Source organism: Glycine max, chromosome 18 (assembly GCF_000004515.6).
Source record: "Glycine max cultivar Williams 82 chromosome 18, Glycine_max_v4.0, whole genome shotgun sequence".
In the NCBI taxonomy this organism is placed as follows: Eukaryota; Viridiplantae; Streptophyta; class Magnoliopsida; order Fabales; family Fabaceae; genus Glycine; species Glycine max.
This window is the reverse complement of record NC_038254.2, coordinates 17952146-18024234: the sequence shown is the minus strand read 5'-3', so window position 1 is coordinate 18024234 and position 72089 is coordinate 17952146. Positions and strand designations below refer to the sequence as shown.

Genomic DNA, 72089 nt, shown 5'->3' with positions numbered 1-72089 from the left:
CATATCTTGCATTGTATACTTGCTTAATTGTTGTACAACTGTTGGCATTGTGCTCCTTCAAAGTAAGAAGAATATTCTTTGGTTTGACCATTGACTTTGTCATATCACCAATAATAATTTTCTCATCCTCAGTCAGTCGACTAGCATATGGATGTCAAATGAATGACTTAGCCAATGCATGATTATGACTCCCACATATTAACTTCATCATCACCCTTCACCTTCCAACATTGGTTTTGCTTGTAGCTTAAAGGGACACCTACATTTTCTATTGCTAGTTATTATTCGTACTAAATCTTTCTTGTATGTCTTATATTTTTCACTCCTTTCACAACCAATTAAAACATATGAGGTCCTTCTTCTCTTTCCAGTATCTATGTCTAACTTCATTATCACCACCATAAAACCAATATCACACGCTATAGAGCGAACCCAATGCAAAACGTCATCACAGGTAGCAAACACCTACAAAAGGGACAATACATGTTTAGTCTTCAACGAACATTCATTCACTTACTTTAACAAAATACAAAATCATATCAATACTTGAGAAGTATTGAAGGCATTAGAACAATCAATATTTTCAAACACACCAGGTTCCTCTCTATTGTCTTTATTCATATTAACTTCTTCATACATTATGCTATCATACATCCACTAATCTTCATCCATCTTAACATAACATTAAAGACAAATTCAATGACAAACTAACAACACCAAACATAATTCTAATTATTTACAAATGAATTTATTCATTTTAAAAACCTTCCATGTTAAAATTTATTTTAAAATCTTCAACACTAGATAAGTATGTCGATATCAATAAATATGTTTTTTAATTTATACCATCACACAATTTTATTATTTTTAGTGCATATACTAATATATTACATTGAAATTCATATTTTATACACTTACAAAAACTACTTAATGTAATAAAATTTACACAAATATATTAAAAAATTAACTAAATTTATAAAAAAAACATTAAAAAATAAAATTTATTTATTTTTCAAAATTCTTTTAGGATATACGGACTAACAATCTGTATGATTCATATGCATTGGCAATCCGTAAGTTTCATATGGATTGGCAATCCATTAGAATCATACGGATTGACAATCCGTTAGGTTCATAAGGATTGCTAATCTGTATGAAACTTATGGATTGCCAATTTGTAAGTTTTATACGGATTTCCAATTTGTAACTTTCATACGTAATGCCAATTTGTATGTTTATTATGACACATATCCTTCAACTTGCAGATAGAAATAACTTACCTCCTTCGTCGTTGCACCGCAACACCCCCACGACGACAACCACAAACTGCGAACGAACCACCGGGACAATACACCTCTACCAAACTAATCACAACAACAAAGGAGGAGCTCACCAAAATAGAGAATGGTGTATGAAGAAAAAATAGAACGAACCAAAGAAGAAGAAGAAATAAACAGGGGTAAGGTTGGAATTTTAAAATTTATGTTGGGTGTAGAAGAATTGTTGTTGGTTACAGAAAGAAAAACCCAACTCTGAAATATATGGTCTATCTTTGACCGATTTAGGCAAGTTTCAAGTTGGAAGGATAACGAGTCAGTAAGATGTTTCAGGTTTTTTTTAACTTTTTTTAATACGAATTTTAACATATTTGACTTCTTTTTTTCTTTTTCTATCTGATCCAGTAATTTTTTGGGCCATCATCTTTGTTCTTGATACTTTTTGCAAAAATTTAAATGAAAAATGAAAACAAATTCAAATGTTAATTATACTAAAGGCCCAAATACCTAGTTATATCAATATTTTAATTAATCATAAAATCTAAAATTTTCTAACTTGGTTAATAAAACTTAAAAATTCTTCACCCTAAAATTACTATTTTCATTGAACTCAACCATTCAAATACAATATATAAAATAATGTCAACCTCATAATACAAATTAATTGGCATCTTGTTGCCTACTGCTTATCTAGCCAAAAGGCAAAAATACACATAGTCAAAAATTAAAAAAAAACTATGTTATTACAATTTACAAATAGAGTCCTTCTAAATTAAGACTCTACGTTGCTATCCAACTTTCTTTGCATCAAAATCTTGTAACACCTCATTTTTCGTAAAATAAATTAAAAAAAGATTTTTATTTAAAAATAAATAGAGTTTTAGAAAAATGATGAGGTTTTTATAATTAAATAAATAAGGAGAAATAACTTTATTAATTAAAATAATGGTTTGAAAAAAAATAAAAAAGATATTTTATTTATTCATTTGATAGGAAATAAAATAGAGTTCTTTTTTATAAAACAAATTAGATCAATTTTCAGACTAACGATACATCTTTACGCTTTCCCTTCCTCTCAAATTTGTTTTCCCTTCTTCTCTCCCAAAACCCTATCTTTTTCCCGCATACACTAAAACCTTTCTCAGTAAAATGATGATCTCGGACTTGTTAACCGTTGGATCATCATGAAATTGGAACTCAAGGTTAGGAATATATCTTCACACACATCTACCGTTGGGATTTACAACCTAATTTCCGTGGTGGAAGAAATGCCCCTCTCACTGAGCTTTCTCTTTTCTAGCATATACCCAAACCTGTCCCAGTAAAACTATGATCTCAGACTTGCTAACCGTTGGATCATAGTGAAATTGCAGCTCCACCTTTGGAACTCATTTTCACACAGACTCACTATTGAGATTTGTGAAATAATGTTCTTGTAGAGAGAAGTTAGTCTCACACATTGACAGTGAATTGGAAGCTACAATCTCTTCTCCTTCTTTGTGACACTTGGAAATCCTAGCAGAACAATCAGAGGAAAAACTTGAGGAGTCTAACAGAACCGCTAGAGATATCGCTATAACTATCTGACTACACCCATGAGCTCGCTTAGAGGTAAGGGATGAGTTTATCGCAATTGGCGGTTAGAATGAACATGTGTAGAGATCCTTAGAGGATTAAATTGGGGTTTATTTTGGAATGTTTATTGAATTATAATTTTCCTTTACGATTATAAATATAATATTGTTGTGTTTGATGGACCAATTGATGTTCGGATGCGAATTGGTTGATGAACTTGAGGTAATTTGATTTTTTCGTGTTTTTGACATATGATTTTGATTCATTGATTTTAATATGATTGTGTGGAATTTTTTGAGGGGTTTTACTCCCCATGTTGTGAGAAACATTTTGTATAAATTGTTATATTGAGATTATGAAATGGTGATTCAAATTGTGAGTAAGTGGTAAATTGAATCTGTGATGAATGGTGTGATACATGTGTATTGAGATGTTGTATGTATTGAGTTGTGAGCTATGAATTATGCAATCACACAATTGTAAGACCCTTTAAGGGCGACGAGTTTTTGCGCGATGAGTATTGTGATGTGATCCACTGTGGGAATCTGACGAGTTGAATCACTTTGAGACGCGACGAGATAAAATGATTTTGAAAACAATTGAGTGGTTGTGTGTATTGCATAGTTCATAGGTAAGTGGTATATGATTCATGAGGTGTGATAACATGTTAAATTGGGATTATACCATTGTGATTGAGACCAAATGCATGTGATAAATTGAGTATTATTGACTTGTAATATATGTGTACATTGAGATGTTATGTGCACTGAATTGTGAGCTATGAATCATATAATCACACGACTATAAGACCTTTAAGGGCGACGAGTTAATGGGCGACGAGTATTGTGATGGGAACCACCATGGGGATCCGATGAGTTTAATCACAAGCACGACGAGATAAAATTATTTTGAGAACAATTGAGGAGTCGTGTGTTTTGTACAGTTCATAGTTAGAGTCTGTGTGCTAAAATATTTTTTGGGTTGGACCTGAATCAGGAGGGAGAGGCCCTGGTGGACTCTTCGGAGTCTAAGCCTTGGGGGTAAATACACCCAGTTTGAGTGCTCCATTAAGCCTATGCTAATCCCACATGATTGGAGCATTCTCGCAAAACAATATGACCCTAACTGGTCTCCCTATGATTTTACCTTGTGAGAGTGACCTGACTTACTAGTGTGTGGTTTGTCTTGTCATGCACTCCTAGGTGCCTAACGAGGTTTTTCACTGAGATGGTACCAGATTGTATATAGGATTGAGTCTTAGTGTATTTGTTGCATAACGCTTGTGTATTGATCGATATGGATTGATTTAGTGATATTGTGTTTTGATCCTTGAGTACGTGAATGATGTGAAAATGAATGAGACGTGTTGTGTTATGATGTGATGTTACATGACAAAGTGGTGGAATGACGTGAGCTATGTTTAAGTAAGTTGTATTTCATTTATATGATATTTATATCTACATATTGTCTTGTTTCTCTTTATTAGTTAGGAATGTGATAACCCACTCTCTGTGTGTTATTTGTGTTTGGATCATGTGATGATCTCAAACTTTGTTTTCGTGAGAGCAGATGACTAGGTGAATTGCTTTAAGGAACCTTGTGCTGAAGGATGTCGAGACACAATGCTCTGATAGGATGTGACATTGGGGCATGAGTTTTGTTTAATTACATGATGTTTTGATCCAAAAATGTTTCTGACAAGTTTTCTTTGGTAATAGTGAAGTGAATGTGAGCCTTTTACCCTTTTGAAATGCTTTTATTTAAATTGTTTTAAAAACTTTTAATAAATTCTGATATCTAATTCCTTTTATTATTAGTACATATATTTGTGGGGTAGAGGGTGTTACAAATCTCCTATAAAATAATAACAAATTTAGAAAACTTATGAGAAAATATATGATAAATTGTCAACAATTATTCTTACAGATTTCACAAACTATTAGGATCTATAGTAACCTTAATGACATGGGCAATGTTGTAGGCTTATAGTGTAACATCCTAGTCTATAAGATTGTACTTATGCCTCAATTATTCTATTTCTTCATTTTATAAAGAGTGTTAATACATTTAATTTCGAAATCATGTAAAGTTAAGAAGACGTGAACTGGAATTTTAGTAAATTTTTAAAATTTTTCATTAGTTGCTTTCTAAAATTGATACTGCGTAGAAGATAAATTGTTTCATTCTTATTTTTGAAAAGAAAATCTTAGTGTTTGTCTTGCTAAGAAATATACATTACAAAATGAGTAAGACATAATAAATGAAGCAAAGAGACATCTCTGGTTTACAAAATATACATATATACATGAAGCAAAGAGTATCATACATAAATGTTTATTTAAATAGGGTAACAGGTAAAAACTAAATTTTAATAGAAATACAATTTACGATAAAGTATGATGACTAAATTTACATATGCCAAAAGTTTTGAAGCCTAGGTCTACTCATATCAAAATACATAAAGAAATAACAATTCTTAAACTTAGAACAATCATCTCTAATCCCAATCTTGCATGTCAACTAGTCCTTAACTTAATATAATTATTATAATGAGGATGATGAAGGTGAAGGAGTCGATATCTTTATGACCTCCACAAGTACTACTACCTGATCCTAAAAATAAAACAAGTGTTAATCTTCTAACTTTGCCAAACGACACCAAGGACTTAAAAAGTCATACACAATTCTACTAACCACAATGATGTGATTGCCTCTCGTACACTAATCATTTTCATTACTAATTCTATACTTATTTCACATTGGCCAACTGCCACTGGAACCTTCAGAACTCAGTGATCTTACATCATCTGAGTTTGGATGACTATTGGAAGTACACCCTACCCACGGTATAATGGCAGGCTCTCACCAACACGAATATGTCATCACATTTGTCGGCACTGCCAAGTTGACATTGTGGAAAACATGACCATAAACCCGATGCCACATCCCCAAGAAAAGCCAACGAGCATACCACAGATACCACTATGTAGGGTCATCCAATCTATGATGACTGACTCTTTAATAACTTTTCTTACCACGATCATACTTTATTTTTCATGGTGGGGTTCTGCTACTTTTAGTACCAGAAAATGACGAACTGGTACATGAGGTTGAGACACCACTCTTAGCTCTACAATTATATCTTTCTATGGATCCCAGTCCTCTTCACCACTTTAGGTGAGCATTGTCATTTGACCTTCATTTCAAGATCATCAAGATCTTCACAACCAAAAATGCCCCACGCGACTCTCTATCTTGTACTTTCCATGTGTCGTCATGCACTCATGTTTCCATGCACACATCTCAATATCATGCTAATATTACTAGAACGAAGTTCTAGTCATCACAAACACTCACATTCGAGTCCATGTGAATCTACCACACAATCAATCATCATAACAAGTTCGTTAAGTTTTTATGTACATCTCACCCTCTCAAATCTCATAACTGCCTAACACTCTCAAATATTATAAATACCTATACTTACCATTGGTTCCTCTGAACAAAGGTCTTAAATTTATTCTACATTCACACACAAATAAAGGGTTCAATTATGATAAATTATACATAAATTCATTACTTCATGCTCTAGGTATTCTCATACTCTGTTTAAAGTTTGGTTATCATTTACCACTAAAAATTGCAATTAATACTAGAACAAAGTTCTAGTTGTCACAAGTCCTTGTACTTGACTCCCTATGATAGCATCACAAAACAACCATGACAAATCAATAATTTCACACTACAGTTAAAAGTCAATTGTATCACACAAATTTACATGCACACACGAATTTTTCAGTGCCCAAGGTTCACATTCTTCCCGATCTCCAATACTATTAAATTAATGACATCACACACATAAATTGACATCACACACATAAATTAACATTTGTCTGGAATTCACACTTTCTAGGTCTTCCAATTAACTTAAGACAATAAAAAAACATTTCATAATAAGCCATACAAAACAATTTATATTCTTAGCACAAAATAACAAGTTAATTTCATTAACAAAGAATAAACCTTGAAACTCTAATCTATTAGAAAACAAGACAAAAACATGCTCCAATTAGAATTAGCAAAAGATTTTTAACACAATATTTTTTACAAAGTTCAAGTTCATTGTCTCTATTTTCTAACATGGTATGATAATTGTGTAGAAAAAATCTACAAAAATTCCTAAAAATTCTACAAGGCAACAAGACACAGTTGATTTCAAATTTGACCTAGTTAAAAAATTTGTAATTTTCTCTCTCTTCCCAAATCCAAATTGAGTGGTACTTTTTCCAAATTGAATCTAACAAAACTATCTTTTTATCAAGGTAAAAGTTATACCAAAATTCGTTTTCCACACTTCCCAGTAAATTTTTCTTTATAGTCTTTTGTCATGACTTGAAAATAGTTTTCCAACATTGAATTCTATTTTGTCTTGCCTTTTAAAATTAGAAGGTAACCTCTTGAATTTACCAATTATACATATATCGTTAAAAATATGAATCTGTCTAGTTTAAGGATAAATGATCACATTTTGAAGATTGTAAACACAAAATCACAAATTTGAAAAAAAAAACATGGCACTTCCAGTTTCAACCACCAAAATAGAGATGTTGGGGTGTTCATGGGTTTGAGTCTAATCGTGACTGTTAGAATTTTATTTCACGTTAGATTCAACTTAGAGGCCATGTGTAACTCAATCATGATGTAGTAACTAAACTATCGTCCAAGTCATCTCCTAAAGGAATAAATGAGAGATTTCATGTAATTATTTAACTAAGCATTAGATTTTTGTATTTTTGTTTTGTGATTGTCACGAAATAAATAACATAAAATAAATTGCGATAAAAATTAAATGACAATAAAATAATCAAGAAAAGATAGAAATACTAGACTTGGAAGGTGATGTCAATCTTGATGAATGAATGTTTAGGTTTGGACTTGAAATTCGCTCAATTCACTATAACTTCACAATTCTCTAGTCATCTCTCTTGCTCATCCCCAATTCATCGATGGATTCTACCCTAGCTCCCACATGGTCGTAGATTCTAAACTACTTGCCCAATACCCTATCCCTTGAACATACTCACACAAGCAATCAATATTAATGGTAGAGAATTAGTGGGACTTAACCAAGATTATTCTATCCCTAGAGATGATCCCAATTAAGTACTTGATTCATGTTTGGGTTTCAACAAGGCTCGCCAGAGCGAAACAAGGCTTATCCTTAGAGATAATTCCAATTAAGTACGTAAACAAATAAAGAACTCAAGATGAAGTATTGAATTGGTAGAATTAAAGCAAAACAAGGTTCATCTTTTCATCTCCTAGGTGGAAGAAATTGCACTCATAAAAATAATACAGTGAAACCTACAGTGTCTAATGGAATAATGGAGGTGTCTAGTAGGTGGAAGTCTAAAATATAATTCTAAAAACTGCTTAGGACTTCTACACCATTACAATGAATGTCTAACCTTTTATTTATAGAATTGTAGCTAGGTTTAATTAAGGAGATAATCACAAAAAAGCTACAAATAAATAATATCTTTGATTAATTCAAGTAATTATCTTCTTCTTCAGCTGATTTATCCATGAAAAATATATTGCTCTTGATTTTCCTAACTTTTTTATCTTCAATTTTCGCAATTTCTCCTTCCATAACTTTCTGTTGATTTTGGGCCTCTGGAGCTCTGGCCAGAATAACCTGTTTTTGTTGAAAAACTATCAAGAATTCATTAAAAATAACTAAAACAAAATTCTACCTAAGAAAAAGTAAAAATTGAATTTAAAGCTAATTTGATTCAAAATAAGGCCCAAAGTTAACTAAAATACCAAATAAACGTCACCAAATGCATATGAAAATTCGATAAATATTACGTTTTTTAGTGACCCAACCTAATCCAATTATATTGGGTTGGTTTCTAAAATATTTTGGTCGAACTCAACCCAATCCAATTAAGACCCCGTCATGAACAGGAAGGGTAACGAGTTCTATTTTTTTGAACCAGACCCAACCCAACCCATACAATTTATTTTATTATATATATAAATTAATTATTAAATACAAAACACATTAGTAATATTTAGTTCACATAATTATATTAAATTATTAAATTAAACCACCCATGATTTTTTTTCTTTTTCAGGGTTTAGTTCATATAGTAACCACATAACCAAAAACTTATAGAAAACTGAGCATAACCAGACACTCCTTGCAGAACAAGTCATTCACCTTGCATGTCAAAGATGAACCTTAAAATGACCTCATCTTCAAGGCCTTCAACACAAAAGTGGTTGCAAATTGTGTCTGGAGCAAAAAGAAAACAATTTTCGTGAATATCCAATGGTTAGATTGTATTCTAGGCTCGAAACCCCAAGATTGGTCCTGAGGATCAAACCTTCTAGCCAACCTCTCCCTTCTCATAGCCTAGATTCGAAAATCAAAACTTGCTTTTTAAAATCTAACAAAAATTGGACAAAGTCTCCTTTGTACTAGGAGCTCTTCCAAAGCAGAAAAATGAAGAAAAAATAGAAGGAGAACATGCATGCAAAGTGCACAGGTTTTAGCTTGGCAAGTATAGCGAAAAAACTAAAAAAAAAAAAGAAGAAAACTTTGATGCATACAATGCATTGGAGGATCCACACACCATGATTGCCTCCTCCCAAAAGCAACCATGGGCAGCTGAGTTCATCAAAATGGCCCCCTTACCCTAAGCTTTTGATCACAAAAATGAGAGGAGAGTAAGGTTGCAAGCTCTTAGCCTTGCACACCACAAAATACATATGTTGAAAACTAAGGTGTGATCACCCTAGCCTTAGGGTCTTATGAAATTTGAGAGAGATGGAGAGGAGAGTGTGAATCTTTGGTTTTGTTTAGGAGGTGAGAGAAGAAAACATTCAGTTCACTCCTCACTAAGTCACAAAGGCTTGAGAAAAAAAGATGTGAAGTTTGTGTTGTGGTGAGTGAGATCATGAGTATAGAGAGAATGAAAATGCTGAAGCGATTGAATGGGTGAGTGTGTGAGATTGGGTGAGAATATGGTGCAAGCATGGTCAACTATGCTTGTGTTGATGAATAAAATGATGGCTAAAAAGTGGTTTACACTGTGTAGTGTAACCCTGCACTGTGAAAATAATTTTCCCACACTGAAAACATTTTTCTGTCAACTTTAATAATTAAAACTAATCAACTAAATTTTAATAAACTTAATTCTTAAGAAGCTTATTTATTTAAGTAAAAGAGAAATTCCCAAGATCCATCTATTTAATTTTTCTAAAAACATTTCCTAGACTACAAATTATCATACACAGAAAATAAATTGCAGGCAAACACTGACATATAAGTAATCATAGAGAAAGAAATTAATTAAGGAGTAAACACTTCACGGAAAAGAACTTAGCATTGTGATTTTTAATTAAATCACAGTCCACAGTCAGAACAAACACAAGCAATTACTCAAGAAGGACTAATTGCACACACAGACTAAGTTGAAAATTTTCAGGTTGTTACAAGACACTACTAGAAAAATCACAATTAGTGAGGGGCGAAATCCGTTAATAAATCCTTCAAAATCCATTACAAACTATATCAGTGACGAATTCTGTGATGAGACACAAGTTCATCTCAAAAAGTGGCATCAAAAAATAATTGAGAGATTTTGCAATCCTTCACAATTTGTGATGAAAAATTATCATCGCAAAATTCATAAAATCTGTCACTACCCATTGAAAGTAAATGACAGGTAAAAGAAAAATTTCCGTTGCAATTAATGAAAGATGAAAATGTGTCATAATTAATGATGAACTAAAACTCCTTCACAAATATTGATAGGGTAATCACTTCGGGTGATGAATTGCTTTCCTCAAACATCAGTGACAAAATATTCATCCTTCTCTAAGTGACAATTTACATTTCTAAAATTATCTGGATTTATTCTTCATTTAACAAGGTGGTAATTTTTTCACGAAAACTATATACTATATACTATAAATATAATAAAATAAAAATTTAAATAACATTTGTGTAACATCCCTGATTTTTGACTTCTTAACGACTCTCACACTATGGCATTTCACACGGAAACACTTCACTCAACATTCTTGTTGGTCAGAACCCTTCACGGATTAGAACCCTCCGTAGGTAGCCTTTTTAGAGACCTCGAAAGTCAGCTCTACCTACTTCCAAGATCAATGACTGACCCCACAAATCAACACGAGACTTTTCAGTGTGCTTTGTCCTCACTCACACGTTTTTTGGGAAACTTCCCAGAAGGTCACCCATCCCATAACATTAAAAACATTGATAAATTAAATGTAATTACATATTTAAAACATGTAAGAAATATTAAAATGTTAAATTACATGAAAAAATGGAATGAATTAAAGGCTATGAAGAGCAATGCTATTACAAAATGCTCCCTATTCATGTTCTCTAACACCAAATCTAACACTAATGTTTGAGAGTATCCTTTTAGAAGTCTCCATACATTCTCAAGGACACGTTGGAGTGGACAAGATATGCACTACCACCAATCAGACTAGGAAAAGCCTTAACAAGGACGTAAGACATTACTGAAACAAATTTCTTGTAGCATTAGGAAGGCTTCCAAGAGTGTTTGTCTGTAAGTTGAAGTCAAATTAGAAGATTAATCAATAATCCAGAAACAAATGATGGAAGTCAAGTTTTATTTATCTCAAGATTTTGAAGGCTATACAAACACAAATCGAAAGTTTGATGATGAATAAATATGTAATGAACATGCTACCTATCACAATTTTTAATACTTGATTGCATAAGGGCACCAACAACATTGAATTAGACATCATGCAACTGCTAAATAGATATACCACAAGATAAATATCACCAGAAATGTATAGGTTTGGTACTTTACTGACTAGAAGTGCTTTCTCCCAACTAGCTAGTAATTCATAGTAATAACAGCCTTCAGCTATGCAGTTTCTTCCTTGTATATATTTCACATATTCAGCAAACTGGGCATTCCTCTTAAGTCAAGTAGAACACCTTCAAGGATGTGGCAACTCCAATGACTAAAAAAGAGTTTAGAAACTTACATTCTAGATCATGAAAATCTTAATCGAATAACAAGAAACAAAATTATTTCTAACTCCACAAAATACCTTAACATCTTCTTGTACACTTCTTTAGCGCCTAATATAGTTTCCATCAGCTAGATATCAATGGAAAAAATTTAGTGGCAATCAAATATAGTATTGGAAGAAGAATAAGAATCATTCCTACTTACTATTTTTCAAAGAAACAAGAATAGTTTGTAAATTTGTTATCATTAAAGAGAAATTAGTGGCAAGATATTTCTATTGGCTGTCAAACATTAGTTTGCTGATATATTTAAGATTTGGAAGCACAAATAAGCTTGAGATGTTATAAATGATTACATGATAACACAATATGTTATAAACAAGGCAAATAAAAATAAAATGAAGGCTTAAAAGAAACTTGAACTTACCGAAATCTAGAGCTGATTGACCTCAGGGTCGATGTAGCCAAGATGGGTTTCACGATCTCCCACGTCGGACTACATGTACCCTTTACTAGGAGAACACAAGAGAGGATCTACAAAACAAAGGACTCCGACGCTCAAGTAAGCGTGTGAGTGAGTTGAGAATAAATCAAAAGGGGAGATAGAACCTGATATTTATAGCGTTGAATGAGAGCCTCGAGTCCTTGATGGTCAGGGTTGTTACAGTAGAATAACAACCCTTATAGATAATTTGTATCTACTAGATAAGTGAGTGGAGTGTTTGTAATTTGAAAAGAGGATAATAATATTATCATTAGAATTCAAATATATTGTTCCAGGACTGACGAGGAGGGTTGACGTGTATATTTTAATGTCATGTCACTTGCCACGTTAATTTGTGGACCTTGGACAATACAAAACTTTAAAATTAAAATAGGTGAAATCCAAAATAGAGACGAGACTTAAAAGAAAAATAATAGTATAAAATAGAATTGAAAATACCCAGCATCTTGCCAAAATGATCTTTTATCAATTCCGGATTTACAATGATATAGGCTACAACTACCATATCACATGTATCTACATAAATAGAAAGAAACCACATTATCATTGAATGTATAACAAAAATCTCACAACTTGAATAGTAACTAACTTTGGCCTTCAACAAATTAGAAACTTTTCCTGTACTTTGATCTATTTACTTTTATATTTTTATTTTTTCCTCTTGGTTTGAAACTAACATGGAATTTTCAGTCTATTGGGTTTAGGTAGGAATGTGAATGAAGCAGATAAAACCAAAAGCAAAAAGATCTATTTAGTGTTTTCTTCAGGCAATTGAACATAAAAACTGTCAAAGAAAGCAGTTTCTATTCATTCTTGTCAATAATGGCCCAAATGCTAAAATGTAATTAACCTAACCTTTTCTCATATTATGCTCTAGATCCAAATACAAGTCTAAGCCTTGGCCCACCACTATCATAACTTCAAGCTGAATTCAACTATGCTTTATAAGCTCTAGTTAAAATATCAAAATTAAAGTGCTTTGGAAATTAATTAATTTTCAATAATTACAGAAAAAAAAGAAATAATAGTCAGTTGAGATGATTAAAATACTTAAAAATTAGAATTAGAATTTCATGTAACAATCACATCTCCAGAAGATTCACCCAACAAAAATGAAATCTATAAAAATACCAATTATTACCCCTTAAAATCTCTTAATTATCCTATCACTCTTCTTATAGATTATGGTTAACCCATCACCATCATCACCTTGATAGTCATCACCACCATTATCATGATCGTCGCCATTATTGCTGCCACTGTTGTCACCATCACCTTTTGTTAAAAAAAATACTCGTAGATAATTTAGACAAATATCCACAAATATCAAAGGATAAAATCCGTAACATAAAGAATGAATATTTAAATGGATACTCACATATAATTTTGATAAATATATATATGTTACCTGTTAATAAACGAGGCGGGGATGCATGCCAAGGTACTCACTTATGGGTACTTGATAAGTACCCTTTACAATAAAATTACTTAAATGTCGTTGTTTAAATAGTCCATTTTGGACTTGTGAGATTGAAATATTGTATCTTGCCAACTTTTGTTTAGACTTATGAGATTGAATTATTTTAGTCTATTAACTTTTTTTGGACTTATTAGATTGAAACATTTTAAATTTATTTTTTTAAGTTGAATAATCTTGATTAGTATAATTGTGTAAAATATTTTAATAATTTTAATTTTGACCTTTAAACTAATTTTTGAAGGAAATATGAGAATAAATAAATAATTATAATAAAATTAATTTTTAAATGTTTTAAAATTATTTTGTATTTTTCAATAAATATCCATGAATATGCTCAAATACGTGACGATATTTATCCAACAAAACATGTAGTGGGTAGCTACTACCCTATCCCACACCCCATTTAGTTGTTCCCACTTTGTTTTGCATGATGGTTAGACAAATTTCATATTTTGAATTATGATATGCTAGTGAAGAGAATGTTATGGGTAACTTTGGGAAGGTCTAGTCGATTATGTAGTAGTTTTTAGAGGTATCTCAAAAGGAAAAGTCTCATATTGTCTAGTAGAATCATGTTTTGCCTGTTTATATATATCAACTTGTTTCTATGGCTTTCAAAGTGGCTAGTAGAGGCGTGGGTCTCGTGTGTATGAAATTGGATCACATTGACACTGTTGTAGTGCAAATCCACCGATTTGCTCCCCTTGCACGTGCAATAATGGATGGGCCTTCCAAATTTTATATATTGTGATTTAATAAATTATTTTGATTTATTTTTATTCAAATTTATATTTTAAATACAAAGCTTATCCGAAAATCATGATTTTATGTTACTATTTTTTTAGTTGGGTGGTTACGAAAAATAAGGAATTTTTCATTTGTCTATTTCTAACGTGCATATTTGTTACCTTTTTAATGATCGTTTAAGGGGACATACACATCATTTATCCTCATGATTACGTTGCAGCACACAGAGATTAAAGCATCATTTGAAACAAGTACACATGTCGTTGGACATGCGTTCCAAAAAACCTTATATAGGAGGCTGCTTGGAATGGTTTCAAGGTATGCTTTAAATCAGATTACTGCTGAATTAGAGCCAAGAATCCCTCAAGTTGTGGTTGCGTAGTGAGAACCACGCTTGGTCTTCCTTGTGCTTGTGAGCTATCCAAATATGTTGGTGGTTGCATCCCATTGGATTCAATCCATATGTTCTGGAGGAGACTCAGTTTTTCAGACCAAGGGTTATTTGAGCCCGAGGTGGACATCAAGGACGCAATGGAAACAATATACCAAAAATTCGAAGAACTTGATGTTTGTGGCAAGTTTACTCTAAGAACTAAACTTTGGGAAATTGCACACCCTGATCAGAATTCGATGTGTCCTCCTCCAGCAAAGGTTAACACAAAGGGGGCACCGAAGAAAACTACGAGCAGGAACCCAAGGTCAACAAAGCGCGATCCATCTTACTGGGAGCATGTAGATGCCTTTGAATCACAACAAAATAGCAATTCGTCGGTGAGGCGTACTGCATCATCCTTTGAGCAACTGAATCGAAGAACGATGATGCCCATGTTGGACCAGTTTCAGCCATTTATGCACGACTTCATTGATAAGATTGTTGATGTCAAAGTTGATGGTAACTGTGGATATCGGTCGGTTGCCGGTTTATTAGGTATGGGTGAAGACTCTTGGTCGGTGATCCGCAACCATCTGCTTAAAGAACTTGCCAATTTCTCAGAAGACTATATCAAGCTCTTTGGTGGCACAGAGAGATTTGAGGAATTAAGGATGTCACTACTTGTTGATGGGTTAACCAAGGTATGTAATTTATGTATTTGATTTTTAAGACTTTACTTTGAAATTAAGTTTGACGTGTATATTTGTTTCATTCAAGTGACAACGGATACGTGGATGGATATAACGGACATAGGACATGTCATTGCATCAAGGTATAACATAATCGTTGTATCCTTGTCTAAACAACAAAACATGACATTCTTTCCCCTTAGAAGTCAACTGATGGCAAATTCTTCATTACATCGTATAATTTGTATCGGTCATGTGTATGGCAATCATTTTGTTGAGGTACATTGTAGATATGAAGTGTTTTTTTTATGATTATGCAATGAGTTTTGTAGGATTGAGTTAACTTTTTTTCGCATACACAACAGGTTTATTTAAAAGAATGTTGTCCCTTACCGCCAGTATCATTGTTATGGTCTAGCAATTGTCATCCACAGGCGAAGTCGTGGCCAAATCCATATATTAGTAGAATGCAGCATTACAAGAGCTTCATGATGTTCAAGAGAGACTATGTTGACATAAATGATGATTGAGCATGTAATTTATAAATGGCTGATCATTTTGAACATGTAATTTATTTGTTACGTCCACAACAAAATTATTACTTAATTCTTAAAAAGCATGTATGATATATTGTTGTCTGAGTTGACTACACATTGTGGAAAACCGTGTATGATAAATTTTTGTCTGCATTAACATAAAGCGCGTGAAAGGACCCTGCATAGCATGACTACACATGCATATCTGATGCAAGCTAAAGCATGTCACATCATTCGTGTAGTTGACAACACATACAGAAAGCATGAGCATGTGTATTTTTAATCTTTAAAAAATGCAGCACTGATATTAAAAGTCATCTATATATATGGCACAACCTAACCCTGTAAGAAAGCACAAGTTTCAGTATCAACCCAAGTCTTACAAAAAACTATGGCATTCTTGGGAGAGACAAGCAGTCAGACAGTTGTGAATACACATTAGGTTTTATTTTTCCAAATGGATCCATTGTTCACAATGACAGTGGTGTTTCCTTTCAAGCTTCCACTCCAGTTCCCATACGAGTACCTGACGGGTGTGATTTTCAAACGTTAAAAACCAGAATACACAATACCCTTAAGCTAACCGACAAGCAATTTTTGGATGAAATTTACTATCGGCAGCCTTTCACGTATGCAGGTAATCAATTTCGGTTTCAATGTATGCAACTGAAAGATGATGCTGATGTTAACACAATGTTAATGTGTAATCATGAATTTTCATTTGTTGGTTCGATTGAGTTATTATGTAGCATTGCTAGAACCCCAAATGGTATTTTAAACATACTTGAAGCTACTATGACCCCTACTCATGATGCCCTGCTATATTACAATGGGAGGTGGAACATGTCACGCCAAAATGAGTTTGTTGGTTACTCGTTCACAGGAAAAAATCCCAAAAACTTTGACATTCCCATCGGATGCACCATGGATGAACTGAAGGATTTGATCAAGCAAGTTGCGCCTCGTGGGATTTCCCCTTATGGTATTGATGAAACACAAATGGTAAGGCGATTGTTTTTTCGGAAACCAAGTCACCATGAGTATCCAAAAAAAGTTATAAAATTCGAAATAATTGAACTTAAAACCAATGAGGACGTGATGAAGGTGCTCATTGAGTCTAACTACTGGAAAAAAGATTGGGTCAATAGAAATTTTAGTTGTTTTCAGTAAACCTGTACCGCAAATGGAAGACGAGTTGTCCTTGTCGCAAAATTAGCATGAGTTAGTTGTAGTATTTGATGCGAATTTAATTTCGTTCGACTATGTTGAAGTTAATGTACTGTTTGAATTCATGTATTGCATAATCATTTTCAATTAGAAGAATCTCAACTAAAAAAATAGATTACTATATATAAATTTTTTTTAAAAAAAATTATTATTTTTTAATTTGATAGAACACAATTCTTTTGAACTTCTTTATTAGTTGGTAAACTAAGTTAACTAGATCATTTTAATAACACGAGTGTATATAGACACAAATGGAATACACAATCAATGGAAATAAATAAAACTAACATTACTAATGAAAATAAATAAAACCAACAATACTAATCAAATGGGTTCATGTACAATTTTTGTATATACATGGAATATCAATATAAAATATGTAAATAAACTACTAGATGATCCTGTATTTACACACCCCTAGACTCAGATGGCGCTCCAACCTGTTAAATACAAAAGAAATAGATTACACAAATTTTAAAAAAAAACTCACAATGTATCAATCAAATATTTGGCAATTTGTAAAATGAAGCTGTGACTGTTTACGGATCACTTTATCCATAAACTATATTTGAGTAAGTTACGGATCAGGTGATCCGTAACTTCCTCCAAGCTTCCCTACTCCGCCATCAATGGCAGAAATAGAATGCAGTGACGCTTACCTCGACGGTCGACACTAACGATGCTCCCTCGACGGTGGAAGGCGGTTCGTGGTTCATGGCTCCTTTTCATAGCAACAACAATCGAACGCAATACGAAAATGGCTCGTGGTTCGTGGTTTGTGTCCGAGGAAGAAGAAGAAGAATCAAACGAGGAAGAAGAAGGTAGCGTGTGAGGTGCTGTGTGTCAAACGAAAATGGCTCTGAGGAAGAAGAAGAATGAGGTGTTGTGTGAGGATGAAGAAGAATCAAAGGGGCTGTGAGGAAGAAGAAGAAGAACCTGCAATGGAGAGAGAGAGTAGCGGGAGAGAGAGAGTGAAGCTTTTTTTTAAAAAAAATAACCAGGGGTATTACGGACTTTTCACCTCAAGTGTTGGGTTCACCTAGCAGCACTCTTTGCTCTATATATATCCTTATTTGCTAAACGTTTTCTGATCTTGGGCTTAATTTTTGCTTGCTAGGTTTTGTTGTCTTGGTTCTTTCCGAGAGTTCTTGTTGCATCCTGTGAGGCTTGTGTGATACATTGTGAATAGGGTTGGACAAAATAAATGAACTGTTATAGAACTAGGCTGAACTGTAAAAGCGGTTCGGGCAAATTGGATTTAACTATGTAATAGTTTAGGTGAAATGAATTGAACCGCATAATAGTTCAGCAAATTGAATTGAACCAAACTACTCTGAATTGCTCCAAATTGTTCAAAGTGTTCTCAAGAAACATCGATTTTTGAAGCATATTTCCATCCTCATATGTTATAGTTCAGTTCAACTAATTTGGTTTAGGAGTAGTTCAATTCGACACAATTTTCAGTTTAGTTCTGTCTTTTTAAACAACTTTGACTGTGGATAAATCTTTTAGGACAGTGCTATTGCAAGCCTTAGGAAGTGCTTCCGCTGATAATCTCAAGTTTAGTGCCTACCAATTAGACTTAGAGAAAATCCAGATTATCACTATGTGCATGTGGGAGCTATCTAACAAACAAGTGCCATGATGTATAACATGGATCTGGCTAGGGTGAGAGACCCTAACATGTCTCCCACCATGGGAGACTCTTTGTTTCCATTAGATATATTAGTCTTAAAATATATGATTGAGATCAATTCTTATTTTTTTTCCTTTTTCTTTACATTTTTACCAATTTTTTTGTTCTGAAACCCTTACACCCAATCTTCTCTAATGAATTTTTCCCCATACATACAATTCTTTTTACCAAAACATACAACTCCCCCCATTATTTACACAAATATACATGATTACTATTCTCAATGTAAATTTGGGTCTTTCGGGTTGGGGGACCCGAATTTACACTGTAATTTGCCAATTTTTTTAAAAACCCAGTTCAGAATTCAGACCCCCCCCCCCCCCCAACCCGAATTCTCAATGTGCTTTTTTCATTTTTTATTTAATTTAAAAAAAATAATTTTTTAGAAATATAAATAAAGGAAATGAATAAAATTAGAGAAGATTATGATGTAATTTTTTAGTTAGGATGTGGGTATATTTTAGCTAAATTTATGTGTCGTTAGCAATTATGTTTTGCTATGTACATTAATTACATAATGAGAAATTTAGTTAGTAGTATTAAAAAAAATTGAAAACACAGTGAATAAATAATTGATACATCTTTCTTATATAATACACATAAAATTAAACAGTGCGGTGACTGAGATGATAGACGAGAATAACGAAACATACTAAAAATACAATTGCAATGCAAATATGATGAAACTAATGATAGTCTGAAAGATGTTATGCAGGAGACATGTCGTCTTCCATTTGGATTACTAATTTGTTAAAAATAGCTAAAATTTCTATTGGATAGAATTGTTTCGAACACCTTTAGTACGTCTTTGTCATTTTTCAATTCTGTTATTTCATATTCGATTAATTTTTATGAATATTTAGCATGGTCTGACTGTCGAAAGAACAATTGTCTGACCACCTGTGATTCGTTAATTCCATAAGGGGGAACCTCTAGAGGTGAAACTTGCTTGATTATATCCTGGAGTTTGTCCATGTTACATCTCGAAGGAATGTCAAATCTTATTGGGTTTGTTCTAGTGAAGGAGTAACCCAAAAACCCACCTTGGCGTGGTATGTTCCACTTCCTATTGTAATACATCATTGCATCATAAGTAAGAGCAATAGTGGATTGAAGTAGGTTGAGTATACATTTTGGTGTTCTATTGATGGTACATAATAATTCTATAGGACCAACACACAAGTATTGCTAATTGCACATTAACATTGTGTAAACATCATCATCATTTTTCAATTGTAGAGATTAAAAAAAATATTGTTGACCTACATCTATGAATGATTGTCGGCAGTATATTTTATCCACTAATTGATCATTGGTTAGCTGAAGGGTGTTGTGCACTCTACATCTCCAAATTCCATTCACCAAACCAAATTAGCGAAACCCAAGAATTTCCTAGGTTCCTGTCAGATTCTCGCTTCATGTTCGTCACGATAAAAAGAAAAGTACTTGTTCCTCTGTAACACGCTTCTCAAGAGTTACGCTGGAAACATGCTTTTTTGTGCCCACCACAAATCACCACCGCGAGCCACAGTGACACTAGATCTACACAATTCCCCTCCCCTTACCCATCATTTCATAAAAAATAGACAGTGCATTGAAGCCTTGAAGGGAATGAGACCTCTGATGCAACGCAGGCTGATACAATGGGAAGTTAAACATATATTTTGTTGACCATGGGACTCAGGCTGATACAATGATCGCTTTGGACAAGTTTACACACTTATTACAGCCAAGTTCATCACCAAAGAAGAAACTAAGTCCAACACTCACTTCGCTCAACAGTTTGACCGCCAAAGATGTCAATTTCAAGTTGAGGAAAAAGTGAATAGAGAGAGATGTCGAATGGGAAAATTCACTGTCAGGTTGGATTAAAGAACATGTGATTGTGGGAAGCCTCAAAAGCTACACATGCCATGTGCACATGTCATTGCTGCATGTAAACACATCAATATAGATTGCTTGCAATATGTTAGTCCAGTGTATACATGTCAAGTGTTTACAAAGTCCCATTAACAGGCATGTGTCATCATGATTACTGGCCACCACCATATGAAGGACCACAATTATGTGGCAATCTAGCCATGAGGAGAAACAAAAAATGTTGACTAAAATCTACAAGAATACAAACTAATATGAATGAGAGAGAAAGAGGTAAGCCAAAATGTTGTTCAATTTGTAGGCTAGTTGGTCATTCAAAGAATAGGTGTCCCTACCATCTCGGAAGTTCCAATCAAGCAAATTAATTTTTTTACTATTAATGTATTTCATTTCACATCATTCATAAATTAATAAAACATTCTTCAAATGTACAATTTTTAACTAATGTAGATCTTCAAAACTAATTTACATTGTACTATTTTTAACTAATTTTGTTTAACTTCATAATCTTATCTAATTTTATTAATTTCCTTTATTTATATTTCTAAAAAGTATTTTAAAAAATATTTTTTTAAAATTAAAAAAAAAAACGAAAAAGCACATTGAGAATTTGAGTTTAGGGACCTGAATTCTCAACTGGGTTTAAAAAAAAAAAATTGGCAAGTTACAGTGTAAATTTAGATCCCAACCCGAATTTACACTTTAAATAGTAAATATGTATATTGGTGTAAATAATGGGAAAGTGGTATGTTTTGGTAATTTTTTTTATGTATGGGAAAAAAAATCCTTCTCTAATCTCTCCCACTACCTGATCTCACTATTCCTCTTCACATTCGCCAAGACTTTCCTTTCTCTACTGCCATGCTTGCATTCACTCTCCGTAAACACTGCGTTGCATCAGAGGTCTCATTCCCTTCAAGGCTTCAATGCACTGTCTATTTTTTATGAAATGATGGGTAAGGGGAGGGGAATTGTGTAGATCTAGTGTCACTGTGGCTCGCGGTGGTGATTTGTGGTGGGCGCAAAAAAGCATGTTTCCAGCGTAACTCTTGAGAAGCGTGTTACAGAGGAACAAGTACTTTTCTTTTTATCGTGACGAACATGAAGCGAGAATCTGACAGGAACCTAGGAAATTCTTGGGTTTCGCTAATTTGGTTTGGTGAATGGAATTTGGAGATGTAAAGAAGAAAAAAAAAAAGAAAAAGGTAGAAGAGTAAAAGAAAGGGGAGGCAAAATGTTGTTAAAAAAAATCATCGCCGTCGCTGACAAAAAACACCTTTGGAAGTAGCAAACAATGGTCCATGGTGGTGGGTGAAAAAAGGAGTAATATGAAGGGGTGGGGCAAAGTCAGGAAAGAGAAGAGGAAAAAAAAAAAGAAAGTGTTAAATCTATAATAGAATGAAAGAAAGAGAAAAGAAAAAAAAATCTTGATCATTAATTTAAATTTGACAATCTAACGGTTTAAAATATGTTTTCATGGTGGGAGAGGTTAGGGTCTCCCACGCCTTTTTTACGGTTTAGGGACAATTTTTTTAATAGGGGAAATAATTTAAAAAAGAAAAATATTACCCCGGTAAAAAGGCGTCTCCCACACTAGTAAGATCCGTATAACATTTATAAGCTTATAAAATGAAGCACTTGACATACACGACATTTACGTATTGTCACTAAATTATGATGCATGTCATTATATATATATATATATATATATATATATATATATATAGCAGACTTTGGGCTTACGTTACAATGGAGACGGATCCAGGGGACAAGGCATTTCTGAAACACTTTTCTAATTGAGAGATAAATAATTCATTTTAAAAAAATTATTATCAACCTTTTTCAGATACAAATATATCTAATTCAGAACCGAAGAACTTCCATCGGTATCTTAATTGAAATTCTAACATGAGTTTGATTTTCTAAAAAATATTTATCATCCGAAAAAAGGAAAAAAAAAAGGAATACTTGTCTAAAAAAATACGTTGGAAAAGTTCTGTAACCTAAACAAGTCCAATTATATATAATAAAAATAAGTCCCTAAATTATGAGTGAAAAATAAAAAACAAAGACTAATATAACAAATTTTCCTGACTATTAAGTAACCAGATAGCCATAGTCACAGTCATAAGACAACACAGACCTCATTGTAAGTGTTAGTCATAAACTTTTTTTCCCTCTTGCAATGTGTTCATTATGTCTAGAAAGGACCTGTAAACTTGATCATTGCCATGAAAGCGAGTCGGCATGAAAACACAACACTGTTAGACTCAAGTCACAGTCCAATCTATTGTGATCTTGACATATATCATAAACATATATAAAGCATAGGGTCTTTGACCATTATGGAGAGTAACAGATGTTGTGGCAATACTGCCAAGGTCCACATGAACACTTAAATAAACCAATATTTATATTAATTTGTTACTAATACTATAGGCATATACGAGTTATGACATGCTCCAAATTCAACAAGTATTTACCTTAACCTTCTTGACAAAATGTGCAGCCTCTTCAAGTCCACCAAGCATCTTCTGAGGAGGGTTTTTGTCCTTCAATGGAAGTTTGATTTTATATTCATCTTGCAAGAAGGTGTTACATCCCAAAATTAAATCAGTATGCTCTTTAAATAGCTCCTTCACAATTGCTATGACACTCGTAGTATCAATTCTACAAAGAAAAAAAATTTCTCTAAAAATTTATGTATGTTGATAATAATTAATTTAATTTTCATCACCACCACCACCACCACCACCACCACCAACAACAACAACAACACCACCAACACCAACAACAACAACAACAACAGCAACAACAACAACAACAACAATAGCAACAACAACAACAACAACAACAACTTCAACTTGCCTTCAAGTAAAATTACATTTGTGCCATAAAAAATTACAACGGGACAACAATATTTTTTTATCACCGCCTTTTAGGCCATTGCTTCTTGCACCCTACAAATTGCTTATTTCATATCATTACCTTGAGGTGCCGTTTTAGCCTTTTTTGCCTCATTCGTTACCCTAATTTTGTTTGGTCTTGTTGTGCACCCTCTTCCCTCTTTATCGGTTGCTGCAGCTGCAGAGAAGAGTGCACCGAGGATCACCACTAGGACACATAATGACATTTGATATACCACACTCATTGGCCACTACCAGAACACGCCACCATTCAATGCACAATGTCATACCCTAATTTCGCCCGGGGACCATCTGTTTGTTGGGATGCGACCCTCATTTGACCACTTCGAGGTACTTGGCACCCATCGTTAGACAATCCGTGAAGTTTCGTAACATGCTAGAAGTCAAAAGGAAGCATCGTTCCACAATCCGTGAAGTTCCGTGACATGTCGGAAGTCAAAATGAAGCATTGTTGCACAATCCGTGAAGTTCAGTAACATCCCGGAAGCCAAAAAAGGGATGATTACGTAATCTGTAAGGTTCCGTGACATTATGGAAAGAAAACAAGTATCGTTACGAAATTCGTAAAGTTTCATAACGTTATGGAAAAAGAATCAGCAAAAAAAGGGCAGGGAGTGTATTTAGTAAACAGGGGGGTGCAAATAGCAACCAGGCCCACTTGGGCCTTCCAGGAAGTTCCCCAGAAGGTGGTGCCTTCTGGAGGAAGCAACCTAGCTCGCCTGGGCGAGCTGGGTGGCAAGCTTCTCCTTCTTTTCCCTATAAATAGGGGAAGGAGGGAAGAACAAAAATGTTTAACCCTCCTGGTATCTGAGAATCACTTAAAATTAGTGAGGAAAATTGTTTCCGTGAAGAAAATCCATGCCGAGGCACTTCGGTAACACTTCCGAGACGTTTCCGTGAGTAATTTCGCGAAGATTTTCCGCCGTTCTTCGACGATCTTCGTTCGTTCTTCGTCGTTCTTCGGTCTTCAACCGGTAAGTTCCCGAAATTGAACATTTCAATTCATTCTATGTACCCTTAGAGGTCCACATTTGTTTCGCGTGCTTTTATTTTTATTTCATTTACTTTCCGTACCCCCTTTTGACGTGCTTTAGTCATTTATTTAAGTCATTTTCTTGCCTAGTCAAAAATAAAATAAATTTCCACCGATCATTCGTATTGTAACATCTTTTAATTTCTGTTAAAATGAAATCCGACCGTTCGGTCATGCCGTAACCACGTTTAAAACCAAAAAGAGGCAAAATAATAATATAATAATCAAAAAATATTTTTTAGTAAAATAATCAAAAAATCAATCGGACGTTTTTCTTTGGGATTTTTCTTTCTTAATCGAATTGACTAATAACCAAAGTGAAACTAAGGCTAAAATCAATTCATAAATCAAACTTTTGTCATCACCTAAAAAAGCCATTTTTAAGGTCCAACGACTTAAAATGATCTTTTCTACCTTTATTGGTTAAACGTAGATTTCTAAAAAGCCTAAAATCAACACGTAGTTTTATTACCTCTTGCAAAAAAAAATAACAAGAGATCATTAATGGTCCAATGCATTAATGTTTTCTCTCCTTTCAAAAGAATCGAAAGATTATTTAATGGTCCAACGCCTTAAATGATCTTTCATTCAATAAAAACATATTTTGCAAAAAAGGATAAAAACAATTTAACCAACGTTTGGTTCTCAAAGAACTACGTAGGTCTGATTTCTTTATCACAATTGAGGAATACGTAGGAGCAAGGGAAACACCCTCGTCGACCATAAAAAGATAAAAAATATATAAAAGGCATAAAAAGGCATAGGAACGTGAAAAAGGGGAAGATAACATAAATGGAAGTCATATTTGCACATTTGATTAAAGGCTATCGTCTCTTGTGACGGATGTGTGAGGTGCTAATACCTTCCCCGTGCGTAAATACAACTCCCGAACCTTTCACTTAAAGTTTGTAGACCACGTCTTTTCCGGTTTTTCCGACGTTTTTCTCAAATAAACGTTGGTGGCGACTCCGCGCGTATTCCTTTCTTGGAAGACACACCCGTGAGTCTCGCGTCGCCCTCCCACCGAAGGGTAGATTGCGACACACAAGTTCCTTTTTTATTTTTTGGTTTTCTATTGAAGATTTGTTTCATGATTTGGTTATTCCACAGTTGAAGGAGCTACAAATTGCTTAATTTGTGAGATATATGTCACTGATGCTCTATTACGAATCATCCTATCCTTATTGTTTTTTTTACGTATCTAGATTAGTGGATCCGAAATGGTTTTTGAACCCCGTAACTTAATTTGGAAGTGTTTTTTGCATTTGTTCTAGATTAAGTGATTAGGAACATAAATTTTTGCATTCTTAATTGAAAATTCTGAAATAAAAAATGTATGTTCCAAATCACCTAATCTAAAACAATTACAAATAACATTTTCTGCATTAGGCAAATTTTACTGTTATTTTGTATGTTGCTCTCATTTGCAGATATTGAGGGGCCTTAAGAGTTTACCACGGACGATCCTTTGCTACTAATGTCAAGTCCCTGCACACCAAGTTAGTCATTTTGCAATATATTTGAGATTTTTTTTTATCAACAAAACAAATAATATTAATGGTACCAAATAGCCAATACATAAGAAAACAAATTCAGCCAAAGGTTAACTTTAATTTATATGTAATACAACAAATAAATTCTAAGTTAACCCAAGCGAGGCACAACAACAAGTGCAATCCAGCACTTCCCAGTTACCCCTTGCCATTACAAATAACCATAATTTCCCACAAGTCAAACCTTAAAACAAAACACTATTGCCACAATTTCCTAGCAAGATGCATACCTGATCCTACTTTATGAAAAAATTGGCCAAAACAAAAACATAGCATAAAGATGTGGTGTAGGGGCAATTTTACTCATTACTCCCATTCAACATAGATGCTCCAGGATCAAGGGACAATTGCACAAAAGAGTATTGAAAAGATTTTACCTTCAACTTCACCTAAGCCCAAGTATAAAATTCCATCTCTTGCAATAAAGGTTTTGTATTTGTAACGACTCGCCGTTGTTACATAAAACTAGAAACTCACCCAAGTAGAAGACTTTATTTTAATTCATTTAAAACTCTTCTATTAATTTGATTATAAAAGTATTTGTAAACTTTTAGCGTTTCAAAGGCCAAAATCTAAAACACACAATATGATTTTAGCCCTTATAAAAGTTATAAAAAAATGGATTCCTCCTTTCATGCTCTTGTCATGGTGAGGTACTACAGAAGAAGAAACCACAAAATTTGATACAATTTATCATAATCGATTAGTTAACATGTTAGTTAACCATGATAAAACATCACGTGATTTGCGTGTATGTGTGTTTTAAGTTATAAAAAATGGATTCCTCGTTTCATGCTCATGTCATGGTGAGGTACTACACAAGAAAAACCCACAAAATTCGATCCAATTTCTCGTAATCAATTAGTTAACATGTTGCCACAATAAAACATCATGTGATATGTCTCTGTGTGTGTGTGTCACCTCTTATCTTTCTGCTCCTCACATATGTTAGATATGAGATCACAACAAACACGAATCACACGTGCAACAATGTAAGGGTAAGCTTACAAAAAATACGCATATTAAACTAACATAGAACTTAACAATTAAATGTAATCACATACCATTATATATAGAATATAACATGGAAATCACATATAAGGCATAACTCTTAGAATTCACATAATAAGTAATCTCATAATAAACATTAATTCAACAACTATCACATTAAGATACAATCACCACACATCATCTTCATCAGCCAATCAATCATCAACACCATGATTCAACCATCAAACATCATCATCCTCAATCCATCAATCATCGACATCAAAGACAAACTCGACTACATGGAGATTTCACCTTTTTGGTGATTAACCCAAGCACATCTCTTAACATAGTCGCACTTTATGATTAGAGGATTTGGGGAGACTTGAATTAACCCTGTAGAGGAAGTGTGATGAAAAATGGATGAGCATAGGTAGTGGCTTAGTTCCGCAAGTCTTGCAAAGACCTTAACTTATCTAGGAGTTTGCCCACCCATCCATTCTATAGGCCCTTTCACCATTAGCCACCACCACCAACCTCCAACTGGTTGAGGGCCTTCTTAGCACCTCCAACTTACGTGCCTACTCACAACAATAACAACTAAACTAGGATTTCTTGAGGTTTAAAATATGAAACCTTTGTACCCACCATCTCACTCACGGTCGATCTTAAGGATCTAAGTTTCATCATCAATAACAATCCATGTTATATACATTGAAAAATCACTAAACCTCTTGGGAAGTAGTTCTCAACACTTTGACACGTCATTCAAATTCAAAATATAGGGATGGTATTTGAAAAGATACCCCACTAGGTGAGACTCCCAGGTCACTTTAGTGAGGTGGAGTTTTGGCGTCGGACTCACCCTCCTAGGTATACCAGTTTCTTTTCGACAAAAGCTTCCCAAAGGCTATAACTAACCCATCCAACAAATATAGATGGTTACAAGGCATGATCATAATAAATTATCATCATTTTATCAACATCACCACATTCACCTCATCAAACGATGTTCATATCATCATTAAGAAATCAACCAACATAACTCAAGACATTCATCAATTAACATAATTATCTCATCATCAATATAATATTCTCAACAGTAAAACCATAGACCTATCAAATCATTATAATTATGCATCCCTTTGCCATTATAACAACTTTTCACTTTATATTTAAGGTTATCAAAATATCTCATAAGTTTTGGGTTACTATCTCCTTCATTTTCTGTTATGCACCTATGGCCTTCATAACTCATAAACATGATAATTAAATATATACTAACTTAATTAAGTTTATTCTTGTCTCATTTGAAAACTAAGAAGATTATCTACAACTTATATTTTTACCCAAAGACCTAGTTTGGAAGCATACTATGCTTAAAATTACAATCAATATGAAATTTTTACTTATTATTGATAACTTGACCTTTGTGCACTAATTTAAGCATATCTAGAGTTGTCGACATTATTTTTGAGTAAAACCTAAACTATTAGTTAGCTAACATCTAGGGCTACAACTTTTATGCAAATTATTTTCTGTAATTCGCACTTGAAGATTGACTTTTGATCCATTTGATTGAGTATGTCTTACTATAATCGACTAAATCTAGCATAATTGTACCCTTGGGCTTTCAATGATATAAATAGTTGATTATCAAACCAAATAATCGATTATTTGCAAAACTAAATTAAAACACAACCCTTGAAACTTAAAATAATTGATTACCAGACCACATAATCAATTATTTGTGTTGGCTAAACCAAAATTTAACCCTTGCTTGTTTTAATTGATTATAGAACATTCAAGGGAGCATGGGATATGAATTTTACACCAGAACCCCCAACTTTCTCATATCCAATACCATCCCACACTATGTGAACATCACCATAAAAAATTCAAACATGCATAAAACATTCCCAACCATCAAATTTCATTTATATCCATTCGTATCATCAAATCAACACCCAAATCTCAAAATCAAATATCTCAACATCAAACTACCAACACAATACATAAAAGTCATTCCAATACATCACAAGACAACGTAAAACAAGAACAAGAACAAGGTCAGCTTCCCATACCTCTATAAACCACGAAGCAAACTGTGAGAGGAAGAAAGGGAAAATGAGAGGGCTTTGGGTTCTAGATGAGAGCTTTTCCATTATTATTCAGCCACCACACACCTAAAACCCATCAATAAACAGAAACAACATTAAAACCCAAAAAATAAGCACTTTCATGAATCCCTATGGGTTCTGTATGAAGAAAAAAATGGAACTTCAAATGGAAGGGGAAGAGGATTTTTACCATTGTACACAACTCTAAACAACAAAAAGGAGTAAGAAAGGTGCTCTCTTGAACAAGGTAAATCGAGGATCCAAGCTTTCAAAGAGAGAACCCTCTTGGGGAAGAAGAAAGAAACAAGATGATAAAGGAAGGACTACTCCCTCTAAGAAGCACACCATTAGCATGAAACTCTCATAAATCTCATGATGTCCTCCTTTAATAAAGGCCAAAAAGCTTTATAATAAATTTGAAATTAAAAGCATTTGGTCTTGGGCTCTTATCATTCCCACAATCCCACACCGCTTCATTTACCTCTTCCTCCACAAACATAAGCCCCAACTCACCATTCCCCTCCTCCAAATACTTTTAAAAGATATCTCATCTAACTTATCTCTCACTTCCTCCTTCTCTTGGAATCTTGATTGAAAATAATTTTTTACTTCCTCTTTAACCCTCTTTTTGGATCCTCCACCCAACTCTAATCATGCTTTTCCTCCTTCTCTACTTTACCACCGAGTAAAAGTATTTGGTGTTTTAATCACCCTCCAAGATCCATCTATCTATAGACTTTTGTCAAAAGAGAGATTCATTGTACATAGCAACCCTCCACAATCTTTCTTGTAACTCTTTCTTCAAAACAACTTCCTCCAAACTCAAGCCACCATCTTCCCCTTTCTTGTCTAAATTATTCATCTCCATTTCCACCTCTTTGTATTTTCTTTGTAGATTTCCAAAAGTATCCGTATTCCAAATCTTCAACTTTTCATTCAACAATTTCATTTTCTCCTTCAAGACAATATATGAGATTTGGTGAGAATTTGTTTGTTGCAGTTGATGAGTTGGCACACTAGATGGGGACAATTGCATGTTCTAGTGACCATGAGGACGTGAATGAAAGAGGTGGGATTGATAAGAAATTTGACCCTGCATATAGCATATGGTAAGGGCAATCTCAGGGTTTTCAAAATTATGGAGGTGTAAGTAGAAATTCATGGCGTACATGCAAGAAGCAATGACCGAGCCTTCAGGTAAGATGTAATGGTCTTTACCACCGACCCCACAACAATAAAAAAAATGCCACATTACCTTGACATTGGATTGGCAGTGTGTATAGTATTGTGTAGATCATTACGTGTTTAATTTTCACATTAAGAACGCATAACCTACTATTTGTTTCTTCACAAAGACGTGCATTAGGTCTAATACGCACTAACACACTAAGTCTTGTTGATATGTTTTGGTCTAACAATGATATGAACATTGTAAATTATACTAAAAATATGATATATCATTATAATAAACGCTTGTTAATATAAAATGTTGATATAAAAATATTTAAAATTAAAAAGAAAAAATGCATCTCCATTTTCCTCTCTCATCTCATGACTCTTGGGAAGTTAATTTTGTAGTGGGTCTCAAATTTAATTTGTATTTTCCTTAATTTTCACTCATTCAAATTTCAAACTATTTCCTTCATTCTTAAATACAGCCAACCCACACATATCAGGAGGCCAATAAGTGTGCGGATGCCTTAGCCAACAGTGGTTGTCATATGGAGGAGGACTTTGTGATGTTTCAGCAGGTGTCCTTTTTCGGGCCAATTGTTTTTTTTTTTAATTCGACTGGAACTACATCTCCGTGGATTAAAAACAAATAAAAAATACAGCCAACCAAAGGATAAGAGTGTGCACCGTATCCTTCGTTATGTTGAGAATTATTATATTCGAATATAATCAATGTTTTTCTACAAATAATATTATCAAACTTTATCAAAGGTTATTTGACTCATAACAATATAGAAACTAACTAAAATAATAGTTTCACATAAAGTAAATCTAATCACAACATAATGTTTAAGTTCAACACAATAGGCAAAAGTAATATTGTTTTTTTATTCACCAAAAAAAAGTAACATCAACACCAAGTAACACTACACTATTAGAGGCAAATTTTCCCATCTGGGGTTGTTTTAAAAAGTATTTCCCCAGATGGAGTTCTTTCGTTATTATTTCCGACAGGGGGCACTTTTTTACGTGAAAAGCATGTCATGCAGTGATCAACTCGCCAGAACCAGTGGCGAGTTTGATCTCTGTGAGAAAATCGCTCATGCTGCTGGCGATACATGCATTGAGGGCTGAAATCGCCAGTTTCAATGGCGATATGCAGATTGCGTAGGGAACCGCCAGTCAAACTGGCGAGTTCCATGTCTGACGCTGCAGCTACGTCGCAGGCACTTTTTCAGTGCAGGCTAGGTTGCAGGAAACTTTTTTCAGAGAAAGGGGAGTTGCAACTGCCATTGGCGAGTTGCCTGCAAGTTGCAACTCCCATTGACGATTTAGGGCAAAAAAATAGTCACCAGTAGTGGCTATTTTATGCTTATAAATACGAATACTCTCCTTTCAGTTGTGTGCTCACAATCACAGAAGTAGCTTAGACGAAGAAATCTTTCACAATCAGTGGCTTTGAGTTTTCTGAGTGTTTAGGGTATAGTTTTTGAGTTTTCTGAGTTTTTTCTGAGTGCTTAAATTTTTGAACTTTGTTCAGTGCAGGCTTTTTTAAGTAATTTTTTGTAGCAGTTTCAATGTATAGTTTTTATGAAATTTTTAATTAAATTAGTTTTATATTTTATATGATTTTTTGTGTGTAAAAAATAGAAGAAATTTGTCATCATATTTTTAATTGGTTTGAAATTTGGTTCTTGAGGGTTAAATTTGTGAATGAGGTTCGTAAATTTCTGTCAAATAAATTATATTATAAAATATTTTTGAAGTAATTTTTGAGACCTGTTTGAATTTATAGTTGTTAATAATTTTTTAATTAAATTAGTTTTATATTTTATATCCTTGTTTGTGTGTATAAAATAAAAGAAATATGTCATGATATTTATTTAAAGAAAATTTTTGAGTCCTGCAAAAATTTGGTAAATATAAAATTTTTAGTATATTTTTAATTAGATTAGGTTGGTGTTGATAGTTTGTTAAAAATAACATGTTCTTATATTTATTTAAAAAATTGTAATTGATAATACGTTTCTTTTTTGGAAGTCAAAATAATACGTTCCTTTTTTGAAATTAATAATGTGTGTTATAATTTTATGTAAGTAATTATTTATAGCAGTTTGAATGTATAGTTTTTATTAATTTTAGAATTAAATTAGATTTATAGTTTATTTTGTAGTTTCCCGTAAAATAATTTATATGATAATTTTTTTTAAGTAATCTTTAATTAGAAGTAGATTTTTGCTTTAAAGTAATTTTTTAAGTAATTTTTTTATTTATTAGTTTGCAGTAAAATAATTTGTATCATAATTTTCTTGTAGTTATTTTTAATTAAAACTAGATTTCAGCTTTAAGAAATTTTTTTTAAGTAATTTTTTTATTTCTTAGTTTCCAGTAAAATAATTTGTATTTGTATTATAATTTTTTTAAAGTAATTTTTAATTAAAACTAGATTTCAGCTTTCAAGTTATTTTTTGTAAGTAATTTTTTTTATTTCTTAGTTTCCAGTAAAATAATTTGTATGATAATTTTTTTTATGTAATTTTTAATTAAAAGTGAATTTAAGCTTTCAAGTAATTTTTTTAAGTAATTTTTTTTATTTCTTAGTTTCCAGTAAAATAATTTGTATGATAATTTTTTTGAAGTAAATTTTTAATTAAAAGTAGATTTAAGCTTTAAAGTAATTTTTTTGAAGATTTTTTTTATTTCTTAGTTTGCAGTAAAATAATTTGTATCATAATTTTTTTAAGTAATTTTTAATTAAAACTAGATTTCAGCTTTCAAGTAATTTTTTTTATTTGTTAGTTTGCAGTAAAATAATTTGTATTATAAATTTTTTAAGTAATTTTTAATTAAAACTAGATTTCAACTTTGAAGTCAATTTTTTTAAGTAATTTTTTTTATTTCTTAGTTTGGAGTAAAATAATTTGTATTATCATTTTTTTATTTCTTACATTTTACTATTTTGAATTTGTTATGAATAATTAATTAAAATATTGTTTTTGTAGGTACATGATGAATTCGGTTATAACAGTGTTGTATTTCAATGAAAGGGTATATGAAGATAATGATGGTGTAATATTTGAAGGTAGCAAAAAAGCGATTCAGATTAAACGTGGAATTAGTTTCAATGCTTTGAAGAAAAAAATTGGAGACAAAGTAAAGTTAGAAAATAATGAAATTATTTCTGCTATCAGTTGTAGATTTTTAGTGTCAGGAAAATATATTGCCTTGCAAATTTGTGATGACGAAGACGTTGAAACGATGCTGAAAAGTTTTAAACAACAACAAGAAATGTCAGTTCTAGAATTGTACATAGAAAAGGATGTGGCTGGTGGTTCAATGTTTCATTCTGCAAATTCCCTTACATCATGTGGAAATTATGTATCTAATGATGACACACAACCGCCAACAAATATGAGCAATTTAAATCTTGACGAAGATGATGATCATGATGATGATGATTATCTTGTGTCTAACTCATACGTTGTGTGTCTCGGGCCTCCATCTTTCAATCAAGGCCGTAATTAATGAAGAATTAATTTTTAGGTACCCCATTTTCATTATCCAATAGAATCCTGATTGGCGAAGCAGAGGAATAATTTCCTCTGGTATTTCTTCTTGTCCTTGATTGATGGGTACAGCTCGTCTGATATGTAGTTTTATGTCTGCTTCCCCATTCCAAACATGTTCGGAAACATGTTTAGGTTGCAGCCATAAGACGTCTCCTTCTATTGGACCAGACTTAATGTGTATACTAGATGAAGATGATGACGAAGATGCCATTGATGCTGTAAAGTTAAATATAATACAAAAAAATGACAACAAAAATTTTACATTAAAAAAATTAACAAATTTAATAGCTACACAAATTTAAATAAATGTTCTAAAATACTCTACATATAACAAAATTACAAATTTAATAGCTACACAAATTAAAATAAATGACCAAATTAAAATACATAGATTTGTTACACGTACAAAAATTTAACACAAAAAAACATAAAATACTACCTAAAATAGTCTACAAATAAAAAATTAAAAATTACATACCTACACAAATTTAAATAAATTACCAAATTCAAATACATAACTAAATTAAAAATTTAAACACGTACATAAATTGTACACAAATAAACTTAAAATACTACCTAAAATAGTCTACAAATAACAAAATTAAAAATTAAATAGCTACAAAAATTTAAATAAATGACCAAATTAAAATACATAACAAAATTAAAAATTTAAACACGTACATAAATTCTACACAAATAAACTTAAAATACTACCTAAAATAGTCTACAAATAAAAAATTTTAAAATTAAATAGCTACAACAATTTAAATAAATGACCAAATTAAAATACATAAGAAAATTAAAAATTGTTACACGTACATAAATTTTACACAAAAAAACTTAAAATACTACCTAAAATACTCTACAAATAACAAAATTAAAAATTAACATAGCAACATAAATTGAAATAAATGACCAAATTAAAACATCTACATAATCAAATTATAAAATAAAACACGTACATAAATTTAACACAACAAAACTTAATTTACTAACTAAAATACTCTATACATAACAAAATTAAATATTCAAATACGTACATAAATTTAATTAAATGACCATATTTTTTTCCAATTATTAAAATTTAAATTAAATAACAAATATTAGACACAACAAAATGGTATTTAATCAAAATAATTTCATGAAATAAAAAATTTTAAGAACGTGTTTGTATATATATATATATATATATATATATATATATATATATATAATTAATAAAATATCATATATTTCAATAAAAACTATAAATAAGTCAATTAAATAATATTCACATTCTAACTAAACCTAAAATACCATATATAAAATACAAATAATATCATACAAACCTAATAAATCTAAACCAAATAATAATAACATAACAACTAAAATTAACATACAAATATTTTTATCACAGATAATAACATACAAATTTAAAAAATCTTAACAAAATCATATTAATAAATCCATTACAACTAACATACAAATCAAAATATACCAACTCAAATTTGTAACATATACATCTAACATAAATAATATCAATATTTCAATGTATTACTTAAAATTTAAAATTTCCATCTAACATCAACAAGCGTGCCATATGTATATATAAAACAATTAATATCATGGTAATTTATAAAATTTAAAGAAAATAATATATATCAATTTAACTATAACTAACCTAACATATATTTATATATATAACACAACTAATAACATATAATTTTTAAAACCTAACTTAAATAATATTAACCTATCAACTAAAGTTATTAAGTTAAGAACTACTTACCAAGTATAGCAATCACGTAATATGAGCACGAGAGAAACCACGTACAAAGCACAGCCCTACAAATTATCAAAATATTTACCATTCATATTCACACACACACACACACACACACACACACACACACATATATATATATATATATATATATATATATTCATATATAATATTTGCCATTCAAAAGATACTTACCAAAAACAAAATACAGCAACACAATAAGAAGAATGCAGTGTAGTAGGGAAGAAGAATAACAAAGAGCAAGCAAAGGAAGGCAGCTCCTCACTCTCGGACCTTCAGCTTTTATAATGGAAGAGGATGAATGAAAATTTTCAAAACGTAGAAGCAACCCGCCAGCATAGCTGGCGATCCCAGTGCATGGCAAACCGCCAATGGGAGTGGCGATTTGGCCTGCACCCTGCTTTCCCTGCACTGCCATGCCTGCTCTCGCAGGGCTAGTCTGCACCCTCAAGCCATTGGAACTCGCCAGTTTGACTGGCAGTTCCCTACGCAATCTGCATATCGCCATTGAAACTGGCGATTTCAGCCCTCAATGCACGTATCGCCAACATCATGAGCGATTTGCTCACTGAGACCAAACTCGTCACTGGTTCTGGCGAGTTGGTCACTGCATGGCATGCTTTTCACGTAAAAAAGTGCCCCCTGCCGGAAATAATAGCGAAAGAACCCCATCTGGGGAAATACTTTTTAAAACAACCCCAGATGAAGAAATTTGCCACTATTAGAAGCCGTTTGTTCAAGTTTTTTTTTTATTGGGGAAAAATGTATTCTTTAATTAAAATATACATCTTAAATTGTGATAAATATATAATATTTTTTTACAAAAAAGCAACAATCTGGAAAAAATTTGTTTTTTCATAATTGAAAAATAAGAGTTACTTAGAAAAAAAAATTAAGCATAAACAATCATAACCCAAGTACTAAAGCTCTTGGTTCCTAGTAGAAGGAACACGATGATTAAGTGATTTATGATAGTTTTTAGCATATACTTCAGCCCAAAGTTTATTTAAATCAGCACCACATCTTGCCCATTCTTCCTGTTTCTGCTTCAACCTGGTTAAAATGACTGGCAAAACTCGAGATGCATTCTTCCTTAATACATCCAGCACATCAATCCCATGGTCGCCATATAACTGCTCAATCCACCTAAGATTTTGAGCTAAAAGAAAAGACAAAAACAATCAAATCAGAATATGGAAAACATCAACAATTATCTGACACAGCATGAACGTGCTTTGGAACATTTCTTTGAACAATTGAAAATCTCATAACCTCTTAAGTGCTTCTCAATATTAATTGGATTGTCTCTTTCAATCATATTGGTATTAATCTTTTCTATGAGCTCTTCAACTTGCTTAGTTGTCGATTTTGCAGTCTCTAAACACACGTCAAGTTCAATCCTGCGGTCATAGGGTAAAAGTGTAAATTATATCAGCAACAGCAGGTGCTAGTGATAGAGAGAGAGTGGAAATAACATCTCTAAATCAATCCAGCGATGTCAAAACTAATCAAACTGTAGAATATATAGACTGCATCTGATAAAAATAAGTCAATAAGAAAAGTACTTAAAGGGGAAGAAAAATCATTGGTGTGCTCCAACCTGTCATCTTCACATTCAAGCAAGTTCATTTCGTAAATATTTTTGCTTATGTGTATAGAAGAATAATCCTTAGTACTTGAAGCAACACATTTCTAATGGTCATTCAATACTTCTGCATCAAGTTTTGTTCTCTGGCTAGAAGATGGGATTTGGAACTGTGTTAAAACCAAACAATACACATAAAACAGAAACATCAAGAAAATCTCAGATATTCCCTTAAAAAATATACAATGTGACAAAAAGATAATTAAATCAATCATACTTTTGGTAGAAGATAGTAACTGGGAGTGCACTGCTCACAGATAGATAGATTTTAACAGATTTTGCCGAGTTCTTCTTGCTGGTATATTGAGACAACTTAGGACCAGAAACATTCTTGTTGGCAAGAAGACTAGATTTCCCCCTTTTTCGGAATTCACTGTTTCTTTCACTCGATCATATCACCATCATGTTGATCTATGTCCCAGTTTTCCACCTTTATTTGTTTATGCACATGTTCTTCATCCCTCGAGGATTCTGATAAATCCATGAGTTTTAGTACCAGAAGTAGCTGAAAATGTTAAGTTACCTAAAAATAAAAGGAGGGCGTCTAACAGAAGACAAAAAAGAAGAGAAAACCATATTACATACTTTTCTTCACACTGCCAACATAGACTTCCTCTGCACAATAGAACTTGATTAGAAAAAATAGAAAAATCCAAAACTTTATAGACAAACAAATACTGGGTTGAAAATTACCATTCATCTTCTTACATTGGGTTACACATTCATTAAATCCCTTCATGAGATCCGGATATACTCTTAGGAAATCAGTTGCCTGGAAGAAACAACCATACATTAGTTATTATATATCACAGCTTGCTTTCTAGAGATTAAACTTCAAGAAAAGAAATTCCTCTATATAAAAACAACGAAAATCAAATCATGCTGATACTTGATTCAATGGAGTAAATTTCCACAATATTCAACGGCAGATAATTTAGTGCACAAAATTATTCAAGATTTTCTATACTGAATTTATTATTTGATTTTTAGCTTGGAAGATGGTAGAGAAATGGAAGATTTTGGAAAGATCTTTATAAAAGGATAAAGCACACCAATTTGTTGTTTTATTGCTTTGTTTTTTTAACTGGCAAATTCAGTTTCCGTTAAATCAAAATCAAAACTTAGGAAAGTATATAGTTGAAGAGGTCTAATAAGGCAATGAAAATCGATCTTATTTGAAAATGGATTGAGTATTGAGTTGCCCAAAATTATTCTGTTATAATTCTGGACACATCATGCAGATAACAAAGATAAACATGAGCGAATAAAAAGAAAAGTTCCACGAGTTCTTTGTCATGTAAGTGGTTGAAATTGAAACCGCATTAAAAAGCCAATGCTCAATAAGAAACAAGATAACACCTTGCTGAATCTCACCATTCAGTATCCATCCCTAATATAGTCGTTATGATTACTTCCTCTTACAAGAGAGATGGACACATTTGAACATGACCTTGTCATCATAATTTTGCATTAGAGGATCCATTTCCCACTCTAAAAATCAGTCACTCCTTTCATGCAACAACCTAGCAATTTTATGCACCAATTTTTATGGTTGAAGTTTAATGCTGGCCAAATTAAATTCAACCATACTGGCACAGGATATGACAACAGAACCAATAAACCAGTTAATTAACATTATATGTATAAATCTTACCCATAACTGCAATTCTTGTTGAGTAATTTTTTCCTTGCTGTAGATACCCACATGCTTTGAAAAGTAATTCTTAGGATTTTGTACTTTATCCTTGACTTTTGCACAGAAAGCAAACCTTTCACCACCTGAGATGACAAAATTAAATTAAAACAAACCGTAAAAGGAAAATAGGGAGTTAATGATACTGTCCAATAAAGACTACTACAAAATAACAATTGAATGAAGGTCTTCCCTTCAATAACAATATTGAGTAGACCACTATGTAGACTAACAGCCCAGAACATAAAAATAAAACAAAAACCATTCATCAATTATGACTATTACAATCAAAAAAGATATCATTACTATTTTTCACCTTTTACGATCAGCTGTGTAGAAAGAGTGAAGACAAATTTTCCATTAGATAATTAATTGTCTAGTGTTATGTTCTTTTCTTTCTCTCTTTTTTCTTCCATTTATTTCCTTCCCAATAAACATGAAAAAGATATAATGAGACGTAAATATATGTTCCAAAGCTAATACATTCATGTCATAAGTTTGTAACATCTATTAAGGAGGGTAAGAAAGCGTAAAAACTAAAAAGTAGGTTTGGATTAAAGTATTGACACACTCACTTTTCTTAGAACTTTGATCAGAACAAGTGCATGACATGGGGTGCATACCAAAATGTTCATCAGCATTACAAAATGGTCTAACCATACAACCATATCTCCATTTCAGCGATAGAAGCTTCTGAATACCATCTTGATAATAATCTCTGTAATCCTTTTCCCATTCACTCAAATCGCTCTCTAATCTATAATCAACTATGTGGTCATGATCATCATGTGAAGTTTTGGTCCTTTTACTCTGACATATACATGAGTGAAAATTTCAACTAGATGACCAACTATATAATCAAAGAAAGGGACATAAGAATATGTAGAGAGATAAACCTACAGAACACACATTTGTTGCACTATTGGAGCTGGAGAGCTTTTTTCATGAAACAGAATTTTGTGCAGAAGTGAAATGAATTGAGAGGTTGTTCTTGAAGTATTAAGAGATAAAAAAGGTAACACGTTTAGAAGATCCACATGGTCCTGAAGAAGTGCAGTAATCAGGAGAAGTTCAATAAATAATTAAATGAGTTTCCCAAAAGAAGTGTAAGAAAAATAGAAGGACCAATATAAAACTGCCATAAAATATTAGGCTAACCTCCTCGTAAGCTGCAGGGGAGTCCTGTTTCCGTCTTTGTGCATCTTCAATATGGCTAGAAATGCCTTGTAGACATTATCTTGGCCATGGAACCGAGTCTGCACGAAAAGAACCAATCAGACTCAAAAGTGAAACTGTTCATTCTGGGTGGCTTCAGATATATGCAGGAAGAAACGCATAAAATACCTCAAATGGAAAGTTGTTACCTCAATCTTGTGCATAATTTTTTTAGCTTCAACAAACACATCAAGCTTCTTCTGTGGAGGTTGTTCATCCTCCAATGGAAGTTTGATTTCAAATCCCTTCGGCAAGAAAACATTAAATCCAAAAATTAGATCTCTATGCCCTTTAAGCAGCTCCTTCACTTCTTCTATGCCACTAACAAGGTTGAATCTGCAGATGAACAGTATAATTCTTTCACATACCATCTCGCAAGAAATGGCAACTATAAAGTATAACTATATGACTACATCATGATGAAACCTATCAGCAGTGAAATTTTTCATGAGTTCCAAAAATTTATCAAATTTTTCTCTATCATCTTTAAATGCATCCTTGACTGTGGAGAGATATGCTAAGGCACTATCTGCCATTGGCCTTTGTTTCTTAGCACCTCTTCTGTTCCGTTCACTTCTGGTTGACAATCTGTTCATACCAAAAATTCATAAAATGCATAAATCATCGAAGAAATTTATCATAAACTATTATCATACAGATGAAAAAATGGTTTGAATTGAACACAGTCAATTTCAAAATGTTGACCCGCCCAAACCCACCAAATTAGAGACTAATGTACGTGGTTGCTGCTGGTCCAAGGGAATTTTAATTCTCCCACTATCGTTCTCCTACGTATGAAGGCAGCGGAAACATACGCCGCTGCCTCAATGCTATGGGTTTTTAGTTTACCTATTTTATAAACAAAACAAGTGCCAGAAAAAGAAAGAAAAGAAACGAAACACACCAAGTGGACAGAAGCGGTGGCTGTGGCTGTTGAATGAAGCGTGAGTAGATGACGCCGAGTGTTTGGGTTTGCGTGGGAAAAGAGTTTTAACTCTTAAACTTATAGGCTGGCTAACGTGGGAGACTTTGACACGTTCCCCACGGTGGGAAAATAACACGGCTGTTGGATCTATGGTGTATTTAATTGGGCAAAATTACACTTTTGATCTCCTAGTTTATCTTCAATTTCGGATTTGGTCCCCCTATAATTTAATTCACAAATTTGGTCTCCCAGTTTTATAAATCCCTGCAAAATTGGTCCTGGAAGCCCGATTTGGACATTGACCGTTAACCTCAGACGTTGACTATCACGTGTCAATGTCACGTGTGACTGTCACATGTTAATGTCACGTGTCAACATCTGCATGGTTCCCTGTAAAGACTTCATTTTTTGTAGGTAAAATTATACTTTTGGTCTCCTAGTTTTACTCTAATTTCGATTTTGGTCCCCTTATAATTCAATTCGCACATTTAAGCCCCCAATTTTATAAATCTCTTTATACATTCAGCCAAATTTCATTACTGGAGAAGTTGTATTTCAAATTTCAAACAAAAATATCATTGTCATACATAGGCCACTTAAGCAGTCGTATATACATAATACCGCATGGGGGAGCAAAAAAAGAAAAAAAAATGGAGGTTATTACAGAACCTGTTAAAGTAAGAGATCTGAAAATTTCAGACCCAGGTTGGGATTCATGCGCCACTTTTCCAAGTTGAACAACCCCGGAAGTGGGAGAGAGACAAAGAGTGATTTTTCTCTGGATTCTAAGTGAGTGAAAAACTTGCGATGAAAAAGAAGTGCGAGATTTATCAAGACCTACCATGTCTCTAGCACCAGTGACTAAACCATTCAAAAGACCAATTTTGCAGGAACAATTTATAAATGGATTTATAAAAATGGGGGATTAAATGTGTGAATTAAACTATAGGGGGACCAAAATCGAAATTGGAGTAAAACTGAGGGACCAAAAGTACAATTTTACCTACAAAAAATGAAACCTTTATAGGGAATCACTCAGACGTTGACACGTGGCAGTCAACGTCTGAGGTTAACGGTCAACGTTCAAATCGGGCTTCTAGGACCAATTTTGAAGAGATTTATAAAACTGGGGGACCAAATTTGTGAATTAAATTATATGGGGACTAAATCCGTAATTTATATAATTATACAAACAAGGCCCTGACTACTCTTTCTCTGTCCTGTTGACACCTGTCCACTGTCAATTCTCTGTCCTGTTGACACCTGTCCAATTATAGGCCTTCTTTTATGCTTCTTTGCTCATGCCACGTGAAGGTTTTCTCCTTTCTGAAGGTTTGTGTTTTACAAGGCTCATTCTCTCTTCTTTGTGCCAGATGTTGCAATCCCTTATTTCCACAACCACCAAGCCACGTGTCACTTTCTAATTGTCGGATTTCACCGCACCATTTAATTCTCCTTAATTCCAGAACTTTCTTCTTTCTCTTCCCTTTCTCTTGCATCCGTCCAGATTCTTCCCCTCCTCTTTCTTCTCTCTCTTTCCCTTTCTATCACTGCTTATTTCTTCTTCTTCCTCTATTCTTTTTTTACTCTCACTTGAACTACAATGGTAGAGGACGTGTGTTTCCTCTACAAGGTATTTCCTTTCTACTTCCTTATTGCTCCTTTTTACCGTCAAACGCGTATGGTTTTTTTTTTCATTTGTGCGCTAACCCCTTTATCTCACTTTTCACTTCTTCTTCTTCTTCTTCTATTCTTCTCTTTTTCCCTCTTGAACTACAATGGTAGAAGTCGTGTGTTTATTTATGCAGAGAAGGTGGAAGAACACATTAAAGCTGCGATTTTTATCTCAAAAAATCCAAGAGTACAGGTTCGTAAACACAAAAGGTTAAATTTTTTTGGGTGTTCTGCCTTTATTTTGTTTTTTTTCATTTGTGCGCTGACCCCTTTCTCTCACTTCTCATTTCTTCTTCTTCTTCTTCTTCTTCTGTTCTTCTCTTTTTCCCTCTTGAACTACAATGGTAGAAGACGTGTGTTTATTTATGCAGAGAAGGTGGAAGAACACATTAGAGCTGCGATTTTTATCTCAAAAAATCCAAGAGTACAGGTTCGTAAACACAAAAGGTTAAATTTTTTTGGGTGTTCTGCCTTTATTTTGTTTTCTGATTTCTCACGATATAAAAGTTTACATTTTTTTGTGTTCCTCAGCCTTCTCCGATGTGCTCATTGCTTCCTACTTTGTGCTATGCATGTTGGATTTTCTGTTTTTAATATGATTCTCTTCTCATCTTCATTCTATTCTTTGGTCTGATTTTTTGTGGTTTGATTTTTGGGACAGACTACAGTAACAACGGCGGTGCTGAAGGTCAGGACGGTGTTGAATAATAAAGGTGTCATTTTGAACTATTTTCCCCCTTTTTTGGGGCTGTTATTTGTCTCTATTTACAAGGTTTTAATTTTGTTTGTTGTTATACATGTTTTCTTTTTAATAATATTTATTTTTTGTTACTAATTTTTCAACTGTGTTTTTGGTTCCTTTTTATTTTCCCGGGCTATTGACGAAGAAGCATTTAGCAGGCAAGTTGTTTTTATTTGGAAGGTTTTAATTTTGTTTGTTGTTATGCATGTTTTTTTTAATAATAGTTATTTTTTCTTACTGATTTTATAACTCTGTTTTTGGTTTTTATTTTTATTTTCTTGGGCTATCGACGAAAAAGCATCATGCAGGCAAGTTTTTTTCCCTTTTGTTGTTATGCATGTTTGTTTTGGTACTATTTGTCTCTATTTGCAATGTTTTAATTTTGTTTGTTGTTATGCATGTTTCCTTCTTAATAATAGTTACTTTTTCTTACTGATTTTTACAACTCTGTTTTTTGTTCCTTTTTATTTTCCCGGACTATCGCGAAGAAGCATCCACCAGGCAACTTTTTTCCCTTTTGTTGTTATGCATGTTTGTTTCATTACTATTTGTTTCTATTTGCAAGGTTTTAATTTTTTTTTTGTTATGCATGTTTTTATCTTAATAATAGTTATTTTTTCTTACTGATTTTTCAACTTTGTTTTTGCTCCCTTTCTCCAAATTTCTTAGATTTGGTTCTATCTAATTACCTTGGACCTATTGATTGCAGAAAGATATTCATAGGGGGTTTAGCGAGAGAAATGACTATTGGTGAGTGTTTTCTATTTGTATTGCGTTGGTTTGTTTTCTTTCCGGGTTTACCAATGAGCATTCGTGTAATCAACTATTTTTTAAAAATAATTTTGTGTGGCGCAATTCATCAAACACTTAGAAATCATGGAGAAGACAGTTCAGGTTACCATGGATTATTGTTTCAAAATGTTAAATTTTTCCAAAAAAAATTTCTCAGAGGCTTTTATTTTCAATTGTTAAAAATTAAGCCCATTGCAATGTGTCCACATGTTGATAGGTTTGGCATTTGGATAGGAGGGAACCACATGTATATTAGTTTAAGGTGGAGTTTCTTCTGCAGTGGCAACACATGAAGGGTTGGAAAGTTCCATTAGCTGGAAATCGAAAATGCAAGAGTATTTTAAGATTTACCGCATCAAACTTTAGGTATCAATGACATTGGTTACCACTCTCTTCTAATATATTGTCTTTAAAATACAGGACAAAGAAAATGTTTCTAGGCCTTGAAGGTTTTCCCAATCATACTGAAAATGCTACTGATGTACAGGATGGGATGGATAGGCTATCAAAATTACTTGACGACATAAGTTCTGTGCACAATGAAGCGGTTTTTATAGGATATTTATTAATAACCATAATAATTGATGATCCAGTTTCATTGGAAACAAGATTGAATGTTGTTGTGAATCATTATTCGCTGTTTCAGGTTCCTATATCTATAAACTATACACTGCTTGATGATCAAAGAGAGGGAGTGAGGTTTTTACATGGTTTTCTCAACAACGATCATGGAGGCATACTTGGAGATAACATGTGAGTTGCAAATTGTATTCGCCTTCTCTTTTTGGTCCTTCTTGGCTTGCGACATCTTTCAATCTTATGCAATTTATATTTATTTTGGGTACTCCCCTAAAGCGTGCAGCAAGGGGCATGCTTTTTAAGTTACATTCCTTTCCTTTAAATGCCATATCAAGCTACTCATAAATCGTTTTGCCATGTGCATTTTTGTTTTTTTTGCCTTTGTTGATGCACTATCTGATTTTGTCTCTTTTCAACATTTAATAATTAGGCTCTTTTTGTTCTCTTAGTCAAAAGTTGAGAAACAAAGTGAACAATTAGTTAACAAAGGAAAATAGGAATGCAGCAAGGATGCCTCATACATATGCATATCAGATTTTCTGCAACTTCAAAGGACATGGCTTTTTTTGGGGTAAACAAGTTTGTACATTCTGTTGGTTCTCTTCTAAGGTTTAAAAGCCACAATTCATTCATTCTCTTATGACAATTTTCCTATTTATTGTAGAAAGAATAACCTAACATTGAGTCATGCCTAATTTAAGAGGAAAAAGTATATAATCTTATATTTAAGATTTTATATTAGAAAACCTTTTTTCTTATGGTACTTGAGATTCAACATTTTTACCCCTAAAGTTTCAATTTTTTTGCAACAAGCAAAAAAAAAACTGAAATAAATTTACGGGTACTTGAGATTCAACATTTTTACCCTTAAATCTCAATTTTTTTAAAGCAAGAGTAGTGCTGTTTTCATGTATGTGTTCTTACATGCATGTTAGTTTTTCATTTTGTTTGTGTTGGACGAGGTTTGGCTTCTCTTCTGGTGCTGTTTTCATGCATCCTTTCTTACATGCATGTTAACTTATCGTTTTTCTCTGTTCATGGTACTTTTGTTGTTCTGTTTTTTAATGGTAGCTTTGCTGTTGTATTTTCTTTTATCTTTGTTCAGTGGGGCAAAAAAAAAAAAAGAAGTTTAGAACAAACACATGTCTTCTTTGTACTTTTTCTTAATTTTTGTTATTTTTTTGTTTTGATTAATTATTATTATTATTATTATTATTATTATTATTATTATTATTATTATTATTATTATTATTATTATTATTATTATTATTATTATTATTTGTCTTTCTTCTTTGCGATTCCGCTTCTTTGCTTTGGCTTTCTTCTGCATCATTTTTGTGTAACCCAACAATATTATTTTTATTGAATTAATGAGAAGGTGTGGGGGTTCGATGTAATTTGGTTACGTGAAAAGTGTTGTTTACATGTTTTGTTGCTGAGAACAGATTAATTGTAGAGAGGGAGCAACCATACCTCGAGAAGGTTTAGAAGGGTGCAAGCGAAACACAGAGCAATGAACAATATCAATGATTATGCAGAATCCCTCTTTCAGGTTCATGATGTCTTTTCTCTATTATTATTATTATTATTATTATTATTATTATTATTATTATTATTATTATTATTATTATTATTATTATTATTTGTCTTTCTTCTCTGTGATTCCGCTTCTTTACTGTGGTTTTCTTCTGCATCATTTTTGTCTCGAACGTTTGTGGTGGAACACATTTTTTAGTAACAGGATTACTGATATTGGTTGTGATATGTGTAATGTTCTTGAAAAATGATCTTTTTTGTCTTTAGAACTCGAGTTTTATGGATAAGTTTTGTGAATATGAATAACTTTTTACTATTTTGTGTGTTGCTGTTAACTTTGAGAATGTATATTAATTTTGAATGATTAGTATATTTACATGGTGCAAGGATAAACTGCTTGCTTCAATTTATTTATTATTTAGGGCCTTTTTCTTTTTTGAGAATGCTTCTATGTTTTGTCCACTTATACATTGTTTATTTTTTTGATGAGTTTCCCTCTATGTTTCTATGATTCCATTGTGATGAGTGGGAAATTCTTGCAGATGTGCTCAGAAAATGGTGCGGGGCCAGAAAGAGATGAGCTTGATTTTGAGTTTTTGGGGAACAAAATAGGAGAACCTTATTTGATTCAGACTAATGTATACAAGAATGGAACTCGTGGGCGTAAGATGAGACACATGCTTTGGTTTGACCCCACAGAGGACTGCCACACCTATTCCATTCAGCAAGAATTAGAATGAGATCATGTTAAAGAGGCATTTGCTTTGTTGATTCTAACTAATTAACTGCTATATAATTTTAATTTTTGGAGTTATTTGCTGCTAGCTAGGGGACTTATTAGGGAATAATTGAACATGAACATGTCATTTGAACCTTATGATCAAAATTGAAATATCTTGATTATTTTCTCAATAGAAGCATGATCTGAAATGTGATTGTTATTTTAACTTTATGGTTGAAACACATTTTGCTAGCATCTTATACTACACCTTTGAATAGTTATTCAATAGCCCAAAAGGAATTACAAATCTGTTATAGCAATGAAATTAACACTAAAATTTGATTATACTACAAATTATATATAATCCTATAACGCTGATAAAAAAACTATATAATCTTATAGCATAATTATTTACTTTGCGGGGTTACTTCTCTTTATTTCTATCTTTAAACATGAGTAACCAACAAGTTGATTGGAAATGGATAGAAATGCAACAATTTTCAAACAGGAGAGATGTAATATGGATTCTATTATAGTTGCTATTAAATCTAGAGCTTGGAATTGGATATCAACTTTCGGGAAAGGACTAGAAATTTCTTTGTATTTGTGGCGCTTGGATCCTACACATTACATCAAGTTTCTGTCATAAGGTTATTCATAATAATAGTCATAAAGCATTAATATTTTCAACTTTAACATTATTCCACGCACATGATCCTTTGGTTACAAGGAAAATATTCAATGGATACGTTAAAAAACCAATAGATGTATATAAAAATAAATAAATAAAAACATGAAATAAGAGTAAAATAGTGATGAATTTACCATAATGAGTGCTGGTGCCAGTGCCACTGACTGAGGTATCAACCTTGGATCTTGAAGAAATGTAGCTCCCAATGAACCTCAACCTAACCCAACACCCAACCTCAGGCGCACCCCCTTCATCCCCCTTATTCTTCTTCTCCCTCCCTTTTGATTTACACACATCCCAAGATTCCACCACCTTGCCATACTCTGAAAATTATTATTATTATTATTATTATTATTATTATGTGTTGTTGATTTAACTTTAGCAAATGTGTTTATTTTTTATCTTATTAACTTTTCAACTTATTATATATCCTTTTTGATATTTTATTTTTTAAATCACCTTTTTCTTTTCCGTTAATTAATAATATTTCTACTTTTATCTTGCTGATTGCTTCTTGCATTTCTTTTTACATAATATATTTCTGATTTTCTGTGTATTTTAGTTATTTCTCTTTATATTTATGGGTTAAAACAAATTATACTCTGAATTTCTTATTTATTGTAATTGAAAATACTCTACCAACTTTAATGTTGAGATTCACACGGGAGATAAATCACGTCGGTAGTACAATGAACATTAGAAATTTTCCTTAATTTCTCCTTTTGTATTTAATTAATTAATTTATTTATTTTGTTATTATTATTATTATTATTATTATTATTATTATGTGTTGTTGATTTAACTTTAGCAAGTGTGTTTATTTTTTATCTTATTAACTTTTCAACTTATTATATATCTTTTTTGATGTTTTATTTTTTAAATCACCTTTTTCTTTTTCAGTTAATTAATAATGTTTCTACTTTTATCTTGCTGATTGCTTCTTGCATTTCTTTTTACATAATATATTTCTGATTTTCTGTGTATTTTAGTTATTTCTCTTTATATTTATGGGTGAAAGCAAATTATACTCTGAATTTCTTATTTATTGTAATTGAAAATACTCTACCAACTTTAATGCTGAGATTCACACGGGAGACAAATCACGTCGGTAGAGCAATGAAAATTAGAAATTTTCCTTACTTTATTTTTTTGTATTTAATTAATTAATTAATTAATTTTTTTGTTATTATTATTATTATTGTTGTTGTTGTTGTTGTTGTTGTTATTGTTATTATTATTATTATTATTATTATTATTATTATTATTATTATTATTATTATTATTATTATGTGTTGTTGATTTAACTTTAGCAAGTGTGTTTATTTTTTTATCTTATTAACTTTTCAACTTATTATATATCCTTTTTGATGTTTTATTTTTTAAATCACCTTTTTCTTTTTCAGTTAATTAATAATGTTTCTATTTTTATCTTGCTGATTGTTTCTTGCATTTTTATTTGCATAATATATTTTTGATTTTCTGTGTATTTTAATTATTTCTCTTTATATGTATGGGTGAAAACAAATTATACTCTGAATTTCTTATTTATTGTATTTAAAAGTACTCTACCAACTTTAATGCTGAGATTCACATGGGAGACAAATCACGTCGGTGGTGCAATGAAAATTAGAAATTTTCCTTACTTTCTCTTTTTGTATTTAATTAATTAATTTATTTATTTTGTTATTATTATTATTATTATTATTATGTGTTGTTGATTTAATTTTAGCAAGTGTGTTTATTTTTTATCTTATTAACTTTTCAACTTATTATATATCCTTTTTGATGTTTTATTTTTTAAATCACCTTTTTCTTTTTCAGTTAATTAATAATATTTCTATTTTTATCTTGCTGATTGCTTCTTGCATTTTTATTTACATAATATATTTCTGATTTTCTGTGTATTTTAATTATTTCTCTTTATATCTATGGGTGAAAACAAATTATACTCTGAATTTCTTATTTATTGTAATTAAAAATACTCTACCAACTTTAACGTTGAGATTCACACGGGAGACAAATCACGTCGGTAGTGCAATGAAAATTAAAAATTTTCCTTACTATCTCTTTTTGTATTTAATTAATTAATTAATTATTTTATTATTATTATTATTATTATTATTATTATTATTATTATTATTATTATTATTATTATTATTATTATTATGTGTTGTTGATTTAACTTTAGCAAATGCGTTTATTTTTTATCTTATTAACTTTTCAACTTATTATATATCCTTTTTGATGTTTTATTTTTTAAATCACCTTTTTCTTTTTCAGTTAATTAATAATGTTTCTATTTTTATCTTACAGATTGCTTCCTGCATTTTTATTTACATAATATATTTCTGATTTTCTGTGTATTTTAATTATTTCTCTTTATATTTATGGGTGAAAACAAATGATACTCTGAATTTCTTATATATTGTAATTGAAAATAGTCTACCAACTTTAATGTTGAGATTCACACGGGAGACAAATCACGTCGGTAGTGCAATGAAAATTAGAAATTTTCCTTACTTTCTCTTTTTGTATTTAATTAATTAATTAATTTATTTTGTTATTTATTATTATTATTATTATTATTATTATTATTATTATTATTATTATTATTATTATTATTATTATTATGTGTTGTTGATTTAACTTTAGCAAGTGTGTTTATTTTTTATCTTATTAACTTTTCAACTTATTATATATCCTTTTTGATGTTTTATTTTTTAAATCACCTTTTTCTTTTTCAGTTAATTAATAATGTTTCTATTTTTATCTTGCTGATTGCTTCCTGCATTTTTATTTACATAATATATTTTTGATTTTCTGTGTATTTTAATTATTTCTCTTTATATTTATGGGTGAAAACAAATGATACTCTAAATTTCTTCTTTATTGTAATTGAAAATAGTCTACCAACTTTAATGCTGAGATTCACACAGGAGACAAATCACGTTGGTAGTGCAATGAAAATTAAAAATTTTCCTTACTTTCTCTTTTTGTATTTAATTAATTAATTATATTATTATTATTATTATTATTATTATTATTATTATTATTATTATTATTATTATTATTATTATTATGTGTCGTTGATTTAACTTTAGCAAGTGTAGTGTGCTACGATTGACAGGGTAGTGTGCTTATTAGATAAAAGCATTCTGAGTGCATATGCTCTGATGCATTTGTTTTTTCATCTTTTCTAGACTCTAGAATGTCATGTCTCCTGATAATTGAGATTATCTAATTTTGAATTTTGTCATTAAGTTAGGCCATTTTTTTATATAATCTTGGACTGCTTTGGTCGTTCAACTTCTTTGTAAGGAAAGAAAAGAAGAATAGTTTCAAATAGGTAGGTTTCCTGTTTTCGGGATTTATTGTTCTTTATTATTATTAGTACTACAAATTTATTGTTTAGTAAACTAAACATTGTTGATGGTGGCATATTGTTGTCTACTCTGCTCATCTTACACATTCCCTGCTATCTTATATTTATTTGCTGCTTATTCCAGTGCTTATGTTTTACAGACCATGTAATACCGACCCGTGCTTATATTTATCTTCACTGATTAATAGATAAAGATCAATCAAGATTATGCATGAATTTATGACCTTAGATAAGATAAGATTGGATCTAATTTTATCATATCATTGTTGATTAAGGAAATTAGGCACATGGACTTAATATAACCATCGTGTAAACAATCCTAAGGGTTTTAGGTAACTCACTTGATTCTAGCTCATTATTGATACGTGTCTCCTACTTCTGTATCATTGGTTTGAGTGTCAAAGTGTCTTCATAGGTACAACTCCCCATCGTACTTGAAAGAGGCTTAAGGAGCAACACCATAAATGAGGTTTTGTCAATTTCAGTAGGAACATATATTATAAAATAAAGTATAACATATACGATAATATGAAATATAAAATTTGTAATTTGACAACTCAATTTAAATCTCATTAGAATGTCAATTATGTTTTTTTACTGTGAGTGTCAATTAAATAGTAGTGACTGTGAAAGTACAACAATTAATAGGATCTATATTAGGATTTAGAACACCAAAAATAATAATAAGTAATTATAAATTACATATTTCTCGAAGACATCTTCTAGAGCAATCACTTGATCTATGGAAGCACACACACAAGCAAGTGTATACATCAAGAATAAAATTTTCCTTAGTTTCACCTCTTTTCAAAAGCTCTTGGGTGGAACAATGAGTCATCATAAAGGCCTTGAGGTCAGGTGGGATCTTACCCTTATTTAAATAGATAGGTAACCTAAATATCCAACCATCAATGGTATTGCACCCATTAAACCCTACACACAAACTCAATGCACTTGCCTATTGGGCTTGACCCAATAAACATATAAACACATGATGATTCCCAAAGCCCAAATTGAAAAACTTAATTAAAATTGGGCTTATAGGAAAGAATATATTAGGTCATACATTCAACTCATATTTTAAGGTCAAACAAAGAAAATTCTAACAAATAGTACATACATTGTGCTATAAATATGACATGTGCCCTGTAACATTGTGATTTTATTAATGCATGGTTAAGTAACTTAATTAAATTACAAGAATAATCAAATCTATTTTATGTTGTTGAAAGATATAAATGAAGTAAGTGATATTTATGTTTTTGTGAGAAGTGGGCCAAGTATGGTAGAGTTTTAGTTGGGCTATGGGTTTAGTGAGGAAATTCCATTTCCTCACTCCTTCTATTTCTTTATGAGCTACCCCTTTGTGTTTTCAAGAGGGACACCCTCATTCCTTTCCCCTCATTTTCATAAAAAAGTTCTCATCATTTCCTCTTCTCTCAAGAGTTGTCTCATTCTCTCATTTTCTCCACCATCCACAAGGAGATCCCTCACTCAATCTCAAGGATGAAGATTATTTTCCCCCTTTTACTTGAGTTTGTAGTCATTGTTTGAGGGTAAGATTTCTTTCTTTCCTCTTTCTCTTTTCTATGAGTAGACCCATAATGGGTATTTGTGAAAAAACCTCATTAGTTTTGGTGGGTAGTGTTTTCCATGGGTTTGAGTGATGCTCATGCTATTGTGGGAGAAGAAGTCCTCTCTTGTTGAGCTCAAGTTGTCTCCTTTCTCTCCTCTTTTTTAATACCTAATCTTGGAGACAATAGGTAAAGGAATCTCTAAATTTGAATGGATGAATGCTTTGACAGTGTGCATTATGCATTGGATGATGATGGTTTTGATATTTGTTGATGTGTATGACCATGGATGAGTCCTTGCATAGGGTTGGGATGGGTGGGTATACCATTGTTGGCCATGGAGTTTGCAATTCGCAACTTCATTTTTGTTTTGGCCCAACTAGAGTTTTGTTTCGACTAGGCCAGAGTGAAACATTTCAAATTTATCGACTATAGAAATAATAATTGAAAGACATCTTTTAAGGAATAGTTGTTATAATTAATGGTTAAAGGAGACTCTTAGGAATTATCAATAACAAATACTTTGTAATAGGATTTGATGAAAATAAGATAATAGGACCTAAATAGGGAGCCAAGGCCCGGGTTGGGCCAATGCTCAAAAGACACCCACACACCCTCATGACTTTTATAAAGAGAGAAAGGGAGAGTTAGAGAGAGAAAGTGATAGAAAGAAAGAAAGAGTTAAAAAGAAGGAGGAGAAAAGGAAGAAGAAAAGGAGAAGAGGAATAGGGTAAGTGCTTTTCCTTTAGCTCCATTGACTCCTTGTTTGTGATTATTTTCTCCTCTTTCCCTTTTTTCCCCTTTTGAAGCCTAAGTCAGGAAGTTTAGGGATTTTGATGATTAGGCTTGATTGACAAGTTGTTTGAGAAGTTTAATCAGTTAGAAATACAATAGAAGTGTTTAGGACTTAATATCTGAGCTTGGGGATGTAGCACCCTTCTACCCCAATATACATACACTTGTAATATTTTCTAAATACATTTGTAGCGGAATTTAATTAAAAGGAGGTATTGACTTTTTAAAAAAAATACTTATTTCACGGTAAGAGTATTACATTCCAAATATTTGTAAATTTTAAGAAAACAAATCAATAAATAATGTAACTACATGTTAAACAAATCTTGGTGCTCCAAAGTCCATACAAACCATATTAAATAAAATATGGTGAAAAGTTACTCATTAATTTAATTCTTAGATAAATAAATAAAACCTTTGTTCCAATGTTACATTATTTTAGAGCATCCATAACCTTAAAATTAATAGTAATATAAAGTGGAGACCTAAATCTCTCATGTAGCATCATCATCGTAACCTTATAAAGACTCACCTGCAAGGGTGGCATTCAGCCCAAACACAAACAAGACAAACAGACGGGGAGTGAGATACATCTCATAATGAATTTAAAACATTAAGGAAGTCATAAAGATATATGATATATTTATAAACAATTGCGTTCCACAACACGAGCATGCCTAATCCAAATCAAACATTCCAATACAAACTTAACAACATATAAGAAGACTTAACTGAGTAGAGGCTAGTGTTCTCCTTCATCCACACCCATTTGTCCTCCTCACTCATAATCAAATTTATACTTCTTAAGTCACTTTTCTTATAACTAAATATATGTTTCTTCTACTGAAATAGAGATTTTCTCCATTCCCATCTCCACAATCAATTTCCCTCCCTCCAGTCACTTAAATTTGCTGCTTTGACTTTTGTGGCCATTGCAATATTGTATAATCTAGTATACTTTGTATATATGAAAATAAGTTCCTTCCACGCAAAGGTTTTACCAAAATAAATGTATCCCCCCACCCACCTTCTCACAAACTGTGTGTGAAAACCATTATTATCTAAACCTATTAAATCTACCTAGATAATTTATATATATTCACTATTTGGAACACCTCCCCTTCAAATGCCTGACTCTTTCTTCCCTCTCATACTTATGTTTCATATCTTGTATCACAATTATTATTGATCTTGCTTCATTTTTTATCACCATTTTTTTAATAATGCTAAATTAGATGCCCTAATTTTTGTCACTCCATGTCCACCTTCTTCCTTTTCCTTACACAATTACTCCTAGGCTACCTAATGTACTTCCCTAACACCCTCACCACAAAATAATAAATATTCAAGTAAAGATATGATACCTTCTAGAGTGTTGAACCAAGAACGAAAATAGACCGGGTGGGACAATGCGATTGCTCTGCAACCTATGAAAATGTGAATGTTATTCCACTATTTCAATTTATTTCTCACTATATCCACTACAGGCCTCCAAGTAGGCCTAACCCTGGGAGTGTTTTGAGTGGCTATGACACTAGGCTCATGACTGAGGAGGGGCCTAAAAAAATTAAAAATAAAATTAATTTCTTTTGCAATAACTTAATCATGTAGGTTTTTTTAAAGGCCTTTTTCAATTACTAATTTCAACTTATCCAAGCATTAAAGTTAACAAAAAATTATTTTTCTAAAAAATTAACATCTATTCGCATGTACTATTTTGTATGTATATATTAATTTTTTTAGTAGAGAAATATTTTATATGTCTATTTTTTTGTGTGTGGAACATATTTTTATATTTTAGAATAAACTTAAATACATTTTTTATACTTTAAATTGGGTCATCATTGTGTTTGGACCCCTATATTTAAATTTGGTGTTTCTAGTCACTCAATTTCAAAAAATATTCCTATAGTTCCTACTTATAGGTTTATGGCGGTTTGGATACACAATTTATGAAAGTTTTATTACTGTATGAGAGACTAAAAAAAGTATTATCTTTTTCAAATTAAAAATCTAAAAAGACAATTTTAAGAAACAAAAACTAACAATAACATAAATTGATCACGAGACTAAAAATATATTTAACCCTTTATAGGTCTCTCTATTATTTCGCCTGGACCAATGAAATGTGAGGTCTGACCCTATCTAGCCTATTTTCCTGAGTTTGTCTGTAGCAAAATTAAACATATTTTTATAAATTGATAATATCATTTTACAAAAACTTAATTTTAGAATTCTTAAAAACATTCAACTATTTTGAAAAATAATAATTAATAGTTTATTAATGAATTGAATGAGTCTTATGTTTTTAACAAAAAGAAAATGACAATATCTTTAATTAACTTTCCTAATATATTTTCAAAAATAAGGAAATGGTATTTTAAATGTTAAATAAGATATAACTTTCCATTAAAAAATAGGATATAATTTTAAATATTATGTAAATCTTGAGTTTTGTTTTTTTTAAACGTGCATTTTAAGTTCATGTTTTTTAGCTTTGTTAGTTTCCGCCAAAGAACTTGGCTAGCCATATTTAGTATAACATCTTCTCCTGACCATGCTTTTGTATAACAAAACTCAAATATGAGATGTTTCTAAAGGGATCTAAACTCAGTTTTTAGAAATAAAGTTTAGAAAACATATAAATGTAATACTAAAACATCCATTTATTAAGATATTAAATTTTATTAAAAAAATTAAACTAGTTTAGGCAGACATGAATAATTTATAAAATATTAATAATTATTTCTATTATTGTACATTTATAATAAATTAGTCAAAGAAATTTAAAAAATGATTTTACTGAAAAATGATACTACTCATTATACCCAATAATAAAATATTAATTATTTTTAATAAATAGTTGATAGTTTTCAACACTTAAAAAAAGTATTAAATTAATAATATAATTTTATCAAAATATTTTAAATTGAATAACCATTTTCCCATTACTCTTTATTTATGCAATGCTATGGGAGTTGAATTTCTTATATAACATTTTGTTTTGTAAACTAATTTTCTTATAATTTTTTTCATTATAGGATGATACATCAATTTGTCTACCTCATGTTTTCTATAAAAATTACAAAAGGAGATTTTAAGAAATGTAATTTAACCTTGTCTTGTTGGTTTTCCTATGTATTTACAAATGTACATGTCAACAAGAATTAGAGGAATGATACGATAAACAAAACTATTGTGTAAAAATATGAATTAGTTCAATATAGAACGGGAAAAAGACACTAGTAATGTTTTTTTATTTTTTATAGAGCAATGGACTTATGAGTGATAATGGTGGATAGTATTAAATAATTAAGGGACATATATAGGAAATTATGTTGTACAATTTAGAGGTGAGAGCTTTAAATGGTGAGTTGTAACATCCTAAAATCTCAATTTACAAATATACTTCAAATACCTTTTATTCATCTTTATAAGTAAGTGAGTTCAAAGTTTTTTCATAAATGTCATAATAGAAAATGAAAATATAGGGTAAATTTTTCAGTGAAATTAAACTTTTCATGAAGGCTCCTCAACCTTTTTCTTTTTAATGAAAGTTATCAACTTGAAAAGAAAGTGATCTATGTTGGAAATTGTATGCAACATACGTATTTACAAAATCTTGTTTCATTTATTTACAAAATCTTGTTTCATTTAAAGCCATAAGTTAATATACATAATTAATAGTTAAAATTTAAGTTAACGCCTTACATCTTTGAAATAATTAACATCATGTGTGTGTGTATAAAGATCTAAGATGAGTCTCCATGGCCACAAAACATAAGTAAACAAGTATCAAAGGTAAATAGTAAGTAAATAAGACAACCAAACACATATAAAAAGTTTCAGAAACCTATGTCTATTCAAATCAATATACAAAAGTGTAAGTCTCAGAGCAATCATCTATCCAAGCCCTGCGGAATATCCACGCCATGAAGAAGGTACGTGCTAGAAAAAGTTGAACCCACAAACGAGAACCCGATAAAGAACTCTCGAAGGGATCTTCCTACAGTCAAAGATGCTAACCAACAAGCGAAGATCCATTTTGATGCTCATCATCCAAACCTGAAAATGTTGGTATAAGGGGTGATTCCTCCGCTCCCTTAGAAATTACAAACAAAGAAATATCGCATGCCAACTGTTAGTAATCGTTTACGACTAACTTTTGTATAGAAAAGTTTTCCAAAATGTGTATAAATCTCCCAATTTATGGTTCTTTTTGGTAGGATTGTAAATAAAATTGTTTTGTTTTGATCTCTGCTCAGTAGAAGCCTATTTACATGGAATTAATGTTAAATTTTCTTTAGTTTCAAGCAAAAAGGAACTATTTTGAAGAAGTGCTAAAGGAGTCATCTCGCTAAGCGAGCTCAATGCGCTTAGCACGCATCAACGGCTAAGCCCAACACCAGCGCGCTTAGCGAGTAAAGGGGAATCTGGAAAGACATCTGCTACGCAAGCATGCGCTTAGCGCGTTAGCAGCTCGCTAAGTGAGTTGTCTGTCGCTTTCCAAGCTTAACGCGAGATTGACACTAAGCTCAAATTCACTTACTCACCCTTTAGGGAGATTAGTAAATTTTTTAGTGATTGTGAGATTCCTAAAGGTGGAGGAGGCATCCCCACTCCTTTGTAAGCAAGCAATTTCTCTTGATTCCTCTTCTTCAGTGTAAAAGGAGCTTCCTTGCCATGAAAGGCTAAAACCCTCAGTTGGGGATTCTTATTGAGTAGTTGATGTAAACTCTTTTTCATATCTAATTAAGGTTGTTTTATGTGTTCACTGCTTCTATCTATGCTTATTGTATGCATGCTTGTGGCTTGATCACCCATTTGTGTGTGCTGTTAGGGACTTTAACATTGGAAAATGTACTGTTTCCTTAGAACTATTATGCTGTGAGTATAATGCTGTTTAAATTAGGCTAAGTTCAACAAGAGGGATTTGCGAACGAAGTTTGATTTAAATTAGTCCAAACTCTAGAGGAATTGGTGTTTGGTATTTTTGTCCTCAACATAGAACACATGAACGTCTTTAATTAGAAAAACATCTTTAATTGCATCAACTTACTCAGTAGGAAGACTCAACGCCTTTAGATATCTGTTTTCACACTTACTTGTTCTCGTTTATTGCTTTTACTTAGGATAGAACATACTTTTGCTTTAATTCACAATCATTAATTTTTGTTTGCAAATGTCTGCTTACTTGACAAAACTTTCCTAAATGAACAAGTTCCCTGTGTTCGATACTCGGTTCATTCCGTTTTAATTATTTTACTTGGCGACCCGATGCGCTTGCTGGTAAGACCACTCCCATATAAAAACAAGTAATACCAATTTGAAAGAAGGAATAAACAAGTATTCTGGTCGAACTCCAACCTACACAACCACCATGTGTGGTTCATTAGCAAAGAAAGCTCATGACATTCTAGTCCACACTTCTATCTTCGCATTATCACATCTTGGGCCCATATTGCCATTAAGCCCCTCTGACGTTAATGGTCTGAAATTCTGATACCAATGCCAGATGTCGTACAGGATGTCACAACATCACGCTTCAGAACATGCAGATTATATTTGAGAGTATGAACAGATTAAACAAGTAAATAACACAAGAGAATTGTTAACCCAGTTCGGTGCAACGTCACCTACATCTGGGGGCTACCAAGCCAGGGAGGAAATCCACTAAAATAGTGTTAGTTCGAAGATCTAACAGCCACTGTTTACAACCTTCTCACCTAACCACTACCCGTGCAACCTCTACCTAAGAGCCACTCTTAGATATGAGAACCCCTCTCACTCCCTCTCAATCACTCTCCCGTGTTTACAAATGAATCAAAGACACACCAGAGATTGCTCTCTGAACAAAAGAGATCAACTCTACACACTCAGGTCCGACACTTGATGTTAGAGTAACATCAAGGTGGCTCACAAAACACTCAAGTCCCAAAAACTCACAAAATAACTTTTCAATCTCGGACTTGGTAGAAAACTCGTGCAGCCTTCATGTTTATATAGCAGTGTGTGTATCTGGGCTGCAACAACTTGTGCTGGATGAGATCTATCATTCTTCTGAAAAAATCTGCACTTAAAGATCTAAAAGATAAAGTTTGATCTTTTAGTTTTTATCTTTAATCTCTAATCCCTGAACGAACTATTCAAGTTTGTAATTCGAACTTTAATTATCTTTTAATTCGTTCCAAAAGATAGATCATCTAATCTGTTGCTAACTGCACAATAATCTGTTAAAGATATAACAGATTTATGTGTCCAGTATTTTCGGGCAGGATGTCCTGGACATTGTATCCGACATCGTGGATCCTGCATTGTGCATTGTGCAGCAACTCCAGTATTTTCGGGCAGGATGTCCTGGACATTGTATCCGACATCGTGAATCCTGCAGCTTCAATTCTTCATTTGACATTTCATCTTGCCTTGTGCATTGTGCAGCTCGATCTGATTCCTTGACATAACGTTGGACATCATGTGCAGCAACTCCAGCTTTTCTTCATTGTCTAAGTGCTTATGTTTTAACAAAATCTTAGCCAATCTTTTAAAACTCAGTAGAGCTAAGCACTAACAATCTCCCCCTTTGGCAAATTTTGTCTAAAACATACTTAGACACTTCCTGAGCAGGTACGAGCAGTTATGCAAGTGGGATCAGCAACTTTCATTATCAGAGTAATCAAGCACAGCGGTATCTGTAGTGGTAACAGCAAAATTCTGCAAGTTGCAAGTCGTTTCCAGGATGTCAAGACATCTCACGTGACATCAGCTTTCTGCTCCCCCTGTCTCCATGCTCCTACTGCTGTGAAGCAGTTCACTGCAGCATCTTCTATCAGCTACTAGTCTTTTACAGGATGTCAAGACATCTCATGTGACATCAGTCATCATCAGCAGCAGCAGTCTCCCCCTCAAAATCATATACATACAACTCCCCCTTAAAATCATGAATCATGCATACATCGTATCCTACTTCTCAAAATCATAAATCATGCATAATACTACTATTGCATACATAGTATCCTACTTCTCAAAATCATGCATAATACCATTAATACCATTACTCCCCCTTTTTAGACAGAATTTGACAAAAGTAGAATGCATGAACTTAAGGTGCAAATATTACAGACCAATAGTAATCCATTGTTCAAAGGGACATGCCCCTATAGCTAGTAAGAGTAAAAAGAAAAAATAAAGGTCTGATGGTCATGGGGTGGCTTCAGAATCATCATCATCTGATTCAGTATCCTCTGCTGCATCTTCCTCTTCCTCAGCTGCTTCTTCTTCTTCCTCAGCTGCTTCACCATCTTCCTCAGCTGCTTCACCATCATCAATGCCACTGTCTGAGAGTCTTTTGATCAGGCGTTCCAGCTCCATCTTCTTCTCTGTGGTGGCTTTGATGGTTGCTTCCAGCACCTTGCATGTGTCCTTGAGTTCAGCAATCAAAGCATCCTTGGACACAGCACCTGAAGCAGCAGCTTTCCCTGATGTCGAGACAATGTCTGGGACATGTGTCCCCTCAAACAGTTTGTAATGCAGGGATAGAGGAGATTCTCTCTTCATCACAGAGTCAGTGTAGTTTAAAATATTGGGATGTTGACTCAACATAATGCCACACAATACAGTTGGGAAGGCAATGGGTAATTTGACAGCAAAAGATTCTGAATGCTTAACAGTTTGATCAAAAATATAGTTTCCAAAATTAAATTTGGACTTGGTTCCAACAGCATACAGAAATTTACCCAAACCTGTGGCAACAGTGGAAGTATGATTGGTGGGTACCCAGTTTGCAGCGCCAATCCTGTGCAGGATTGCATACTTCACACTTAGCTTCCCTGCAGAAAGCTTCCCTTTCTTTGGCCAATGCTGGACTTGTTTGGCAGTGATTTCCTTGGCAATTCTATGCTCAGACACAGCAATATCCACCACTCCTTCAGTTGGTCTGCCCAGGTATTTGTTGATTACAGCAGGGGAGAATCTAACACATTTTCCTCTGACAAACACTTTCTGATACTCATCACTCTTTCTGTTTGTTATGTCAGAGGGAATGTTGACAATGAATTCCCTGACTAGACTTTCATAGCAATCTCCCAACTTGGTGATAGTTTTCAGCAGTCCAGCAGCCTCGATGAGGTCCATGATCTCCTTGCAATCCAAGGCAGCTCTTCCCAGTTCTCTTTCTAAGGCAAGTCTGCGTTGATATACAAATTTCCACCTTTCAACATTGCCAATGGAGTGGAATGAGATGTTGTCCAATGGTGCATCAGGGACATTTCCAGGCACCTTTTTCCCTGATGTCTTGGCCCTCTTGATGTCGGGAACATCTAGTTCGACATCATCATCAGAATCAGATGAGGAAATTTCTTTCCTCTTCTTGGAAGGGATTGCAACTTTGCTCCGTCTGGATGTGGTAGGAGTGATTGGAGTGCTCTTCTTCTGTGCCATAGTCTTGATTCGTCCAGACCTCTTAATGGGGGTTTTTCCTTTTCGGCTTTGTAATCTTTCTGCAATGCCAGGTGCCAACTTGTTGGCAATGGGTTCCTCATCAGATTCTACTTCTTCTAGGTCAATGAGGTCACCTGGAGCAGGTTCTGGTGCCCTTGGTGCAGGGGTCTCCTCTGTGGCTTGATCCTCTTCCTCTGTTGAGTCCTCTTTGCTGGGTGAAGAGAGGACTTCAGCATTTGGGGTGGAAGATGTTGGAACATCTTTATCAGCATCAGGGACAGAAGCATTTTTCAAAATGCTGCTCACAATACTGCGGATCTTCTTATCCATCTCCGGGTCTACTTCCCTAGGACTTGTTGCAAGGCTAGGGTTTTCAGAAATCTTCACTCCCTGTTGTCTTTTGGGGGCCAGTTTCTCAGGAGCAGGGGCTTGACCAGGGATCATTTGTATGGGTTGGATATGGAATTCAGGCTGTTCCTGGTTTGATGGTGCTTTGGTAGGTGATGGAGATGATGGTACAGAGGGTGAACCAGGAGCTGAAGTTTCTTTTGGTGAGGTAGCCATGGAGAAGCAGAGCCTTTGGAATGTTTTCGTAAATTTCTGAGAGCTGTTAGGGAATGCTGAAAACGAGATTACCACTAAAATATGAATTTGAATGAGGAATGTAGAGGGACGTGTGAAGCAACGGTCGAATTTGTTTTGGCCCAGTAGAGAACGCGCTATTAACGTTTGAGCACGTTCAGATAACAGTAATTGCTATAAATCTTCTAGCAGACAAATGCCCAGCTTGCCCCTCAGTTTTTCAAACTGATTTGCATCCAATGCCTTTGTGAAAATATCTGCTATTTGTTCCTCAGTGTCAACATGCTCCAGTGTGATAACTTTATCATCAACAAGCTCTCTAATATAGTGATGTCTAATGTCAATGTGCTTGGTTCTGCCGTGTTGAACAGGATTTTTAGAAATATTAATAGCACTCAAGTTGTCACAGTACAATGTCATGACATCTTGTTCGACATTGTACTCCTTCAGCATCTGCTTCATCCAAACTAGTTGTGAACAGCTGCTTCCTGCTGCAATATACTCTGCTTCAGCAGTAGATAGGGACACACAGTTCTGCTTCTTGCTGAACCATGAAATAAGATTGGTTCCCAAGTAGAAACATCCACCAGAAGTGCTTTTTCTGTCATCTGCACTTCCAGCCCAATCAGCATCACAATACCCAACCAGCATTGAATCTGAACAATGACAGTACATAATCCCATAGTCACTGGTGCCATTTACATATTTCAGAATTCTCTTTACTTGATTCAAGTGACTTATCTTAGGATTGGCTTGATATCTTGCACAAACACCTACTGCATAGGTGATGTCAGGTCTGCTAGCTGTTAAATATAGTAAGCTCCCAATCATGCTTCTGTACAGACTTTGATCAACACTGGTGCCAGCTTCATCCTTTGACAACTTCAAGTGAGTAGGTGCAGGTGTTCTTTTATGGCTGGCATTTTCCATCCCAAACTTCTTGACAATGTTCTTTGCATACTTGCTTTGTGAGAGGAATATGGAGAATTCCATCTGCTTCACTTGGAGTCCCAGAAAATAAGTCAGCTCTCCAACAAGACTCATCTCAAATTCAGATTGCATCTGTTGGACAAAATGTCGAAGCATCTCATTCGACATCCCTCCAAACACAATGTCATCAACATATATCTGTGCTATCATCAAGTTTTCAGCATCTTGTTTGACAAAGAGAGTCTTGTCAATTCCTCCCTTCCTATACCCTTGCTGAGTAAGGAACTCTATTAGCCTTTCATACCAAGCTCTTGGAGCTTGCTTCAATCCATAGAGAGCCTTCTTGAGCCTGTATACATGATCTGGATGAGTTGGATCTACAAATCCCTTTGGCTGCTCCACATAGGCTTCTTCATTCAGGTATCCATTCAGAAACGCGCTCTTCACATCCATTTGGTACAGCTTGAATTTGAGGATGCAAGCTACACCAAGCAACAATCTGATGGACTCAAGTCTAGCAACTGGGGCGAACGTTTCATCAAAGTCTACACCTTCAATCTGAGTGTAGCCTTGAGCAACAAGTCTGGCCTTGTTTCTGGTTATAACACCTTCTTCATTGGTTTTGTTCTTGAAGATCCACTTGGTGCCAATCACATTAGTTCCCTCGGGTCTCGGAACTAGCTCCCAGACTTCATTCCTTTTGAATTGCTCCAATTCTTCTTGCATAGCATTGATCCAAAACTCATCAGTCAGTGCCTCTTTCACATTCTTGGGCTCAATTTTGGAGACAAAACATGAGTTGGAGACAATCTCAATCTCCCTTGATCTTGTAGTGACTCCTCTGTTTGGATCTCCTATAATCAGCTCCTTGGGGTGCATCTTCTGGATTCTAATGGAGGGTCTCTTGTCAGGTTGGTTGATGTTTGATTCATCTGTAGCAGAATCAGAGTTTTCTGCATTTTCTGCACTTTTAGCTGTATCTGCTACATTGTCTCCCGATGTTCTGACATCTTCTTCGACATCCTTCTTTCTTGCTGGAGTTAGATCATCAACAACCACATTGATGGATTCCATCACAGTTCTGGTTCTGGAATTGAATACTCTATATGCTCTGCTGTTTGTAGAGTATCCCAGGAATATTCCTGCATCACTCTTGGGATCCATCTTTCTCCTTTGCTCTCTATCTGCCAAAATGTAACATGAACTTCCAAAGATGTGGAAGTGCTTGACAGTTGGCTTCCTCCCTTTCCAGATTTCATACAGTGTGGTTGGAGTCCCTCTTCTAAGTGTGACTCTGTTGTGGATGTAGCATGCTGTGTTCATGGCTTCAGCCCAGAGATTATAGGGAAGTTCTTTGGCATGAAGCATGACCCTAGCAGCTTCTTGCAAAGTCCTGTTTTTCCTTTCAACTATGCCATTTTGTTGTGGTGTAATGGCTGCAGAGAACTCATGAGTGATGTCTTCAGATGTGCAGTATTCAGTAAACTTGCTGTTTTCAAACTCTCTGCCATGGTCACTCCTGATTCTCTTGATGACACAGTCTTTTTCTCTTTGAAGTCTTAGACTCAACTCCTTGAATACTTCAAAGGTGTCTGATTTTTCTCTGATAAAGTTGACCCAGGTAAATCTGGAGAAATCATCCACAACAACATAGGCATACCTCTTTCCTCCAAGGCTTTCAACTTGCATAGGCCCCATCAAGTCCATGTGAAGTAGTTCCAGCACCCTGGAAGTGGTCTGATGTTGAAGCTTCTGGTGGGACATCTTAACTTGCTTTCCAATCTGACATTCACCACAGATTCTGCCTTCTTCTATTTTCAGATTGGGAATGCCTCTAACAACACCTTTGTCAATGATTTTCTTCATGCCTCTTAAGTGCAGATGTCCAAATCTTTGATGCCATATTTTGACTTCATCTTCTTTGGAGACTAGACATGTGGAGGAGTAACTGGTTTCTTGAGGTGTCCATAGGTAACAGTTGTCCTTTGATCTGCTGCCCTTCATTAGGACTTCACTCTTCTCATTTGTCACCAAGCATTCTGACTTTGTGAAGTTTACATTGAATCCTTCATCACACAACTGACTGATGCTGATCAAGTTTGCAGTCAGTCCCTTCACCAGCAGTACTTTGTTCAGACTAGGAAGTCCATCATGGACTAGCTTTCCCATTCCAGTGATCTTTCCTTTAGAGCCATCTCCAAATGTCACATAGCTAGAGGAGCAAGGTTCAATGTTCACCAGGAATTCTTTAACTCCTGTCATGTGTCTGGAACAGCCGCTATCTAGGTACCAATCTTCCTTAGCTGATGCTCTAAGTGAAGTATGAACAACAAGACTAACAGTCTTGTGTTTTGGAACCCACATCATCTTCCTTCCACTGCAGCTACTTTGAGTTCCAAGATGTGGATGGCCATGTAAATGATAGCAAAAGGGCTTTATGTGACCATACTTGCCACAGTAGTGACACCTCCACTTCTTTCTTTTGCTCCTTTTCTGCTGCGTTCCATGATGTCGAGACCGATGTTGTGACATCGTGGCTCCAGTGCTGTTTTTGGCAGGAACAAATTCTGTCATGGTTGTTCTGCCAGTAGATTTATGATTAAATCCAAGTCCTCTCTGGTTTCCAACATTCTTCCCAAGCTGTAGCACCTCATCAAGCAAATCTGAGCCTTTATTCAACATCTTTATTGACTTTGTCATGTTTTCCAGTTTAGAGTTCAGAAAACCAATTTCTCCTTTAAGTTCAGAGATTTCCTCTTCATGTGCCTCTTTCTCAGCCTCCAGATTTGCAATGACCTTCTTTAGTTGTGCTTCTTGCTGAAGAATCTTCTCACTTTTGATGCATAGTTCTCTATAGGATATAGCAAGCTCATCAAAAGTGATTTCACTATCTGTATCACTTGAATCTTCAGCAGATTCAAATCTCCCAGTGAGTGCATTCACATCTCTGTCAGAATCACTTTCTTGTTCACTCTCTGTATCATCAGACCGACATACAGAAAGTCCTTTCCTCTGCTTCTTGAGATGAGTGGGACATTCGGCTTTGATGTGTCCATAGCCTTCACATCCATGGCATTGAATTCCTTTGCTGTGACTGGGCTTTTCATCTGACCTTTTCTGGTGTTCACTACCTTTCCTGATGTCGAAAGGGATGTTCCGGACATGTGGTTTCTGCCTCCTGTCCATTCTGTTCAGCACTTTGTTGAACTGTTTTCCAAGGAGCACAACTGCGTTAGTCAGACCTTCATCAGTATCCAGGTCATACTCATCTTCTTCTCCTTCATCATTGGACACGAACGCCAGATTTTTGCTCTTCTTTTCAGTCCTATCCGAGAGTCCTAGCTCAAAGGTTTGAAGGGAACCAATGAGTTCATCTACTCTCATGTTGCAAATGTCTTGGGCCTCCTCTATTGCAGTGACTTTCATGTCAAATCTCTTAGGCAAGGATCTGAGGATCTTTCTCACCAGCTTTTCATCTGTCATCCTTTCTCCCAAGGCAGTGCAAGCATTGGCAATTTCAAGAATGTTCATGTGGAAGTCATGAATACATTCTTCCTCCTTCATCTTCAGATTTTCGAATTTTGTAGCCAATAGTTGCAATCTGGACATCTTCACTTTGGAGGTTCCTTCATGAGTGGTTTTCAGGATCTCCCATGCATCCTTGGCCACTATGCATGTGTTGATCAGTCTGAAGATATTCTTGTCAACTCCATTGAATAGGGCATTCAAGGCTTTGGAGTTTCCAAGTGCCAATTCGTCTTCTTCTTTTGTCCAGTCTTCTTCTGGCTTCAATCCATCAGTGGGCTTTCCTTCTGTGTCCAGCATCTTGGGATGTTCCCAGCCTTTGATGACAGCTTTCCAGGTTCTGCTATCCAGTGATTTGAGGAAGGCCACCATCCTTGCTTTCCAGTATTCATAGTTGGTTCCATCCAGAATTGGTGGTCTGTTCACTGGTCCTCCTTCTTTCTCCATGTTCATCAGAATTTATCTCCCTAGATCTCACTCAGTGATTTCGAGTGCCTGCTCTGATACCAATTGAAATTCTGATACCAATGCCAGATGTCATACAGGATGTCACAACATCACGCTTCAGAACATGCAGATTATATTTGAGAGTATGAACAGATTAAACAAGTAAATAACACAAGAGAATTGTTAACCCAGTTCGGTGCAACGTCACCTACATCTGGGGGCTACCAAGCCAGGGAGGAAATCCACTAAAATAGTGTTAGTTCGAAGATCTAACAGCCACTGTTTACAACCTTCTCACCTAACCACTACCCGTGCAACCTCTACCTAAGAGCCACTCTTAGATATGAGAACCCCTCTCACTCCCTCTCAATCACTCTCCCGTGTTTACAAATGAATCAAAGACACACCAGAGATTGCTCTCTGAACAAAAGAGATCAACTCTACACACTCAGGTCCGACACTTGATGTTAGAGTAACATCAAGGTGGCTCACAAAACACTCAAGTCCCAAAAACTCACAAAATAACTTTTCAATCTCGGACTTGGTAGAAAACTCGTGCAGCCTTCATGTTTATATAGCAGTGTGTGTATCTGGGCTGCAACAACTTGTGCTGGATGAGATCTATCATTCTTCTGAAAAAATCTGCACTTAAAGATCTAAAAGATAAAGTTTGATCTTTTAGTTTTTATCTTTAATCTCTAATCCCTGAACGAACTATTCAAGTTTGTAATTCGAACTTTAATTATCTTTTAATTCGTTCCAAAAGATAGATCATCTAATCTGTTGCTAACTGCACAATAATCTGTTAAAGATATAACAGATTTATGTGTCCAGTATTTTCGGGCAGGATGTCCTGGACATTGTATCCGACATCGTGGATCCTGCATTGTGCATTGTGCAGCAACTCCAGTATTTTCGGGCAGGATGTCCTGGACATTGTATCCGACATCGTGAATCCTGTAGCTTCAATTCTTCATTTGACATTTCATCTTGCCTTGTGCATTGTGCAGCCCGATCTGATTCCTTGACATAACGTTGGACATCATGTGCAGCAACTCCAGCTTTTCTTCATTGTCTAAGTGCTTATGTTTTAACAAAATCTTAGCCAATCTTTTAAAACTCAGTAGAGCTAAGCACTAACATGGTCTTATGCAATAAAAATGAGTATGTATCCCGTTTATATATTTTAATAATATTTTTAAGTTAAATATTAAAATCAATATTTTTTTTTAAAAAAAAGATAGGACAAAAGTCCAGAAAAAAAATAGAACTAATAGAAAGAGGAGTGTAAATTCCTAAACTATAAAATAGAAGCACAAATGACTACTCCATTGGAGGAGTCTCGCATAGACTACCAATTTTAGCTCATGGAGACCAAGTTCCATGATTTACGAGAAAGCAAGCATTCTTATATACTTCCTTGTAGATGAGGAAAATTTTTACATGCCAATCTCGAGATCAAAGATCTGATTATAAGACGCTACCATAAAAAGAAGTTCATGTAATCTAATTCCACCAATTCAAATTAACTCCAACTAGAGCTTATTAAGACTTTCAAGAACTTCCCATAACTATGCGCAACCTAATTCTATGTATCCATTGCATCCGCTACAAACACAGCTAGTTACACCAGAGTTACCTTGCAAACACCACATACGTATCAAGTATATTCCAATGAATTTAAATCAATAGTTATCTCTAGCTAGATATTCTACATTATATTTTTAACTGGTCTTTTTATCAATATAAGAATACCAGGCCAGTCTTCTGAAAATTGGATCACACTAGCTAATGTCCGAAAAAATGAAGAATTGATCAGGCTTAAATACATTTTTCGTTTCTGTAATTTGATGTTTTTTATTTATTTTTATCCCTATAAATTTTCTTTTTCGTTTTGTTAAATGTATTGGTTTTGTTTCTCTTCTTTAAATTTCTTTAGATAACGCTTTAAACAATAAAAAAATGTTTTAATCAGTAAAAAAACATATTTTAAAACATTTTAAAAACAAAAAATAAAAAACACATTTTACAATAATTAAAATAAAAAAAGAAAAATTTACAAGGATGAATATTAAAAAAACGTTAAATTATAAGGATGAAAAATATATTTAAATTTAAACTAAATAAACCCCAAAATCAGCTTTTGACAAAAACCTGTCAAAGAACCAATCTAAAACCAATCCATACTGGAAAAAATGTTTAATATAATATATTATTTTTTTCTTAAAAATAAAAAATGAACCTAATTTTTTTTTGTATGTTTTATAATAAATATACACTTATTATGGTTGATAAATATTATTATTTATTGCCCAAACTTTGACATAAATATTATATATAATAGGTTTTGAATAGACTTTTGATTTAAATACTAAAAACCTATAAAATATTTTTTTATTCTCTACTTTTTAGTTTTTAGTGTGATAAATAAATATATCATATTACGTTTCTTTAATAATACTTTATATATTATTTAATTACAATAATAATTTTATAATATAAATTTAATTAACAGTTGAACTATTAAACCTTAAATTACTATAATGATTGGTTTTAAAAACATCAAAGAATTTATGTTTTCCCTTTTTTATTCAAACTAAGCTAAATAAATAAAGTTAAATTTTTTTAATTACATGAACGTATTAATTATATAAAAATATTAAATTATAAAATAAATAGACATATATAAAATATTGATTATATGAGCATATTAGTTATATATTAGATAAATAAACTTATTAGAGACTAAAGGTAAACTATTTTTTACTCTCTAATTTTTTTTAATTTCTGTTTTAAGTTCCTGAATTATTTATTTAGTTTTTTAATCTTTCCTTTTCATCCTTACTTTTAGTCATTTTTTTTTGTTTTTTTTTTTTTACGTTTAATCATTTTAAGGGACTTAAAGTAAGGGTGACAAACAGTTAACGGACTAAAAATCTGAAAGAAAAAATATAGACTAAAAATAGATTTAAAAAAATGTTTAGAAACTAAAAGCAGAAATCTTAAAAAATTTAAGGAGTAAAAAATACACAACTCTAAATTAATTATACAACATACTAATTGTAAAATATGTAAATAAACTTAATGTTTTCCCTATCAAAAAGTTCACCATAAACTTCACCTCTTACAACTTGAAAACTGTCGAAGGAGGTCAATGACAGTTTCAGCTTTGTATTGAAACTAGTCACAAACTTCAATTCTTAATATATTTTTTCACAGGTATTTGATCAATCATGCATGTATTGAAATTGAACACCAACAATAAAATTAAAAAATAATAATAATTTATTTTATTTTATAAGAACAATGAAAATATAACAATATACTAATTTTTTTATAAAATTAATTTTACCATCGCTAATTTATTTATAATAGTTTCTTTTACCCATTATTAATATTATTAGGGAATAGATGAAAAAGTAATTAATATTATATTAAAAATTAAAATAACTCTTATTTTGTGCTTTTTTTTTCTTACAAACGCTTTTTATGGGACAAAATAAGGAGTATTAATTTAGTTAGTAACATTATATTTATCCTAAATTTATACTTCGCATGGTCATTTTTATAAAACTCAATTAATCGATACATTAAGATTAAGAAAATTAGTTGATTTAGTTAACAATATTAAAAGTATTCTAAATTCATGTTTTTTTTTTTCAAAATCACCCCTAACATTACTGAAACATACTCTTATTTTTTTTCTTACTTTTAAGTCTTTTTATTTCATTTATCATTAATATATTTGTTGTTTTAATTCGTATTGACTATATAGGGGAAAAGTGAAAATTATGTTTCAAAATATTTGTCATACAAAACAAAGTTAAACTCCTAAATAATCCAAACAATAGATTTTCAAATACTTTGTGTACTTATCAAAATTCGAAGCTGGCACACTTCAAGGTGGATGTAGCCAAAGTGGGCTCTTGGACTTTACACGTCAGTTTTGAGAGTGACCTTTGTCAAGAGGACAAGAAGGGGAACCTGCTAAACAAAGGACTCCGACAATCAAGTAAGTATATGAG

The 72089-nt window shown here is 33.0% G+C and overlaps 3 protein-coding genes across 11 annotated transcripts; 1 reads left to right on the top strand and 2 right to left on the bottom strand.

Moving 5' to 3' along the window:
* Positions 1-36347: 36347 nt before the first annotated feature.
* Positions 36348-40328, bottom strand: LOC102663692 (paired amphipathic helix protein Sin3-like 3). Of its 7 annotated transcripts, none has more exons than XR_005889498.1 (9): positions 40094-40328; positions 39480-39604; positions 39200-39348; positions 38519-38597; positions 38411-38440; positions 38043-38296; positions 37781-37935; positions 37453-37580; positions 36348-37339 (listed from the first exon to the last, which is right to left on the bottom strand). XR_005889498.1 is itself a non-coding variant. In XM_041011666.1 (3 exons), exons 1-3 carry the CDS (start codon positions 38152-38154, stop codon positions 37101-37103), a joined length of 441 nt encoding a protein of 146 aa, XP_040867600.1. In that variant the 5' UTR covers positions 38155-38395; the 3' UTR covers positions 36348-37100. The 7 variants fall into 7 exon arrangements, 1 of the variants encoding a protein (XP_040867600.1); XR_005889501.1 differs by having other exon boundaries at positions 38534-38597; XR_005889497.1 differs by lacking the exon at positions 39200-39348 and having other exon boundaries at positions 37746-37935.
* Positions 40329-40427: 99 nt separating this feature from the next.
* LOC113000110 (paired amphipathic helix protein Sin3-like 3) lies at positions 40428-41445 on the bottom strand. The gene is made up of 4 exons (XM_026126634.2): positions 41160-41445; positions 40863-41069; positions 40677-40774; positions 40428-40561 (listed from the first exon to the last, which is right to left on the bottom strand). The coding sequence occupies exons 1-3, from the start codon at positions 41327-41329 to the stop codon at positions 40732-40734; spliced, it is 420 nt and encodes a 139-aa protein (XP_025982419.2). The 5' UTR covers positions 41330-41445; the 3' UTR covers positions 40428-40561; positions 40677-40731.
* A 3643-nt stretch (positions 41446-45088) lies between these two features.
* Positions 45089-48048, top strand: LOC100812869 (probable xyloglucan endotransglucosylase/hydrolase protein 8). Of its 3 annotated transcripts, none has more exons than XR_005889495.1 (3): positions 45089-45619; positions 46902-46997; positions 47524-48048. XR_005889495.1 is itself a non-coding variant. In XM_041011665.1 (2 exons), the coding sequence occupies exons 1-2, from the start codon at positions 46959-46961 to the stop codon at positions 47719-47721; spliced, it is 237 nt and encodes a 78-aa protein (XP_040867599.1). In that variant the 5' UTR covers positions 46680-46958; the 3' UTR covers positions 47722-48048. The 3 variants fall into 3 exon arrangements, 1 of the variants encoding a protein (XP_040867599.1); XR_001386057.3 differs by having other exon boundaries at positions 46891-46997; XM_041011665.1 differs by lacking the exon at positions 45089-45619 and having other exon boundaries at positions 46680-46997.
* Positions 48049-72089: the final 24041 nt, after the last annotated feature.

Excerpts from the sequence above, each read along its gene's own strand:
- LOC100812869 (XM_041011665.1), top strand. The coding sequence starts at position 46,959 with ATGAACAATATCAATGATTATGCAGAATCCCTCTTTCAG. Across the intron at positions 46,998-47,523 it reads ATGCAGAATCCCTCTTTCAG|ATGTGCTCAGAAAATGGTGC; the intron begins GTTCATGATGTC and ends AAATTCTTGCAG.
- LOC113000110 (XM_026126634.2), bottom strand. The coding sequence starts at position 41,329 with ATGAACAGATTGTCAACCAGAAGTGAACGGAACAGAAGAGGTGCTAAG. Across the intron at positions 41,070-41,159 it reads AAAAATTTCACTGCTGATAG|ATTCAACCTTGTTAGTGGCA; the intron begins GTTTCATCATGA and ends GTTCATCTGCAG. Across the intron at positions 40,775-40,862 it reads GTAACAACTTTCCATTTGAG|ACTCGGTTCCATGGCCAAGA; the intron begins GTATTTTATGCG and ends CTTTTCGTGCAG.
- LOC102663692 (XM_041011666.1), bottom strand. The coding sequence starts at position 38,154 with ATGTTTCTGGTCCTAAGTTGTCTCAATATACCAGCAAGAAGAACTCGG. Across the intron at positions 37,581-38,080 it reads CTGTTAAAATCTATCTATCT|GATTGAACTTGACGTGTGTT; the intron begins GTGAGCAGTGCA and ends CTATGACCGCAG. Across the intron at positions 37,340-37,452 it reads TATTGAGAAGCACTTAAGAG|CTCAAAATCTTAGGTGGATT; the intron begins GTTATGAGATTT and ends CTTTTCTTTTAG.